Source organism: Salmo trutta, chromosome 4 (assembly GCF_901001165.1).
Source record: "Salmo trutta chromosome 4, fSalTru1.1, whole genome shotgun sequence".
Classification (NCBI taxonomy): Eukaryota; Metazoa; Chordata; class Actinopteri; order Salmoniformes; family Salmonidae; genus Salmo; species Salmo trutta.
Window position 1 is genome coordinate 55,301,432 of NC_042960.1, and position 72,089 is coordinate 55,373,520.

At 43.6% G+C, this 72,089-nt stretch overlaps 2 protein-coding genes across 2 annotated transcripts; one reads left to right on the plus strand and one right to left on the minus strand.

Annotated features, from left to right (window-relative positions):
* Nucleotides 1-24,283: 24,283 nt before the first annotated feature.
* Nucleotides 24,284-36,720, minus strand: LOC115192651 (overexpressed in colon carcinoma 1 protein homolog). The gene is made up of 6 exons (XM_029751405.1): nt 36,450-36,720; nt 31,246-31,270; nt 26,917-26,952; nt 25,710-25,789; nt 25,082-25,121; nt 24,284-24,915 (listed from the first exon to the last, which is right to left on the minus strand). The coding sequence occupies exons 1-5, from the start codon at nt 36,490-36,492 to the stop codon at nt 25,117-25,119; spliced, it is 189 nt and encodes a 62-aa protein (XP_029607265.1). The 5' UTR covers nt 36,493-36,720; the 3' UTR covers nt 24,284-24,915; nt 25,082-25,116.
* A 3,230-nt stretch (nt 36,721-39,950) lies between these two features.
* Nucleotides 39,951-54,636, plus strand: LOC115192650 (DCC-interacting protein 13-beta). The gene is made up of 20 exons (XM_029751404.1): nt 39,951-40,078; nt 44,454-44,552; nt 46,198-46,257; nt 46,654-46,725; nt 47,756-47,843; nt 47,970-48,011; nt 48,112-48,170; nt 48,549-48,695; nt 48,858-49,093; nt 49,992-50,180; nt 50,298-50,340; nt 50,536-50,592; nt 51,787-51,881; nt 52,033-52,188; nt 52,295-52,347; nt 52,452-52,626; nt 52,746-52,782; nt 53,087-53,242; nt 53,379-53,426; nt 53,511-54,636. Exons 1-20 carry the CDS (start codon nt 40,025-40,027, stop codon nt 53,637-53,639), a joined length of 1,995 nt encoding a protein of 664 aa, XP_029607264.1. The 5' UTR covers nt 39,951-40,024; the 3' UTR covers nt 53,640-54,636.
* Nucleotides 54,637-72,089: the final 17,453 nt, after the last annotated feature.

The window sequence follows — 72,089 nt, forward strand, 5'->3', positions numbered from 1 at the left end:
CTAGCCTAGCTGCTAAATACTGTAGCTATCAAGCTATCAAGTTTTCCTGAAGCTTGAACACAGTCCGCTACACGGTTAGCACTTATGGCTGGGACCGCAGCTTGTCCCTGGCTTGTGGCAGTCTAAATCCCTGCTGTTTGTTTCTGTTTCCATATGCCCTACAACCTGCCCTGTCTCGAACTGCGTGGAGTACCAGCATTAGCTTACGTTGCTGCCATGACATCCAAAACCAAAGCCGGTGGCTTGTTCTACAAGCAATTGATAAAACAAGATGAAAATAGCTTTAAGAGCTTTGTCCAAATACTGATGGACTCAGCTAACAAACTAATGGACAATCTGACCAGAGAGGCCCAGGGCCTTAAGAACAGTTTGCAGTTCTACCAAGGCGAGGTGGATTTCCTAAGAGACTTACAGCCGGTGCTTCCGTTTTGAACTGTTCTGTTCCGGAACCTATTTGGCTGGATCCGGTACCTCTCTTGGCATGAAAATTAATTGTCACTTTTTGCAGATAAAAGCAATCAAAGTTAATTCGAATTGCAACTGTTAATTCTCCTCTTCCTAGAATTACTGCTGTCTGTTCAGAAATAAGTGAAATAATTCACAATAGCCTACTACACCATGAGAAGGCCCATAATTCAGCAACAGAGGATCAATAGCTTATTTAAAAAATGTAGGCGCCTAGCTGTGGATTGTGTGTAGCCCAATAACAAGGCATAGCCTACAGTCGGGAACTCGCTGCAAATCTGTCAGTGAACAAACAGCATGCAGACAAAACAGGCCTTGTGCAATATTTCAAATAAAATCGCAGGAAAACAGGTTGAAAAGCAAATGTCACCTGCTGAAAAGAAAAAACTCTAATCTGTCTGCTGTAGGTTACCAGAAATACTTGAGCAACTTCCAAATATTGTTTTACAAACTAAAACAAGAGAGATAGGCTTTATTCATCTCAGATTCTCAGTTTGTCAGTGTCAAAGTAGACTGTCATTTTTTCATTTGTGCGGAATTAAAAAAGATTCTGGCAGCCAAGAACTTGAGAGGGACCAACAACTACCTAAGCGAAGACTACTCGGAAGCTGTGCGCCAGGGACGGAAATAATTTTTCCCAGCCAAGAAAGCTGCCAGAAAGCGTGGGGACATGACTTACGTCCGCTACAGCAGACACATTTTCCACCCCCCACCCCCCAAAAAAAAAAGACTGGGAGAAAGCTTCGGGGTCAGTAGTTTCAGCCCCACATCACACACACACACACATATACCAACGGACAATCACAAGTGCCTGATTGACTGACTCTATTAGCCGAACAATGTTCTTGTCATGCTATGTGTTTCTTTCTTCATATTATCTTTATCTCCGATAAGCTACCCAGGAAAGGGCAAGAAAACAGCCCATATTCAGATATGTAGCTTTAGAAATAAGGCTTATGAAATCATAACATTCATATATTGGCCATCTCTGAGACTCACTTAGATAATTCCTTTGATGACCCAGCAGGGATAATACATCTACAGAAGAGACAGGAATGCCTATGGTGGAGGTGTTGCTGTATACTGTATGTTCAGAGACATACAGTATACAGGATCTCATGTCTAATGTTGTTGAAGTGTTGTGGTTGCATGTTCACATGCCTCATCTAAAGCCTTGTCTTTTGGGGTGCTGCTATAGGCCACCAAGTGCTAACATTATCTGTATAATATGTATGCAATGCCTGATAATGTGTGTGATGTTAACAAATTAACAAATTAACAAAATAATTTCAGCATGCTTATAGAAAAGGGCACTCAACTTGTACTGTACTGACACAAATGTCTGATGATTGGTTGAAAGAAATCGATAATAATAAGATTGTGGGAGCTGTACTGCTAAATTTCAGTGCAGCCTTAAATATTATTGACCATAACCTGCTGTTGAAAAAACGTATGTGTCCTGGCTTTTCAACCTCTGCCATATAGTGGATTCAGAGCTATCTAATAGAACACAGGAGATTTTCTTCAATGGAAGCTTCTCTAATGTTAAATATGTAAAGAGTGGTATACCACAGGGCAGAACTCTTGGCCCTCTTCTCTTTTCGAAGAACATTGTATTTGGTACAAATAATTCCCTAAGTTCTAGACCTCAGCATTAGAACAGCCCTTAGCCATGGTATTTTGGTCATATACCACACCTCCTTGTGCCTTATTGTTTTAGTATATTATAGTATTTACCCTAGCATATACTAGTGTAAGTCGCTCTGGCTAAGAGCATCTGCTAAATGACTAAAATCTAAATGTAAATATTATAGTATTTATACCATAGTATACTATTTTACATTTACATTTACGTCATTTAGCAGACGCTCTTATCCAGAGCGACTTACAAATTGGTGCATTCACCTTATGATATCCAGTGGAACAACCACTTTACAATAGTACATCTATATCTTTTTTTGGGGGGGGGGGGGGTTAGAAGGATTACTTTATCCTATCCCAGATATTGCTTAAAGAGGTGGGGTTTCAGGTGTCTCCGGAAGGTGGTGATTGACTCCGCTGTCCTGGCATCGTGAGGGAGCTTGTTCCACCATTGGTGTGCCAGAGCAGCGAACAGTTTTGACTGGGCTGAGCGGGAACTGTGCTTCCTCAGAGGTAGGGAGGCGAGCAGGCCAGAGGTGGATGAACGCAGTGCCCTTCTTTGGGTGTAGGGACTGATCAGAGCCTGAAGGTACGGAGGTGCCGTTCCCCTCACAGCTCCGTAGGCAAGCACCATGGTCTTGTAGCAGATGCGAGCTTCAACTGGAAGCCAGTGGAGTGTGCGGAGGAGCGGAGTATTTATACCATAGTATACTATAGCATTTTTTCATGTGGCCCTAATGAGACAGTTCAACTCCTTTCATAATAATAGAGCATAGAGCTTTTGATGAAATAGTACTTTTAACAAATTGCCAGTTTAATTAACATAATTTTTTTTACATCAATCACATGATGTGTGAGTGGCTGAGCGCACTGCACACACATCTGAGAGCAAGCGCTGGAAGTATCATTGGATCTGTGAAAACAGAAACTTAGTCTCACAACCAATAAATATTATAACATTTAGCAGCCTAAATATGCCCTTATCCACTGGGTTCTGGACTTCTGGCACATATTGATTCAGTTTGACTTGTAAGAGATCAAAAGGCTGATCTGGATCAATCTGGTGGCGGAAGCACTGTATCAAAAACATGAAACTTTCCAAAAGTAGCCAACGATCAACAGATCTGCCCTGCATTAGTGGACCGTGGTGTAGAGTTACATGCAAAGAGTAAACATCACCAGTTCTCAAAGAATAATCAGTGAGGCGCTGATTGAAATTAAACAATTAAGTAAACATCAAAGTGATTAAGTGAAGTAACCATCCCAGTCTCAACAGGATGGGGAAGTGATAGCAGGGTTTAATCAACACATCAAGGCACCATCAGGAAATGGGAACTGAACATCTTGCACGTTTAATGGGCAAATTGATTAGGACATTATGGTCAATAGAATAATCATGCCATTTCTCAGTACATCAACACTCCATTTCCTTCAGAACACCCAGCGGAGTGAATAAACTAAGTAACCGACTGACTCTCAGCAGTACAGGAGCTTTGTCTCGATTAGCTGTCTTGATTTGTCTTGATTAACTGTAGTGGTGGTGGGGGCGGGTAGCAGCGGTACATCGGAAAAGGCACTCTATTCCCTATATACTGTAGTGCACTACTTTTGACCTAGGCCCTGGTCAAAAGGAGTGTACTATATAGGGAATAGGATGCCATTTGGAACACAGCTCTAGTCTATTGATGAAAGACAAGGAGATAAATGTATCACAACAGAGCATGAATTACTGCCCTGACAGTTTAAACAACACTACAGTACTGAAGCTGGGCCTTACCTTCGTTAACAGCGATTACTACTCTAATCCTAAACACTGCTCACTACACTTCTCTCATCTAAACCCGGAAAACCCACTCTCAAGGGGGCCCTATCCACCCATTCCCCCTTTACATAATCATAAGTTCTTAAACTTCAAACGCATGCGGGGTTACTGCATCTGTAACCCCAAGCTCTCCGACTTATCCCCTGTTTCATCGACGCCTATCCCGACCCATGTGACAATGCAGCTTCAGGCAGGACAGGGTAAGATAGGGTGATTTATTGCAGGGTTAATTGTTCACTGAATAGGAGCAGCAGAGCTCTGATTATGGTTTAGCTGCTATCAGATTCTAGGATACAGTTCATTAGCTCCATAATGGGGGTTTTCTCCCCCAGGACAGTGGAGGTGCAGGGGGGAACCAGGGGGGATCAGAGGAACTAGGGCATGATGAGAGGAGCACTGCCAAGCCACAGGTCTGATTAGGCCCCACTCAGGGGGGGTGGGAGGGACTTCCTGTGTGTGTCCATGGGCATTTGGCAACACAGGCCAGCTGCAGGGTGTCTCTCTCCGCTGGACTGTAAGAGAGTTGAGAGGCCAGGAGCTGGTTGTTCTATTGGTTGTCCCTTTGGGAACAGACCATGGTTGGGTGGTAAAGGACAGGAAGCCCTGGGCTGTAGAACAGCGGGGAGGGGGATGATCCAACAACTGGAATGATGTGTTGTGACATTATCATGAATCTAGTCCATTGCACATGGCTGTCATAGGCTTTACAGATCACTCAGAGAGGAAGAAAGAGAAGCAGAGAAAAACAGCAGAGAAAGAATTGAGGTAAGGGGAGGGAGGGAAGGAGAGATAAAGAGGGGAGGAGAGAGAGCGGGAGGGGGAGAGAGAAAGAGCGAGAGGACTGTATATGAGGGAGAGTCATAGAGACTTGGTATAATCAGTCCTGGGACATAATGGACTGTAATCTTCTGTTTCCTGATATTAACTACAATCAGCAATCAAAGTGCACTGCAATTCATGAGCTTGTTAAAACACATTTTGGGACAGTACATCTAATGCAGTTTCCATTTTCGGAGCTCTGCCCCTTTTAAAATGAAATGAAAAGGTCTAAAAAAAGACGCTTGTTTAGTGGAGCCAGTAAAAAAGCTTTTTTTAGGGGAAACTGGAACATTCCTCATGCTCATTAGCTTTAAACGCAAATGGACTCCAGAACAATTAATGTTAACTTTAATTTCTGGTTTTACATAAATATAAAAACCTGGATCAGTCCTTGGAATGTCGGGTGGGGGGGGGGGGTTGCACAAAGCCCACTGCAAAGGCCTTGTGAGACCCATGGAAACTAAGCCTTCACATTTTTAACAGGAGATTGGGTTGGTTTTGGCAGGGGTCTCCTAAAATGACTCTGGCCTACCTCCGTGTTTCTCTCTCTGCTGTGGAAGCATGGGGAAAAGGTTAGCCACTCCGACAGTGGTAACTACCAACACACACAAGCTCTCTCTCTCTAATGGAGAGTCCAGTTGACATGCTTCGGCTCTGTGTGTAATCAATGGGCGTTCAGTCCGTTCTTTCGGTTGCTAAAAATACAGCTTCTCTTTCATCCTGCTCTTTCATTCTGCATGTCAGAGCTTTACTGGGTGCTTGTGAGCGGGCCTGGCGGGGCGCAGGGGCTAGCTACTCCTATAAAGTAGCGGGGCGCAGAACATCTAGTGATTTAATGCCTCTGACCCACCCTATGCCTCCCCTCCTCCGCCTGTAAAGCCCAAATGAAAGTGAGATGTCCAACCCCCTCATGCTGCATTAACCTACATTCTTTCCAACAGGAGTTAGCTAGTCGAATATGTCCGAACTGCTTGAACTGACTACAACCACATGCAAACTCCTTCACCTTCTCCAAGTGTTCACGTGAAAAGCTGGAGACATGAGGGAGGGGTGTTATAGAGCTATGATAGAATCAGATCAAGACAGCTCTCGGCTCTCAGCTCTCTGCTCTCAACTCTCTGCTCTTTGCTCTCTGCTCTCATACCCCTCCATCCCTCCACCCCTTGGCAAAAATTAAATTAGATATTTCCTCCGATGTTTTTAGCAGGAACACCTGGGGACCTGGGAGACAGTGGGTCAGAGAGGGACTAGGCTGTGGAATCCCAGGCTTGAATTATAACCTAACAGAGGACTTCAGAGAGAGAGAGAGAGAGAGAGAGAGCAGGCAAAACAATAATAACCAAATTATACGGAGAGAGAGACAGGAAGAGAACAACAGAGATTACATGAGAGAGAGAGAGCAAGAGAGAGAGAGCAAGAGAGAGAGAGAGAGAAAGAGAGAGAGAGCAAGAAAGAGACAGAGAGAGTGCTATAAGGCCCCCTGTGGCGCTCCACTCTGAGAACCACGGTGGGCCCCTGTAAGAGAAGCCGGCCCGGCGGGGCCCTGGACCAACCCCTCCTCCGAGGATTAGCTTTGCTATGATTTAGCGCCGTTCTCACTGGCCTCCGGAATGCGACGGATGACGGATCTATTTTCCTACATTGTTTCACCTGCTCTAAATGGAACCACATGCTGCACACACAGGGCCGCCTCTCTTTTGTCTGTAATTGGAAGCACATTCAAAGCAGCGGCAAGGAGAAGAGAGGAGGGGGGAGGAGGGGAGGGGAGCAGAGTAGAGCTGGGCCCGACAGTGGCTCCTCTGGGGCTGGGGTGCGAAACCCTGGGTTGGGTCAAGTGGAGGGGGTAGGAAGTCGAGAGGGTGGCAGTAAGGAGGGAGGGAGAGAGTGGGAGAGAGGGATGGAGGAAGGGAAGGCCACAACAGGGGAGACTGATCTTCCATTAGGGCAGTGGTTGCAAAATTATTGGGCGCACCCTTCCTAACTGTGGGTCTTTTGTACACTATATATACAAAGGTTTGTGGACACCCCTTTAAAGTAGTGGATTTGGCTATTTCAGCCACACCCGTTGCTGACAGGTGTATAAAATCAAGTACAGCACCATGTAATCTCCATAGACAAACATTGGCAAAAGAATGGCCTTACTAAAGAGCTCAGTGACTTTCAAAGTGGCACCGATATAGGAAGGAACCGTTACAAGTCAGTTTGTCAAATTTCTGCCCTGCTAGAGCTGCCCCAGTCAACAGTAAGTGATGTTATTGTGAAGTGGAAACATCTAGGAGCAACAACGGCTCAGCCGTGAAGTGGTAGGCCACACAAGCTCAGAGAACGCGGCCACCGAGTGCTGAAGCGCGTAGCGTGTAAAAATCATCTGTCCTCAGTTGCAACACTCACTACCTAGTTCCAAACTGCCTCTGGAAGCAACGTCAGCACAAGAACTGTTCATCAGGAGCTTCATGATATGGGTTTCCATGGCCGAGCAGCCGCACACAAGCTAAAGATCACCATGAGCAATGCCAAGCGTCGGCTGGAGTGGTGTAAAGCTTGCCACCATTGGACTCTGGAGCAGTGGAATTGCATTCTCTGGAGTGAGGAACCACGCGTCACCATCTGGCAGTCCAACTGACAAATCTGGGTTTGGCAGATGCCAGGAGAACGCTACCTGGCCGAATGCATAGTGCCAACTGTAAAGTTTGCTGGAGGAGGAATAATGTCTGTTTTTCATGGTTTGGGCTAGACACCTTAGTTCTGGTGAAGGGAAATCTTAACGCTACAGCATACAATGACATTCTAGACAATTCTGTGCTTCCAACTTCGAAATCAGTGTGAAGAACTTCACTGGCCTGCACAGAGTCCTGACGTCAACCCCATCGAACACCTTTGGGATGAATTGGAACGCCGACTGCGAGCCAGGCCTAATCGCCCAACAGCAGTCCCCGCAGCAATGTTCCAACACCTAGTGGAAAGCCTTCCCAGAAGAGTGGAGACTGTTATAACAGCAAAGGGGGGACCGACTCCATGTTAATGCCCATGATTTTGGAATGACATGTTTGATGAGCAGGTGTCCACATACTGTTGGTCATGTAGTGTATGTAGAGTACTCAGACCCCTTCCCTTTTTCCACATTTTGTTACGTTACAGCTTTATTCTAAAATGGATTCAATTTTTAAAAATCCTGATGAATCTTCACACAATACCCCATAATGACGAAGTGAAAACAGGTTTTTAGATATCTTAGCCAATATATTTAAAATAGAAAACAGAAATACCTTATTTACATAACTATTCATACCCTTTGCGATGAGACTCGAAATTGCGCTCAGGTGCATCCTGTTTCCATTGATTGTCCTTGAGGTGTTTCTACAACTTGATTGGAGTCCACCTGTGGTAAATTAAATTGATTGGACATGATTTGGAAAGACACACGCCTGTCTTTATAAGGTCCCACAGTTGACAATGACCAAGAACCCAATTGTCGCTCTGAGAGAACTCCCGAGTTCCTCTGTGGAGAGGGGAGAACCTTCCAGAAGGACAACCATCTCTGCAGAACTCCACAAATCATGCCTTTATGGTAGAGTGTCCAGACGAAAGCCACTACTCAGTAAAAGGCACATGACAGCCCGCTTGGAGTTTGCCAAAATGCACCTAAAGTCTCTCAGACCATGAGAAACAAGATTCTCTGGTATAATGAAACCATCATTGAACTCTTTGGCCTGAATGCCAAGCGTCACGTCTGGAGGAAACCTGGCACCATCCCTACGGTGAAGCATGGTGGTGGCAGCATCATTCTGTGGGGATGTTTTTCAGCGACAAGGACTGGAAGATTAGTCAGGAATGATGGAAAGATGAACGGAACAAAGTACAGAGAGATTCTTATTTCAATTGACAGATTTCCTTATATGTACTGTAACTCAGTAAAATCTTTGAAATTGTTGTGTTTATATTTTTGTTCAGTATACATGAAATTAGGAGATCTGGGGAAATATGCAGTGTTATGTGTATCCAGTCAACGAAATCCATTGTCGGCTTGCAGACAGGTTTTTGGTTATGCTACATTGACACCTGTTGGTATGAAGCAGAATTGCAACTGATTATCTATTAGAAAGATCAACTATTTTCTTGTGTCTTTTTCTTTGACATTCTGTGTCTGGTTCCCTTTGAATTATTGAAAATGGTCAAATAATGAATGGGTAGAGAGTAATATTTGCTTAATTAGCTATTCAACTGTGAACTACAGGTTGGGAGCTAGTAACTCTCCTACTTTGAACCCTAGTGACAACACAGAGTAACACCTACTGTACTGCAGCCAGTCTGAGATATGATTAAATATACAACAGAGAACAGGGCAGAATCATTGCTATGCCACTGTTGATAGGAGGCAAAGCAGGTGTGATCCGGTCATGACCAGATGATGTGATTAGGGATGTGTGCTGCATCACGTAGCTCATACACAAACAAACACACTCTCGCTCTCCCACACACACACACACACACACACACACACACACACACTCACACACACACACACACACGCGCGCACACACAGATTCTTATCAACACTGCCACCCCAGTGGTGACTCACCACCCACTGGGCACAGACGTAATGTCACATCTGCTCCTGCAACGCCCTCTACTGCTCATCCTGTGTCTCCTTGACCTGTCGCCACTCCCCCAGTACTCTCTCCCTCTCCCTCTCTCTCTGTGTGTGTGATTGTGTGGGCAGAGACAGGTATGCTGGAGTCAGATCCCCACCAGCTGCAACCTCTTCCATAATCAAGACCTCTACAAATACTCAGCCCTGCCACTTCCACTCTGCCAGATCATAATCTCTGCTCAGTCAGTCTACGCTTCTAGCGTTGTTACTATTAGAGACTGTTATCCTGTTGCGCCTGTTTTCCTTGCCTGACACTGTTTTCCTCTCCCCACTGCAGTTCCGCCCGCTCTGACTCTGGTCCCTGTCTCCAGTTCCACGTCTCGTCATCCTGCTACTCTGTCCTGGATTCCCCACTCTACAACTCCCTTGGATTCCCCTCTGGACCTGCTTACCCTGTCTCAACCCCTCTCGCTCCAGCCTCAGCCTCCACACCTGGTTTCCTGCAACCCACCTGAGCTCCCCCTGGCCTGCACTCCATCTTCCCCCTGTGTTTCAATAAATACCTTGGTTACTTCATCCCAATCTCCTCGTCTGAGTCTGCTCGAGTTCCCCTGTTCCACTGCGCGTAACACGTCAGTTCAACATCTAGTTTTGATTTACATTTGGTTAAGGTTGTCAACGTGGAATCAACAAAAACATGTAATTGGATTTGGGTTAAAATACGAAATGCCCTTATGTTGGTTACCTTTTGCAAATCCAATCACTTTTCCACATTGATTCAATGTCATCACATATCTTTTTTTTATTACTTATAAACAACGTTGATTCAACCCCCAAAAAATCCCAGCTGGTAGTTACAATGAACTGAACAATGAACTGAATTAATAAATAAATGTCAAAACATGAGAATCAATGGTTAGAATGGCCCCTAGATAGTTTTGTTCAGACTCCTTTTTCTTTTGTCACACTGTGTGAATGTGATTTGAAATTTCTCACTTCATGAAAGCAAAATAGATTGCATAGGAAGTCTATGAGATCTAGTTTCAAGGTTTTGCCTGCAGGATGTGCTCGCTGGTCTGCCATTGATAATGCCTGTGTCCCAAATGGAACCCTATTGCCTATATAGCACACTTCTTTTGGCAAAAGGGGTGCACTACAGCCTATAGGGAATATGGTGCTACTTAGGATGCTGCCAAACACTGTTAATGGGAAGGGTATAGTCTACTATCTGGTGCTGCTGAAGATAAAACTGAAATGGCAGGTCACATGATATTCATGATGAAGCAGGCAGCAACTGAACTAACTGGGGTTGAGATTTATGCCAGCAGGCCTACATTTAATGAAACAGTTTCACTGCACCTTCTTTAAATAGACAGTCAAGGCAGTATTAGTCTCATTCCCAACTAGAAGCCTGGCTAATGGGCTATTGGGCACCACTGTAATCTTGATCTTTCTATCCATCTTTTTGTATATATAAGTACGTGTGCATGTGCATGCTTGTGAGAGTGTGTGTATGCATGCACATCTTCTGGCAGCAAACTGCAGGTCAATAATCTTGCTCTCTGTCACACAATTTTCTCATTAATGAAGGTGGCAACACAATATTGATTTTATTCTAACAGAAGCTTTTGTGGTTCTCAAATAATAATGTGACTTGAGTTTGAAAAACATACCTCACTGGAGGGCAACTCCAGGAAGCGTAGAAAGAGAAATGCAGAAACCCTCAAGGAAATAAACTCCATCTCTCTCTCCCTCCACCTCCTCCATCTACTCCCTATACAGTAAATTACCGAGCTGGAAGAATGATTGATCATTTTACAACCGCTTGAGGGACCCCGTTCAATAATGACAAACGTTCCTCACAGCAATGATTCATTTTGTTTCGCAGTCTGTAATGCCACTAAGGATGGGTGTAGCTCTATGAAGCCAGGTCCTATTGATTGAGAAACCCAGATCCCTTTCACAAAAAAACACAATCAATAACCACAGCTGTGCACAGACAATATAAAATACTTTAATCATAAATAGTTCTGTGATATGACAGAGGACAAGTAATACATACACTATGTCGGGTTATTACCATGAATTACTGTATGCATGTGTCTTACTGTGTGTTTGAGTGTGTACTGTGTGTACACAAAGTGATCCAAAACAAGTTGGGAGCATCAATGATTAAGAACAGTATCTCATACAGTAGTAAATAGCATAAAAAGTCATCATGGATTATCAAACTCATACGGTACTTTCCTTATGTGTTTCCTCTCTTCCCAGATGTGTTTTTATGGACATTCATCTGTATACAAGGAGATAGACACAGAGTAAGAAGCCCCAAGCACAGCTGCTTTAGACTCAAATGACTCCAAAGTAATCAATTCCCATGTCCTGTGCATAATCATGTGCAGCACCATGAACAGTAGACCACTAAGAATTCTATGAGATACAGTAAGGTTGACAAGGGACCAGAATACACTATATGCCAGGCCTCCATGGAAGCTGCTTTGTTAACGCATTTTCTCCAAGAGCTACATTCATACTGTACACTGATAGCTACACTTGGTTATCAACTCCTGTGTTGATATTCTGTAGCAATGTTTCCTTTCCCAGTGTGGCTATTTCATATCCTTTTTTCCATCCACTTCCCCCCCAGTCTTCCTAATTGAATAAAGCAGGATTAACTCAGTGACATTCACCCTTGTGTTACAGTACAGCTGTCTGTAAAGGGCAGAGCAGTTGGCCAGAGCAGAGAAAACGAGGAAGATGCAGAGTGTTGCACTGTGAAAGCCAAAGTCCAGGGGACTCTGACGCAGTGAAACTGGAGGAGCCTCAACAGAAAGGAAATGTAGACATCAACGAAAAGTAGCAGAACAGAAACTGTGGGGTACTCTTCAATCGGTAACCATCACATTCATAAGCCTCACCTGCAGCCTGACACATCATAAAGTCATTCATAATGAGTAATACAGAGTCAAATAAAATGTGTTTACAGTAGGCAACCCTTTGCATAGCAATGTAGTTCAGATGTTAGTTTTTGAATGATCATTTTCAGTATCTGTACATATAAATCAGGACATCTTTCCAATCAACTGTCCTGATGCGCAAGGGTTCTACATTTAAAACAATATTCCTGTTAGAAACAGAAAAGACAACATTTTACAAATTGCAGATGGAGAGTTTAACGCACTGTAAAAATGACATTTCTTTGTAGAAACAAATTCTGGATGGTGACGCAGCTGCTAAAATGGCCGATAAGAGGGTCATTCCACAAAAACAGTGCCTTTTGCATCCCTTTGATATTTGAAGTAGATATTGTGCACCAATATTGAATTTTAAAAGCCTGTTATATGAAATGAAATGCCTTTAATATAGACCACATGGATAATTCAATAAACCCTATTTTTAATATGAATATTTAATATTGCTAAAGTGCCAAAATTCTGAGTTTTTACATCTCCCTCCTTCAACCCTATGTCATTTCTAGGAAGATTTCAACCCACTAAATCCAAAAATGTCTCCAAGTTTCACCATCATTTGTAAAGCTCTAGTTATTTTCTTGCTTTGACAGTCATTTCTGAAGATTACTATTTATTTAACGTGATTAGTGATTCATTTATTTCTGTGCCAACCCTGTCACGTGAACTGAACTCTCGTTTTAATATGGCGAAAGAATTCATTTTAAAATACTTTAAAAAAAAACATTAAACATCTAATAGTCAAATCATAGTGTAAAAGAAGGTGAGTTGGTTCTACTCTTTTTGGCCATTTCTAGTGTTTTGTGGTGGAAAACCAAGCAGGTTAAGGATAACATGTCAACCCTGTTACCCATAAATAGACAGTAGAAATGGTTTAGCAATTTGTTTGTAGGTTTGTGAAGCTTGCATTCTATTACCTCTCCCTGTTGCACACAACAAGCTTCCATTCCCCCTGGCACGAGGGGATTAACGGCTGATTTAAGATGAAATCGTCAACTCTGTTAAGGTCAACCCTGTTAATTTATTTGGCACTTAATTTGTCCTCATTTTAGATTTGGTTACAGTTTTTTTACAATCGCTTACACACTAAACGTGGTACTTGAGGCACACTCAGTGAAACCATTAACTCATGTACCTAATCTTCAGACCAAATCTGCAAAACTGCAAGCACATTATCTGCTTTACATTCAGTTTCTAATTGTAAAACACTTTTTGCAAAACACTAAACACAGTTCTCTACATTAGACACATCATTCAAAACGAACAGGTCTCGTGTTTCATTTGGAAAACACTGCCATTCAAAATGACACTCATTTATCGATTACCTACAGCCAGTGCTCACATCTGAAAACACTTATAGCTAATTTCTTCACTTAGAAATCAGAGCTTGAGCGCTATAAATAGGCTTCAGGTTGGCTTTCTTGGTTTGGACAACAATTGAGACCAATTTGGAGAGAGAGTTAGAGGATGAGGAGTGAGAATAAGAGAGGGACGAGGAAGAGAAAAACGATGAGGACGAGGAGGATGAGGACGAGGTGGATGAGGATGAGGACAAGGAAGAGGAGGAAGGAGAACCATCACAGATGAGATCCGGGTCACTTTGGTTGACCATGTGGTCAACCATGGTTTGAGTTTTAGGGAGGCTGGGCAGAGGGTCCAGCCTAACTTGAGCCACTACACTGCAGCAAGTGTAATCTGGACATTTCGAAATGAGAACAGGTAAGTAAACCTACCCTCTATACCATGCTACTGTACTTACAGCACTGCAGCACTTACAGCACTTCAGTAACATTTCATACTGAAAGAAATCTTGCACCCTAATCATTCACATCATGTTTTGGCAGAATTGCTAGACAACCCTTCAATGGAGGAAGAAACCGGCTGTTCACAGCAGAGCAAGAACACATAGTGAATATGGTCATTTCAAACAACAGCATACGTTTACGACTACTGCATCACCACATCATCACTGACAACACAACATTCAGTAACATAATTGGGGTGAGTTTAACCGCACTTGACCGTCTCCTGAAACGCCATCAGATTCCTATGAAGCAGCTCGTATGAAACAACTGCGCTATGAATACGCACAAGTAAGCTATATTATCCTGTCATTGGTACTGTATTCCAGTGTATTGTGCTACATATTGACTGCTCTGTCTATTCATACAATAATGTTTTGTATTGTCTGTTTCAGAGAGTTATGGAACTAGATGCTGCTGCAGAGCATCGTGATTTTGTCTACGTTGACGAGGTCGGCTTTAACCTAGCCAAAACAAGACGCAGGGGAAGAAACCTCATAGGACACCACGTCAATGTCCCTGGACAGCGTGGTGGCAACATCACAATGTGTGCAGCCATTAGTCAGAACGGTGTCCATCATCATGCCACTCTTGGTCCTTACAATACTGCCCACATTATCGCCTTCCTTGACACCCTGCATAATATCCTCATTCCCAATGACCAGAGGAATGTGCCAGAGCAGTCCAGGTTTGTTGTCATCTGGGACAACGTAAGTTTCCACCGGGCTGCTCTGGTCCGCAGTGGGTTCATTGACCATCAAGTTGATGCTCAACCTGCCACCATATTTCAATTTCTAAACCCAATAGAAGTTTTCGGCGTGACGTTGGAAGGTATACGATTGCCAACCCCACCAACGCATACCCCTTCTCCAGGCGATGGAGGAGGCCTGTGGTGACATAGACGAGGGGGCATGCCAGGGCTGGATACGCCACTTCAGACACTACTTCCCCCACTGTTTAGCCAGAGAGAACATCAACCTGTGATGTTGATTCGGTGCTTTGGCCAGATCCAAATAGGAGACTGAATGCACCATAATTGTTTTTTTATAGTAACAAGCCTATTTGTTTATCTTCTACTGTTTTTGTTTTGTCTGTTATTGTTCATCCTGAAATCTGGATAAAAATACAATGTTTTGAGAAAATACAATGTTCCCCCCTTGCATTTCTGTTTAGTGTAAATATATACTGAATATGCATACATACTGTATATATTTGTGCACATACAAGTAAACTCAGCAAAAAAAAGAAACGTCCCTTTTTCAGGACCCTGTCTTTCAAAGATAATTCATAAAAATCCAAATAACTTCACAGATCTTCATTGTAAAGGGTTTAAACACTGTTTCCCATGCTTATTCAATGAACCATAAACAATTAATGAACATGCACCTGTGGAACGGTCGTTAATAAGACACAAACAGCTTACAGACGGTAGGCAATTAAGGTCACAGTTATGAAAACTTAGGACACTAAATAGGCCTTTCTACTGACTCTGAAGAACACCAAAAGAAAGATGTCCAGGGTCCCAGCTCATCTGCGTGAACGTGCCTTAGGCATGCTGCAAGGCATGCTGCAAGGAGGCATGAGGACTGCAGACGTGGCCAGGGCAATAAATTGCAATGTCCGTACTGTGAGATGCCTAAGACAGCGCTACAGGGAGACAGGAAGGACAGCTGATCGTCCTTGCAGTGGCAGACCACGTGTAACAACAGCTGCACAGGATCGGTACATCCGAACAGCACACCTGCGGGACAAGTACAGGATGGCAACAACTGCTCGAGTTACACCAGGAACGCACAATCCCATCATCAGTGCTCAGACTGTCCACAATAGGCTGAGAGAGGCTGGACTGAGGGCTTGTAGGCCTGTTGTAAGGCAGGTCCTCACCAGACATCACCGGCAACAACGTCGCCTATGGGCACAAACCCACTGTCGCTGGAACAGACAGGACTGGCAAACAGTGCTCTTCACTGACGAGTCACGGTTTTGTCTCACCAGGGGTGATGGTCGTCTTCACGTTTATCGTCGAAGGAATGAGCGTTACACCGAGGCCTGTACTCTGGAGCAGGATCGATTTGGAGGTGGAGGGTCTGTCATGGTCTGGGGCGGTGTGTCACAGCATCATCGGACTGAGCTTGTTGTCATTGCAGGCAATCTCAACACTGTGCGTTATAGGGAAGACATCCTCCTCTCTCATGTGGTATCCTTCCTGCAGGCTCATTCTGACATGACCCTTCAGCATGACAATACCACCAGCCATACTGGAGATGCAGTACTTAATGCAGCTGGTGGCCACACCAGATACTGACTGTTACTTTTGTTCAGGGACACATTATTCCATTTATGTTAGTCACATGTCTGTGGAACTTGTTCAGTTTGTCTCAGTTGTTGAATCTTGTTATGTTCATACAAATATTTACACATGTTAAGTTTGCTGAAAGTAAACGCAGTTGACAGTGAGAGGACGTTTCTTTTTTTGCTGAGTTTACATGTGAGTGCTATGACAAACTGCAATGGACTCCACTGCACACAGAACATGCAAAAGACACAAGATAGTAGTGTTTTACATTTGTCACATCTGTGTGTAGTTGGCGTGTATAAGAGATAGTCATTTGATTGTTTGTGTGTTGAGTTTTGATGCAAAATCACAATTTTGAGAAGTGTTAAAATAGTTTTGAATGAAGTGTTTGGTTTTGCAAGAGATGTGTTACATTCTGCATGTTATGTGTGTGTTTTGGGGTTTTGTGTGTAGTCTAGAGAAAAGGAGCCAAAGTTTCAGAAATCATGTGTAAGCAATTGTCAAACTGTAATATAAAAATGCTATCGACCATGACTGAATTCAAACGAGAGTTAGTTTTGGGGTGTGGTTTGATGTTGGTGTCTTGTGTGTGTTCGCAGGTGGGAAGAGTTAGGCAAATCATTTTGCCAATTAGCTCCAGCTGGCTGGTGTGCAACCCTGGCAAAGTCTGTTTGACTTTGGATAGGGTATCTCCGGGGCTAGTAAGGGTCCGTCAATAAATTATACAATGTAAATGGGACAATATTTTCATGTTGCACATCTTAGTTTTTTCATGAAATGCATTCCAATATTTGTCTATGAATTTCTACAATTTATAGTTGGTTTGAGGTTTCTAAGTCATAGATATTTGGAGCTATTGACCTTTTAAAATAGTGTCCCATGTACATTGTGTAATTTAATGACAGTCCCTGACTAGCCCCATAGGGATATCGAATGTCAAACCAAATTGATCATGGGCAAATCTCAGTTTTGGACAAGACTAACTTTAAGACCAAATTTGTCCTAGTTACACATTATAGTCAATTTTGACACTAGAACACATTTCTGACTCGTATTGATCAGCGTGGAGGTAAGTGTGAGAAAAGGTGTCACGTCCTGACCAGCAGGTGGAGTAGGTGTATAAGTTTTGGTCAGGGCGTGGCAGAAGGAGTTGTGTTTTGTATGTTCTGTCTAGGTTGGGTTGTTCTATGTATAGTTAATTGGGGTGGACTTCCAATTGAAGGCAGGTGTGTGGTGTTGCCTTTGATTGGGAGTCCTATATTAGTTGGGTGTGTTTGTCTGTGGGGAATTGTTTGTGTGCACTGCGTTTGTTTTAGCCTGCCACACTGTCTAGTCATGAGTACTGTTTATTGTTTTGTTTTTCCTGTGGATGCTTTTCATTTTCCATTAAAAGAATGAGTATCCACATTCCCGCTGCATGTTGGTCCTCCCTTCAACACCACGACGAATCTCGTGACAAAAGGGGTGGGAGGGCGGGGTGCCTTGTAAGAATTTGCCGATGTGTAGATAAACCACCTCTACCATCTGTGTTATTGGCCAACGTGCAATCATTGGAAAACAAACTGGACGACCTATGACTAAGACTATCCTACCAATGGAACATCAAAAACTGTTTTATGTTTCACCGAGACATGGCTGAACGACGCCACGGATAATATAGAGCTGCCTGGCTTCACCGTGCATCGTCAGGACAGAGCAGCTACGTCTGGTAAGACGAGGGGTGGGGGTGTGTATCTATTTGTAAATAATTGCTTGTGCACAATGTCTAATATTAAAGAAGTCTCGAGGTATTGCTTGCCTGAGGTAGAATACCTCATGATAAGCTGTAGACCACATTATCTACCAAGAGAGTTCTCATCTATATTATTTGTATCCGTCTATTTACCACCATTTACCCATGCTGGCACTAAGACTGCACTCAACGAGCTGTATAAGGCCATAAGCAAACAAGAAAATGCTCAATCAGAAATGGTGGTCCTAGAGGCTGGGGACTTTAATGCAGGCAAACTTAAATTATTTTTACTTCATTTCGACCAGCATGTCACATGTGCAACCAGAGGGGAAAAAAACTCTAGACCACCTTTACTCCACACACAGAGACGCATACAAAGTTCTCCCTCACCCTCCATTTGGCAAATCTGACCATTATTCTATCCTCCTGTACCAGAGTCTCGCTCAATACAGAAGTGGTCAGATGACGCGGATGCTACGCTACAGAACTGTTTTGATAATACAGACTGGAATATGTTCCGGGATTCATCCAATGGCATTGAGGAGTATACCACCTCAGTCAACGGCTTCATCAATAAGTTCATTGATGACGTCGTCCCCACAGTGACCGTACGTACATTTCCCAACCAGAAGCCATGGATTACAGGCAACATCCGCATCGACCTAAAGGCTAGAGCTGCCACTTTCAAGGAGCGGGACACTAATTATAAGACATCCCACTATGCCCTCAGACGAACCATCAAACAGGCAAAAGCTTCAATACAGGAATAAGATTGAATCCTACTACTCCAGCTTTGACGATCGTTGGATGTGGCAGGGCTTGAAAACTATTACAGACTAATTCAGCCGCGAGCTGCCCATTGACGCGAGCCTACCAGACGAGCTAAAAGCCTTTTATGCTCGCTTTGAGTCAAAAAACACTGAAGCATACATGAGAGCCCCATCTGTTCCGGATGACTGTGTGATCATGCACTCTGTAACCGATGTGAGCAAGACCTTTAAACAGGTCAACATTCACAAGGCTGTGGGACCAGATGGATTAACAGGACGTGTACTCAAAGCATGCGCTGACCAACTGGCAAGTGTTCTTATTGACATTTTCAACCTCTCTCTGACCGAGTGTGTAATACCTACATGTTTCAAACAGACCACCATAGTCCCTGTGCCCAAGAAAGCAAAGGTAACCGGCATAAATGATTACTGCCACGTAGCACTCACGTCAGAACTCATGAAGTGCTTTGAAAGGCTGGTCATAGCTCACATCAACACCATCATGCAGGAAACCCAAGACCCACTCCAATTCGTATACCGACGCTGGCCCAATTGTGTGCCACCCTATGGGACTCCCAATCACGACCAGATGTGATACAGCCTGGATTCAAACCAGGGATTGTAGTGATGCCTCTTGCACTGAGATGCAGTGCCTTAGACCGCTGCACTACTCAGGAGTCCTGTATATAGCCTCGTTATTGTTATGTAATTTTCATGTGTTACTTTTTGGTTTGATTTAATTTTTTTACATTACTTTATTTAGTAAATATTTTCTTAACCAACAGTGCAGTTCAAGAAATGGAGTTAAGGGCTTGTAAGTAAGCATTTCACGGTACGGTGTTATATTCAGCGCATTGATTTGAGTACCAGCCAAAGGTTTGGACACACCTACTCATTCCAAGGTTTTTCTTTTATTTTTTACTATTTTTGTGGAATAATAGTGATGACATCAAAACTATGAAATAAGTCACAAGGAATCATGTAGTAACCAAAAAAGTGTTCAACAAATCAAAATATATTTCAGATTCTTCAAAATAGCCACCCTTTGCCTTGATGTTCTCTCAACCAGCTTCATGAGGTAGTCACCTTGAATGCATTTCACATAACAGGCGTGCCTTGTTAATGCTTCTTGATGCTTTAAGCCAATCAAACTGTCTCTCATGAGGACCCCCACAGGAAAGGAAGACCCAGAGTTACCTCTGCTGCAGAGGATAAGTTCATTAGAGTTAACTGCACCTCAGATTGCAGCCCAAATAAATGCAGAGTTCAAGTAACAGACACATCTCAACATCAACTGTTCCGAGGAGACTGCGTGAATAAGCCCTTCATGGTCGAATTGCTGCAAAGGAACCACTACTAAAGGACACCAATAATAAGAAGAGACTTGCTTAGGCCAAGAAACACGAGCAATGGACATTAGACTGGTGGAAATCTGTCCTTTAGTCTGAGTCCAAATTTGAGATTTTTGGTTTCAACCGCCGTGTCCTTATGAAACTCAGAGTAGGTGAACGGATGATCTCCACATGTGTGGTTTCCACCGTGAAGCATGGAGGAGGTGTGATGGTCTGGGGGTGCTTTTCTGGTGACACTGTCTGTGATTTATTTAGAATTCAAGGGATGGTTTGGGATGAGTTGGACCGCAGAATGAAGGAAAAGCAGCCAACAAGTGCTCAGCATATGTGGGAACTCCTTCAAAACTGTTGGAAAAGCATTCCAGGTGAAGCTGGTTGAGAGAATACTGAGTGTTCAAAACTGTTGTCAAGGCAAAGGGTGCTACTTTGAAGAATAAAATATATTTGTTTGACACTTTTTTGCTTACTACATGATTCCATATGTGTTATTTCATAGTTTTGATGTCTTCACTATTATTCTACAATGTAGAAAATAGTAAAAATTAAGAAAAACCCTCAAATGAGTAGGTGTGTCCAAACATTGACTGGTACTAATATATAAATGTATATAAAGAAAGAAAAAGGTGACATGGCCGATGGCCCATCGGCCTATTAAGATATTCTTTCAAAATGTTTGCCCAATTTCTCTCTTATACTAATCTACAATGAGCCATTGGCTGATCGACCGAGTTGAGATCAAACTCAGTAACTCACATTGACCAGAAAAGAGACCTGCCCCGACTCTGAAATCAGTTAGGCAGACAAGATCATGGATCGTAAAAAGGGAAAGGGTGCCTATAAACGTAGAAGGAGCACATTCTACATTGTCACCTCACTCAAAATGTCCTAATTTTGGGGGCGGTTAAAACCATGATTTGGTCAAACATTAAAATGCATTATCCTCATGATTCCTGTAATGAAAGTGTGCCCTGCACCTGCCCCTGTCTCTCTGTCTCAAAATGTGATCTGATTGTATAACATAAAAACATTGCAATTGCGAGAAACACAGCTTTGGAAGCTTTGCCCCCTTGTCCCTGTTGAGGAAAGGAGGGTCTCAGCTTCCTGTAGGCATCTTTTATATTTCTCAACTTTCAATATTCAGCTCATTAGCAACTATTTTACAACCAAGATATTGGATATGGCTTTGAGCTATGGGGCTCTATTTCAGGCAGCACTGATAGGGATATTTAAGACCAATCAAAAGCTGGTTTTAGTGGTAACGCAGTTGGTTATGGCATGCATTATGACAGTAGAAACGCAGCCTATCCAGCCGTGATGCACATTGCCCATGGAACAACAGTAGACTAATGTGCTTTTAATGTTTAGAAACATTTTAAAAATGGTTCGCTTTCCCCATTTTGTTTTATTTTATTAAAAACCAAGCATAGCCTCCCTTCCTCTTTAGTCTGCCCAATGCAATTGCGAAGTAGTCAAGACTGTTGATAAAGGGTTTGGCTCCTGAGACCGCTTGGATAAAAATCTTAATCACCAAAGCTTTATTAAACTATCAAGTTTGAGAGGAGTAAAACAGTGAGCTGACATTCCCTTTTTATCTATGCATTGTAGGCAGGCCCACATTATTTTAGCCATGCAGGTCCTGTTTTGGATGTGTGTAAAACCCTCCACAGTCTGTGTTGTTTTAATATTATATGCCCACAGGGAGAAATGATGGTGTCTTTAAATGTGACATAGCCTATTTAAAACAAGTTGTTGTTTTGTTTAGAATTTGATTATAATTATTTGTTCTCTTTTTAGGCCTTATCAATAATGAATTGAATCTTGCTTATTGACAATGTTTGGCATGTCCATGCTCAGCAATAATGCAATTTACAGTAGGCCTGGCCCCTATATCTGTGTGAATGCCATGCAATTACTTAGAACAATGTTGACCGCAAATGGGTTCAAGTTAGCCTATTTAGCAAAGATGGGATAGTTCTACATTTTGTTATTTTGTTTCTGTTAGCCAATGAACAAACTATACCTGACTAACATTGGAATTGAAGTTGATTCCAAGGCAATACCTAAAAGTTTGAAAATACACAACCTGAAGCAACCACATATTTCACCATAGAGAACGTTCTGATTGGCCAGTGAGGGGCCAAGCCTCGACACGCCCACAACTTGTTTGTTCATCAAAACCCAGCCCTTTTGCACCAACACCAGCAAGTGTGCCAATAATTGTGATGGTGAAAATAGTATAAATATGTTTGATACACCCCTGAACCTATAGCGCTACTGCATGCACTTAGATTCACCATTGTGTTAGGTTTGTTAAAATAGAGCCCATGGAGCGGCACGTGCCCGAAATGCGCACTGGCCATTGCAAGGTCTCATGGCTAGTAGCCTACAACTGTAAAGTTCTTTTGGGACATTACATTTACTGTTGGATCAATACATGGCTACTACCAGAGTGTATTATATTTAGTGTTAGCAATCTAGTTAAAACCTCTCAAGGATCGGACCCTTTTTTTCAATTTTCGCCTAAAATGACATACATTTGGGTATCTGTCTGTAGTTCAGGACCTGAAGCAGGGATATGCATATTCTTGATACCATTTGAAAGAAAACACTTTGACGTTTGAGGAAATGTGAAATGACTGTAGGAGAATATAACACATTAGATCTGGTAAAAGATAATACAAACCAAAAAAACATGCATTTTCTTTTTTTTCATCATCTTTGAAATGCAAGAAAAAGGCCATAATATTGCAGTTAAGGCGCAATTTAGATGTTGGCCACTAGATGCAGCGTGTGTGCAAAGTTCAGATTGAGCCAATGAAGCACTGCAATACTGCACAGTATTTTGAATCAAGTCTGCCCAAATGTGCCGAATTGGTCAGTTGATACATTTTCAACTACCATAAATATAGAGAACATACATTTTGTATTACCATATCATTTTTGTAAGTTTACATACCCAGGAATGTCATACATGATGGATCATTTAGCTTATACACTAACTTTCACACATCTAGATGGCCGGGCAGGGTGGGTGTAGAGCCAGAGACAGCAGGGGTTCAAACTACAGAACCCACTTCCTACATTTGAATATAAAAATGGATTTTATCAAACAAAACTATGCTACATTTTTTTTCTCTGGGACCCTCAGGATGACAAATTAGAGCAAGTAGAATGTAAGTACATTATTTACCTTCAGAGGTGAATGTATCAAACCAGTTGCTGTGATAAAAGTTTTTTGTTGTTGTGCACTCTCCTCAAACAATAGCATGGTATTTTTTCACTGTAATAGCTACTGTAAATTGGACAGTGCAGTTAGATTAACAAGAATTTAAGCTGTCTGCCCATATAAGACGTCTATGTCCTGGAAAGTTTGCTGTTACTTACATCATTCTAGTCACATTAGCGCATGTTAGCCTCAACTGTCCCACTATAGGGACACCGATCCCATAGAGGTTGTGTTTTAAGTTTCCACTTCCTCAGGTGTTGAACCCCAAATTAATTAGCCTATGTTTGTAGTTAGTTCACATAAAGATGTATGTAATTCATCTCTATTGAAAAAGTTCTATATATTTTATTTTTTACCCCAAATCGGGAATTAGTTTTGTCTCATTGCTGCAACTGCTATATGGACTCCGGAGCGGTGAAGGTTGAAAGCCATGCATCAAAACACAACCCTGCCAAGCCGCACTGCCGGAGGAAACACCGTACAACTGGTGACTGAAGTCAGCGTGCATGTGCCCGGCCTCTCATAAGGAGTCGCTAGAGTGCAATGGGACAAGGACATCCCAGCCGGCTTAACCCTCCCCTACCCAGACAACACTGGGTCAATTGTGTGCCACCTCGTCAGTCTCCCGGTCTCGGCTGGCTGTGACACAGCCTGGGATCAAACCTTGGTCTGTAGTGACCCCTTTAGCACTGTGATGCAGTGCCTTAGACTGCTGCGCCACTCGGGAGGCACTGGAGTTCTATTTTGACAGTGGAGTCTAGCAACTATAGTCTAACAAAATTCATGACAATCACTGGATTATGTTGCACAAAATATCTTGAGTCATGCATTCCTGCTTGGATGCGTTAGATGAAACAACTTATTACACTTCTTAATAAACCACTATGAATGACTTTTTGAGATGATTACTCATGATCTAGGTCCTACCAAATCATGGGCTGGTGCCACCAACTGTAACTGGGGGTGAGTTGGCAGTGCTTGCAGTGATGTGGGCTGGTGTGGATAAAATACTAGGGTTGAATTCTTGTCCCTGTCCGCCACTGGCAGAGCCCGTCGAGGAGGAGTCTCAGAGTGGCTGTGTTTCTCACGTCTCTTCCTGAGCCCAAGAAGCTGCTCCAGAACATTGACCTATAGTCCAGGATGTTTGTCCAAATGCTTACGTTCTCCCCTCGGCCACCGACTGCTCTGGTTCTGCTGTCCAGATCTATGTGAGTGTCAAGAAGGGCAAAGAATCCTCAGAAAAAGGTGTCCATTGAGCCTCTACTCGGTGCCACTCTGACACAGTTTCCTCAGGACCCAAGTAGGCTGACGTCATATCTGCCTGATGGTCCGGGCTATATTGTGATGGGGAGTCAGTAATCCGAGCACACTCCTCCTCTCAACATGTGAATTGAATGTCCCTGTATGTTTTGAATAATGTATCTACAGTCCTGGAAAGAAGAATAACACAGACAGTCAGACAGAGGTCATAGCCAGCCACCACGTTATGTAAGATGTTATTGTGTTTGAGTACAACATTTATAATCAGTGCAGGCTGTCATTAATTGTGTTTTATTATCATGTCAAGAGGATGAAGGGAGGAAAATTTTTGTGTACCTGTGTTGTATGTCAATGATTCCCTTCTATATATTTTAGTCTACGGGGAGGGACAGACAGACATAATTATGAACATTTTCAACATTATGAACATTATGAAATTAGTCTTTTGAGTCAAAGTCCCTTGTGTTGCACACAAACGCACATTTACGCACCAACGCAGGCACGCAAGCACATACACACACACACACACACACACACACACACTCCCAGACACACTCCCACCCTCCAATAAGGATACAGATGTCACACTACTGGCATCTAATGTCTCCCCACTGGACACAGATGACAATTCAATGTCTATTCCACATTGGTTCAACACTGTTTCCACTGCATTTCAATAAAACTATGTTGATTCAACCAGTGTGTGCCCAGGGGTTCACTACTCCTAAACCATTGACAGCCATATGTTCCGGATACTTCCCACGAAGGAGGAACCAATCAATCTATTCTGGGCATCAACTACCAGCTAAAGAGGAGTGGTGTGTCCATGTCCATGAGTGGTAGATCATCTGATATTCCCTGTACAGTCAAAATTAGTGGAAATTATGTAACAACCAATCGTATTGCAATGCATAATTTAAACCTTATAACACTACACAGATATCTTGGACCTGTCATGTTGTACCTTTGCCTGTGGACTTGGACTGGCTGGCTGCCACAGTGGTCATGTCAGATGGCAGACCTACGTACACCCCGCCATAGTTCCTGAGAGAGGTAGTATGAAAAAAGATCCAAGGTCACATGACATCCAGACACTATACTGTGGCAGACTCTCACCAACAACAGGGTGTTAGCACTGCAGTGTGTGTACAGTATGTAACCAAAACACATTTAAGGAAGCAGCAGTGCCAGAGATGAAAAGACGTCTTTCCGGACTCAAAAATACTAATATTTTGGAAGTTGAAAACACATATTTTCCAGACTTTGAAATCAGGTGCATTTTAGGTGCTGAATGAAAGGTGAAGACATCTTTTACGGATGTAAAAAATAAACACACATATTCCAGACATTGAAAATAAGTAATTTACTTATGTTAAAAACATATTTTCTGTCATTGATTCTACAGCAAAATTTCAACTGCTACCTTAGTTGAATGCACTGACTGTAAGTCACTCTGGATAAGAGCGTCTGCTGAATGACCAAAATGTAAATGTAAAAACAAACACTTGCAAAGCATTCTGGGTATTATTCCAAACAAGTACAAATTTGATCGATGCAGACCAGATCCAAATCTGAACAAATCATAGACGTCTAGGCTGTGTTTCACAAGTTTGAACAACACAGTACTGTATGGCACAGTAGAGCACAGTACAGCAGAGTTTAATTCAGTAGAGTACAGCACAGAAGAGCACAGTACAATAGAGTAGAGTATAGTTTAATTCAGTAGATTAGAGTACAGTAGTGTACAGCACAGTATAGTTTAACTCAGTAGAGTACAGCACAGTTTAGTTCAATAGAGTACAATATAGTACACTATACTTTACTGTACTCTACTGTATTGTACTGTATGCTTCTGTACTATACTGTACTTTTCTTTACTGTGTACTGTAATGTACTCTGCCTTGCTCTACTGTACTGTACTGTGTTGTCCAAACATATACGTCTATAATTGGTTCAGATTTGGTGCAGTCTGGACCAAATCTGAACCAATTATTGACGTATATGTTTAGGCCAAATACAGGCCCGTCCGGACCAGACAACTGTGGACGTTGAAATCAAGGCCGGACGGTATATGCTTAGTGAGATCTAATGACTGTAAGAACACACATGGTTTGGATTGTGTTTGGGCTAAACCTTTTGCAGAGGAGTAGGACGATAGGACAATCACTTACCTTCTTTTCTCATCGTCTGGTGAGGGTTCTTCTGTCCTAATTAAGACAATAATCACAGATCAGCTCACATGACCGGATAGATAGAATGCTCAAAGCACAAACATATTGTACATAACAGCCAACACGACACAGAGAAATTATTAATATAGTTGACCTGGATAGCGAATGTGACTTGATTATGAGATGGGCAAGACTTGGGGTGGCAGGTAGCCTAGTGGTTAGAGTGTTGGACTAGTAACTGAACGGTGGCAAGATCAAATCCCTGAGCTGACAAGGTAAAAATCTGTCGTTCTGCCCCTGAACAAGGCAGTTAACCCACTGTTCCCCGGTAGGCCGTCATTGAAAATAAGAATTTCTTCTTAACTGACTTGCCAAGTTAAATAAAGGAAAAATAAATAAAAACTTGATATAGGCGTTCTGTGAGGCCAATGATCATAGGGAATCAACAATGTGGATGATGGTTTTCTACCTACAATGAATGGAGGTGAAATGGTTACTGGACTATGCCATGGACATTGTCATGTTTCTTCTCTGTCCACAAAAGAGGCATGAAAAAATAAGTGTCAACTGCCAGTCAAACCGCGTGTGTGTGTGTGACAACAGGGCATAGCAGGCCTGGAGTTGTGTGACTGACTGGCTGTGGTTGGCAGTGTGCTGCTGTCAGTCCCCATGGGTTCTGGAGTTGTGTGACTGACTGGCTGTGGTTGGCAGTGTGCTGCTGTCAGTCCCCATGGGTTCTGGAGTTGTGTGACTGACTGGCTGTGGTTGGCAGTGTGCTGCTGTCAGTCCCCATGGGTTCTGGAGTTGTGTGACTGACTGGCTGTGGTTGGCAGTGTGCTGCTGTCAGTCCCCATGGGTTCTGGAGTTGTGTGACTGACTGGCTGTGGTTGGCAGTGTGCTGCTGTCAGTCCCCATGGGTTCTGGAGTTGTGTGACTGACTGGCTGTGGTTGGCAGTGTGCTGCTGTCAGTCCCCATGGGTTCTGGAGTTGTGTGACTGACTGGCTGTGGTTGGCAGTGTGCTGCTGTCAGTCCCCATGGGTTCTGGAGTTGTGTGACTGACTGGCTGTGGTTGGCAGTGTGCTGCTGTCAGTCCCCATGGGTTCTGGAGTTGTGTGACTGACTGGCTGTGGTTGGCAGTGTGCTGCTGTCAGTCCCCATGGGTTCTGGAGTTGTGTGACTGACTGGCTGTGGTTGGCAGTGTGCTGCTGTCAGTCCCCATGGGTTCTGGAGTTGTGTGACTGACTGGCTGTGGTTGGCAGTGTGCTGCTGTCAGTCCCCATGGGTTCTGGAGTTGTGTGACTGACTGGCTGTGGTTGGCAGTGTGCTGCTGTCAGTCCCCATGGGTTCTGGAGTTGTGTGACTGACTGGCTGTGGTTGGCAGTGTGCTGCTGTCAGTCCCCATGGGTTCTGGAGTTGTGTGACTGACTGGCTGTGGTTGGCAGTGTGCTGCTGTCAGTCCCCATGGGTTCTGGAGTTGTGTGACTGACTGGCTGTGGTTGGCAGTGTGCTGCTGTCAGTCCCCATGGGTTCTGGAGTTGTGTGACTGACTGGCTGTGGTTGGCAGTGTGCTGCTGTCAGTCCCCATGGGTTCTGGAGTTGTGTGACTGACTGGCTGTGGTTGGCAGTGTGCTGCTGTCAGTCCCCATGGGTTCTGGAGTTGTGTGACTGACTGGCTGTGGTTGGCAGTGTGCTGCTGTCAGTCCCCATGGGTTCTGGAGTTGTGTGACTGACTGGCTGTGGTTGGCAGTGTGCTGCTGTCAGTCCCCATGGGTTCTGGAGTTGTGTGACTGACTGGCTGTGGTTGGCAGTGTGCTGCTGTCAGTCCCCATGGGTTCTGGAGTTGTGTGACTGACTGGCTGTGGTTGGCAGTGTGCTGCTGTCAGTCCCCATGGGTTCTGGAGTTGTGTGACTGACTGGCTGTGGTTGGCAGTGTGCTGCTGTCAGTCCCCATGGGTTCTGGAGTTGTGTGACTGACTGGCTGTGGTTGGCAGTGTGCTGCTGTCAGTCCCCATGGGTTCTGGACTGAGCACTTTAACTGCTCAGATGTTTATCATAAAGCACACACACTGATTGATTTTTAAAAAATTGGGGAAATGGCTGCCCCCTCCCTCTGCCCACGTTGTGATGCTGATAGTGGCACACTGCGTCTGGTGGAGGACAGGGCAGCAGGACGTGTTGCACATATTGTTGATGTACAGTCAGGCAGTTCTTTACTGAACAAGGCTGATTCATTGTAAAACCAGTACTGGAACGTATTTTCATTTCTCTACACACTAATATTCTATATGTAAAATATTTGAAGGCCTTGATATGAAAGACTGAACAATTTACCAGAGGATTCACATTAAATGTTTGCATCGTACATATACCATATTTGAAAGTAGGCATTTTGAGGTATTGCAAGGGAATATCAGTATAAGATACATGTATGTATACATTTGATTTCAGACAGATTCTCTCTCTCTCTCTCTCTCTCGCACTATGAAGTAGAGGTCGACCGATTATGATTTTTTTTTTTCAACGCCAATACCGATTATTGGAGGACCAAAACAAGCCGATACCAATTAATGAGCCGATTTAATTAATTTGTAATAATGACAATTACAACAATACTGAATGAACACTTATTTTAACTTAATATAATACATCAATAAAATCAATTTAGCCGCAAATAAATAATGAAACATGTTCAATTTGGTTTAAATAATGCAAAAACAAAGTGTTGGAAGAAGAAAGTAAAAGTGCAATATGTGCCATGTAAGAAAGCTAACGTTTCAGTGCCTTCCTCAGAACATGGGAACATATGAAAGCTGGTGGTTCCTTTTAACATGAGTCTTCAATATTCCCAGGTAAGAAGTTTTAGGTTGTAGTTATTATAGGAATTATAGGACTATTTCTCTCTATACGATTTGTATTTCATATACCTTTGACTATTGGATGTTCTTATAGGCACTTTAGTATTGCCAGTGTAACAGTATAGCTTCCGTCCCTCTCCTCGCTCCTACCTGGGCTCGAACCAAGAACACATCGACAACAGCCATCCTCGAAGCAGCGTTACCCATGTAGAGCAAGGGGAACAACTACTCCAAGACTCAGAGCGAGTGACGTTTGAAACGCTATTAGCGCGCACCCGCTAACTAGCTAGCCATTTCACATCGGTTACACCAGCCTAATCTTGGGAGTTGACAGGCTTGAAGTCATAAACAGCGCCATGCATTGCGAAGAGCTGCTGGCAAAATGCACGAAAGTGCTGTTTGAATGAATGCTTACGAGCTTGCTGGTGATTACCACCGCTCAGTCAGACTGCTCTATCAAATCATAGACTTAATTATATTATAATAAACAAACAGAAATACGAGCCTTAGGTCATTAATATGGTCGAATCCGGAAACTATCATCTCGAAAACAAAACATTTTTTTCTTTCAGTGAAATACGGAACCGGTTCGTATTTTATCTAACGGGTGGCATCCCTAAGTCTAAATATTCCTGTTACATTGCACAACCTTCAATGGTATGTCATAATTACGTACAATTCTGGCAAATTAGTTCGCAACGAGCCAGGCAATGAACGCAAGAGCAGTGACACAATTTCATGTTAGCAGGCAATATTAACTAAATATGCAGGTTTAAAAATATATACTTGTGTATTGATTTTAAAGAAAGGCATTGATGTTTATGGTTAGGTACATTGGTGCAACGACAGTGCTTTTTTTGCAAATGCGCTTGTTAAATCATCACCCGTTTGTCGAAGTAGGCTGTGATTCGATGAGAAATTAACAGGCACCGCATCGATTATATGCAATGCAGGACACGTTAGATAAACTAGTAATATCATCAACCATGTGTAGTTAACTAGTGATTATGTTAAGATTGATAGTTTTTTATAAGATAAGTTTAATGCTAGCTAGCAACTTACCTTGGCTTCTTGCTGCCCTCGCGTAACAGGTAGTCAGCCTGCCATGCAGGCTCCTCGTGGAGTGCAATGTAAGGCAGGTGGTTAGAGCATTGGACTAGTAACCAGAAGGTTGCAAAAACGAATCCCTGAATCCCCCTGAACAAGGCAGTTAACCCCCGTTCCTAGGCCGTCATTGAAAATAAGAATGTATTCTTAATCTGACTTGCCTAGTTAAATAAAGGTGTAAAAAAAAAATATATATATATATAAAAAAATCGGCGGCCAAAAATACCGATTGCCGATTGTTATGAAAACTTGAAATCGGCCCTAATTAATCGGCCAGTTCCGATTAATCGGTCAACCTCTACTATGAAGGCAACACCTTCTTGAGTCTATGAAGGAGTAATCGGATGAGACAGTTGCTGTACTTACAAATCTTTGGAAGTTTCTGCAGGTCCTGTGAACTCAAGAAAAATAATATAAATACTCAACTATCATTATTTTGTTCTGGATGCTACATGACGTGTGGAATAAAATAGAAAAGTACATTTTATTTAGTAGCCTAAGTGAGGGTGCTGATTTGAGGTGATCTTGTCTCACATCAAGCCCACATTTACCAATTCATTTGCACTGTCGATCTCTCCTCTTTGTACTGTGTGCCTGCTTTATCTATAGCAGGGCTGTTCAACGTCGGTCCTGGAGAGCCAAAATACTTCTGGTTTTCATCCTCTTCTTCTAATAAGGGACTGATTCAGACCTGGGACACCAGGTGAGTGCAATTAACCACCAGGTAGAAACAAAAAACAGAAGTGTTTCGGCCCTCCTTACCATCCACAATATCAGTAATCACAGAGCAGACAGAATCATTGACAGCTAATCACTGTACCTATCTCTACAGTACCTTTCTGATGCTATCGGAAATGCCATAGGCTCCATACATCACTATTAACACAACTACCTGCCTTAACAGCTCCCTTCCCACTCTTAGAAGATATTACAGAAATCAATGCGCCACAGCTTAATGACCGCCACTTAAGGCCCACTTTAAGGGAGTGAAAGAGCACTGTGGGTGATGTTGGCTGGCTGGGCTCGTAGGGCTGTCTGTGATTTGACAGTTGTTGGTGGCTTTCGAGTGGAGTTGTTGGCGGCTTTCGAGTGGCACCCCAGAGCTCTCTTAAGGGGACTGTATGTACCAACTCCACGCCACACAGAGAGGGACCTTGATATGGATGTGTAGGACATGTAGGGCCAGAGTGAGAGACAGGTAGAGGCCACAGCGCAGATAGGACTTGCTCTGGGAGAGAGGAGGGAGAAGGTTGGAGTGGCTCTGATAGAGAGGAGGGATAGAGAGGGTTGGACTGGTTCTGAGAGAGGAGGGAGAGAGAGGGTTGGACTGGTTCTGAGAGAGGAGTGATAGGGAGGGTTGGACTGACTCTGAAAGAGAGGAGAGGTACGGAGGGTTGGACAGGTTCTGAGGGAGAGAGAGAGAGGGTTGGACAGGCTCAGAGAGGGGTAGGGTTGGACGGGCTCAGAGAGGGGTAGGGTTGGACTTGCTCTGACAGAGAGGAGGGGTATGGAGGGTTGGACTGGTTCAGAGGAAGAGAAGGGATAGAGTGGGTTGGACAGGCTCTGAGAGAGAGGACAGGCTCTGACAGAGGAGGGATAGGAACGGTTGGACTGGCTCTGAGAGAGCGGACAGGCTCTGACAGAGGAGGGATAGGAACGGTTGGACTGGCTCTGAGAGAGCGGACAGGCTCTGACAGAGGAGGGATAGGAACGGTTGGACTGGCTCTGAGAGAGCGGACAGGCTCTGACAGAGGAGGGATAGGAACGGTTGGACTGGCTCTGAGAGAGCGGACAGGCTCTGACAGAGGAGGGATAGGAACGGTTGGACTGGCTCTGAGAGAGCGGACAGGCTCTGACAGAGGAGGGATAGGAACGGTTGGACTGGCTCTGAGAGAGAGGACAGGCTCTGACAGAGGAGGGATAGGAACGGTTGGACTGGCTCTGAGAGAGCGGACAGGCTCTGACAGAGGAGAGATAGGAACGGTTGGACTGGCTCTGAGAGAGCGGACAGGCTCTGACAGAGGAGGGATAGGAACGGTTGGACTGGCTCTGAGAGAGCGGACAGGCTCTGACAGAGGAGGGATAGGAACGGTTGGACTGGCTCTGAGAGAGCGGACAGGCTCTGACAGAGGAGGGATAGGAACGGTTGGACTGGCTCTGAGAGAGCGGACAGGCTCTGACAGAGGAGGGATAGGAACGGTTGGACTGGCTCTGAGAGAGCGGACAGGCTCTGACAGAGGAGGGATAGGAACGGTTGGACTGGCTCTGAGAGAGCGGACAGGCTCTGACAGAGGAGGGATAGGAACGGTTGGACTGGCTCTGAGAGCGGACAGGCTCTGACAGAGGAGAGATAGGAAGGGTTTGACAGGCTCTGACAGAGGAGAGATAGGAACGGTTGGACTGGCTCTGAGAGAGCGGACAGGCTCTGACAGAGGAGGGATAGGAACGGTTGGACTGGCTCTGAGAGAGCGGACAGGCTCTGACAGAGGAGGGATAGGAACGGTTGGACTGGCTCTGAGAGAGCGGACAGGCTCTGACAGAGGAGGGATAGGAACGGTTGGACTGGCTCTGAGAGAGTGGACAGGCTCTGACAGAGGAGGGATAGGAACGGTTGGACTGGCTCTGAGAGAGCGGACAGGCTCTGACAGAGGAGAGATAGGAAGGGTTTGACAGGCTTTGACAGAGGGATAGGGAGGATTGGACTGGCTCTGAGAGAGGGATAGGGATGGTTGGACTGTCTCTGACAGAAAGGAGGGAGGGTTGGACTGTGACAGAAACGAGGGATAGGGAGGGTTAGACTGGCCCTGACAGGGATAGGGAGGGTTGGACTTGTTCTGACGGAGAGAGAGGAGGGATAGGAACGGTTGGACTGGCTCTGAGAGAGCGGACAGGCTCTGACAGAGGAGGGATAGGAACGGTTGGACTGGCTCTGAGAGAGTGGACAGGCTCTGACAGAGGAGGGATAGGAACGGTTGGACTGGCTCTGAGAGAGCGGACAGGCTCTGACAGAGGAGAGATAGGAAGGGTTTGACAGGCTCTGAGAGAGGGATAGGGAGGATTGGACTGGCTCTGAGAGAGGGATAGGGATGGTTGGACTGTCTCTGACAGAAAGGAGGGAGGGTTGGACTGTGACAGAAACGAGGGATAGGGAGGGTTAGACTGGCCCTGACAGGGATAGGGAGGGTTGGACTTGTTCTGACGGAGAGAGAGGAGGGATAGGGAGGGTTGGACTGGCTCTGATAGAGGAGGGATAGGGAAGGTTGGATCTGTATTATGGAGGTTGTCAGAGAAATGTAGAGGTCATAACAACCTGCACTGGCTCTGGGAGACAGGAGGGATAGAAAGGGTTGGACCTTAGAAAGGGTTGGACCTGGGAGAGGGTTGGACCTTGATGGATATCAGGTATACTCTGTATCAAAGGCAGCTAACTTTGAGAAACAAGGGTCAAATAGACCAACAGCTTGCAGTGGATGTAACTGGAAAAAGTTTACAGTGGACGTAGTTTACAGTGGACGTAGTTTACAGTGGATGGAGATGACATAGTTTACAGTGGACGGAGATTACAGTGGACGGAGATTACAGTGGACGGAGTTTACAGTGGACGGAGTTTACAGTGGACGGAGATTACAGTGGACGTAGTTTACAGCGGACATAGCTTATGTCAGGTGGTTTGCATCATGTAGCTATGATCATACATCATCTAGCATACTGTATGCTACACTGTATGAATTTATATTACATCACAAACTGAGTTCCAGTCCATTCAAATTGTCTTCATTCACCTTCTTCATCTGCTACTAAATTCCTAGAAATTATCCACTTAAATTGTCTTCATTCACCTTCCTCATCTGCATCTAAATTCTTAGAAACACAATGGTTTCTACTTTATTATGCAAGTAATTGAATGTTCTGTATTCACTGCTGTGTCAAAAGAATCTGTCCTTGTATCAAATGGAACATTATTTAACTTTTAATGGTAATGAAACCACCTCCCCCGTCCTCCATCTCCTCTGTTACCACACAACATGACATTGACAGAGTGTACACCTACGGAGGCCATACTTGTTAACTTTACAAAAAAGTTGAAATTTTAGTTAACGTTTAAGCGTCAGCCAATTAAAATTGTCCATGTAGTTGCTTGTGATCAAAGGCTACATGTTAACTGTTCGGGATTTGAACCATATATAATCATGGCCACCTGGTGAGGTTAGCATAGGGCAAAATGTGCCATGTTATCTAATAGGAACAGCTCAAATGTAGCCTCAACTACATCAACAATTTTAATTGGCTGATGCTTAAACTTTTTCTCATGTTTACAAGTATGGCCCCATCGTGTCCCAATGCTATTCTAAAATGTTGACATCTACTAACACTTATGTTATTTGTATTTAAATATGAAATGTGCATCTTCCAATTCACAACAAACCACCATTTTATCCTCATCTATAGAAGAGGAGACCAAAGCCTTTATACAGTAACAATGCAAGTGGAGAAGACAGTGGCCATTTCACAAGCCTTAGGAAATGGTATTCATTATTAAGGGGACTCAGATCTGGTTTCACAAGAGGTGGGATGAGAAGCACCATATCCAGTACATTTAGGAGGTCACTGTCCTATTTAGCTGGACAAACACATGGGTGTGGAATAAAAACGGAGTGGGAATCGAAACTTCCCTTACCTGATCATTATAAAGATAAACCATTAGACAACAGGTTAACCAGACTCACATATAGAGTACAACTGGTAATTTGACCTCACAGCTGTGTTGTGCAACACTGCTGATATGATCACATTTAGTCTACAGTACTAACGATTCCGATACTGTTATGGATGGGTGTAGGGTCATTTTAGCATTGGCCAATAGACTATGGAAAATCCCCTAGACCTTTGTAATGAATAATGACAGACATCTGTGACAAAAAAAGGCAGCCTCTACCACACACTCATCATAATGACATTGTCACGTCTTCACATCCTTGTCCCTGAGCTGGAGATTGACCTCTAACTGTGGGCTTAAAGATCCTTCACAGAGAATCTCACAAATGTCTCCATTGTATAACATACATAATCATAATTCTCACGTCAAGTTCACATTATTTTCCTCTGGGGACTCCTTACCATGAACTAGGGTAGATTCAGAGAAGAGAAAACATGAAGCTGTTTGTCCCATTAGCTTCCTGGGGTTCTGTTAGACAAGGAGCCTGTCTGGTCTTTGCTGATTAGCTATATATATATATATATATATATATATGCACACACACATCTTTAAAGCCTTTCAGCTTTAAATTCCTAAAGACACTTTGCTGTCTCCTGGCCACCAGGGGTCAAAGTCTGAGCTAAAGACTGCTGTTAACCCTTGAGACCACCATACAAAATTCAGCAAACAACTGTATAAGCATACACACACACACACACACACACAGGCACACACAGGCACAGGCACACATATGCAGAAAGAGCAAGAATGACCCTAACACACGATCCACACAACATCACCTCCCTTGGGCATGAACCCCCCCCGTCACACACACACAAACACACACTGTATGTTATGGAACAAGAACACTCACCCCCTCCTGACGTGCTGGCGGCTGAGGAATTGCCACAACCCATTCTGCATGGATGCAGCTATCGTCCAAGGAAACGAGAGGAGCTCAAAGAGGAGGGAAAGGAGAAAAGAGCAACAGCCATGTGGAGATGGAAACAGATGAAAGAGGGATGAAAGAAGGAGTTGTTTTATGTCTCTGTCACACTGATTTCCTATTTGGTGGTAGGCTCCTGCGCTCTGTGTCCATCCCCTCTGCAGAACTGAACTGAGTGGTGTGTGAAAGCATGGAGATGCTGTTTTATACACAGAGGGAGGGAGAGAGAGAGAAAAACAGAGAGAGAAAAACAGAGAGAGAGACAGAGAGAGAGACAGAGAGAGAGACAGAGAGAGAGAGACAGAGAGAGAGACAGAGAGATGCTCTGCCCTCATATGATTTTCTCTTTTTCTCCAACCTGACAGGGTTGCCCAGGAAACGGGGGAATGGGGAGGAGGGTGTAGAGCAAGCAGGCCAATGGAGCTCCCAGTTTGGTAAGGAACACATTATGTATTAAAAAGGGGACATTATAAATGTTCCAGCTTGTATGTGTGACTTTCCAAATCCTGATGTGGTAACATGCATGTTAAAATACACAGCTGAAAAGCATACTCCATTGACACTCAAAGCCCGAAAGCCTTTGAGAAGCCTGACATATCTCACAAATAATATTTTCTTCAAAACCTTCAACTAGGGTCAAACTAAGTTCAGCGTTGTGTGATCCTCTTATAAAGCACAACAGCTCCACTAGCCTTTCCTTCTCTGAATGTTTTATTATGTTTCACAAGCCATTTTGGTAACAAGACCTGAGTTTGGAATGCTTGCTGTGTACTACTAGCCTACTAGACTTACTCTCAGGGCTCAAATTCCATGGAACCCGCATTGTAGTATTTACGTAATAGCTCCTTCCCCTATGGTCAAATAAACACTATACAAAAAACTAGCTACCACTATCAGATAGACTTTCCTCACAGGTAAATGCATCTAGTTTTCACAATAACAAGTGTGTGCATTGGCAGTAGTTTGTAGGCATAGTAAACCAAAAGAACCTGTGTAAGCTACTCATCCCCCTTAAGATAATGGTTCTTATGGTTTCCCGTAGCAACAATGTTCTATGGTCACATGATGTTTCAGGTGTTGATGATAGTGTTTTGTAATGTCTGGAGTCCATGCTTAAAATGAGCTGGAGCTATGTAGTCCAATTCCTTAATAAATACAGATGTCCTCTGTCCTCTCCAAACCCTGAGGGTAGAACTTTCATTAACTCTGGGTACACACACACACACACACACACAGGAGCTGCAGTCATGAGATCATGAGAATTAAGCTGAATATGCATTGACTGTGAGTGAAGATAAACCCATTATGTCCACATCACCAATGAACGAACTATCATGGTTCAAACACACCAAGCCAGTCGTGAAGAGGGCACGACAGCGCCTATTCCCCCTCAGGAGACTGAAAAGATTTGGCATGGGCCCTCATCCTCAAAAGGTTCTACAGCTGAACCATCAAGAGCATCCTGACTGGTTGCATCACCTCCTGGTATGGCAACTGCTCGGCCTCCGACCGCAAGGCGCTACAGAGGATAGTGCATACGGCCCAGTACATCACTGGGGCCAAGCTTCCTGCCATCCAGGACCTCTATACCAGTTGGTGTCAGAGGATGGTCCTAAAATGACCAAAAACTCCAGCCACCCTAGTCATAGACTGTTCTCCGGCAAGCGGTACTGGAGCGCCAAGTCTAGGTCCAAAAGCCTTCTTAACAGCTTCTACTCCAAGCCACAAGACTCCTGAACAGCTAATCAAATGGCTACCCGGACTATTTGCATTGACCCCCCCCACCCCCATTTTTACGTTGCTGCTCCTCTCTGTTTATTATCTATGCATAGTTACTTTGCCTTTACCTACATGTACATATTACCTGTGCCCCCGCACATTGACTCTGTAGCCTTGCTACTGTTTTTTATTGTTGCTCTTTAATTATTTGTTATTTTTCCAATTTTTTATTTTTTATTTACATTTTTTATTTATTCATTTTTTGCTTCAGTTTATTTTAGTAAATACTTTCTTAACACTTTGTTTTTCTTAAAAACTGCATTGTTGGTTAAGGGCTTGTAGGTAAGCATTTCACTGTTGTATTCGGCAAATGTCACAAATACAATTTGATTTGACTTGATTTGAACAGCTCGTCTCAATCCTCACCTTTGTGAAATATTATAAATAGACTGCAAGGATGATTACAGAGCTAGATTACTTTACAGGTTTGCAATTTCAGGAGCCATGACCTTTTTTTTTATCTTAATGTGTTTTCGAATGACTCATCGCTCAATGTTCTTTTTTGTCTTTTTTGGTGTTCATTTCATAAGCCACTGAACAGAGTTCAACGGAAGTGTTGGGATATAATTGCTACAACTGAATCAAATCAAAGTGTATTTGTCACATGCACCGAATACAACAAGTGTTGACCTTACAGTGAAATGCTTACTTACAGGCTCTAACCAATAGTGCAAAAAAAATAGGTGTATATATATATAGGTGTATATGTGTGTGTGTGTGTGTGTGTGTAGGTAAGTAAAGAAATAAAACAACAGTAAAAAGACATTTGAAAATAACAGTAGCGAGGCTACATACAGACACCAGTTAGTCAGACTGATTGAGGTAGTATGTACATGTAGATATGGTTAAAGTGACTATGCATATATGTTGACCAGAGAGTATCAGTAGCGTAAAAGAGGGGTTGGTGGGTGGTGGGACACAATGCAGATAGCCCGGTTAGCCAATGTGCGGGAGCACTGGTTGGTCGGGCCAATTGAGGTAGTATGTACATGAATGTATAGTTAAAGTGACTATGCATATAAGATAAATAGAGAGTAGCAGGCGGGGGGGGGGGGGGGGCACACAATGCTAATAGTCCGGGTAACCATTTGGTTACCTGTTCAGGAGTCTTATGGCTTGGGGGGTAAAAACTGTTGAAGCCTTTTTGTCCTAGACTTGGCACTCCGGTACCGCTTGCCATGCGGTAGTAGAGAGAACAGTCTATGACTGGGGTGGCTGGGGTCTTTGACAATTTTCAGGGCCTTCCTCTGACACCACCTGGTGTAGAGGTCCCTTCAAACTGAATAGTCCCTCAAAATGAGGTCATATTCAGGCACTTTTTATGATTTGATTGGCACTAATTGATTACAGTAAATGTAATTACCCATGCATCCAGGGGGGGACACTGTTGTCTTGTTTCTCATCCCATTGACAGTGAGCCTACAGGCTACAGAGAAAGCCTAGAACAGCTAACAGGAGTTCAACATTCAAAGACAGCTCGTTTTAAGGACAAGAATATTCTTGTAACTTGGATTGCGGGTGGCCTTGAGTACCGTGTCTGATTCTGAATTGTGTCAGTGGTCAGAGCAGAATGCTTTCACGACTGCTCACTGGTTGCTCTAAGACTGGCTGGCCAAGGACCGCCTGCAAATGACACGTGTCACCCACATCCGCAGACAAAGCTCTCTGGGAAAGAGAGTCCACGCACTAAATAATTTAAGTCCGTTCTCTTCGCTGTGAACAAGATGCCAGCCGTCCATACGTTGCTTTTAGAAGAGGCTTTGCAGGACAGTCCTCAGGTGGGTCGATACTATGTTTATGTTATATGCCGTTATTGAGAGGAAAGGTCTTGTAGGAGATGTGAAATTGGCTAAAACAGATCCACTGTTGTAGGCTATTTACTCAACTCGAAGATGACAGCTTTGAATTGGCTCATTGTTTTGGAAATGTACACTATTCCGCAGTTGCACGCTAGCGCATTGGCTATGTATCCGATACAAAGTTGATACAATGTGTCACAAGTCGTACCTAATTCCTATCAGAAACAAATGTGGCCTATAATTTGCATATTGCTCGAGATTCGAGAATGCCTTACCGTTTCTAGTGTGAGTAGTGACGTGAGTTGCGCATCGCCCGGCCTGCAGTTGGCTGTTGATAAAACAGTGTGCATCAGAACGACTGGTTGTTTATTGTGACAGTCACAGTCTTCTGTAGTGTAGACCATTATGTTTTGCGAATTACATGGATGATTTGTTTGACGGAAGTGTTCATGCATGGTGTTTTTTAAAAGCCCCCGAGTTGGGGCCTCGGCCTATTTTACGGGCTGTTGTAGGGGTTTCTCAGTATGGGAATCCATTGGAATTGGTCAATAGCCTAAACTTCCCAGCTATGGGTCTGCAATATGAAATATCTTTCAGTCAGGATTTGAGGCACTGACTAAACCTAATTGTCCCCAATAGCTTTGGTGGTGCGGGAATGTAATTCAGCTAATATTTGTAGCTGACTGTTAATCAAACTCGTAATCAAACTTTATAACACTGTCTTAATTACACATATTCTAATACTACTTAATAACAGTTAGGCAAAGAGTCTTGATATTTTCCACTTGCATATACAACCAAATTTAGGCTACATTTCTTTAGGCTAGGCTTCACTGGCATTTATGCTATAATAGGCTGTGTCCGAAAAATCAAGCATATTACATGCACTTAAATTATGTTGTCTTCTTAAATATGTATGTTGCTTTCGACTGGGTCCTTTGAGTTTAAGTTCAACATACAGTACCAGTCAAAAGTTTGGACACGCCTACTCATTCAAAGGTTTTTCTTTATTTGTACTATTTTCTACATTGTAGAATAATCGTGAAGACATCGGAAACTATGACATAACACATGGAATCATGTAGTAACCCAAAAATAGTAAAACAAGTCAAAATATTTTATATTTGAGATTCTTCAAAGTAGCCACTTTTTGCTTTGATGACACTCTTGGCATTCTGTCAACCATCTTCACCTGGAATGTTTTTCCAACAGTCTTGAAGGAGTTCCCACATATGTTTAACAATTGTTGGCTGCTTTTCCTTCACTCTGCGGTACAACGCATCAAAAAATACCTCATCCCAAACAATTGGGTTGAGGTCGGGTGATTGTGGAGGCCAAGTCATCTGATGCAGCATTTCATCACTCTCCTTCTTGGTGGAGGTGTGTTGGGTCATTGTCCTGTTGAAAAACAAATGATACTCCCACTAAGTGCAAACCAGATGGGATGGTGTATCGCTGTGGAAGCCATGCTGGTTAAGCGTGCCTTGAATTGTCCATTGCAATGTCCATTGCTTGTGTTTCTTGGCCCAAGCAAGTCTCTTCTTATTATTGGTGTCCTTTAGTAGTGGTTTCTTTGCAGAAATGTGACTTTGAAGGCCTGATTCACGCAACCTCCTCTGAACAGTTGATGTTGCGATGGGTCTGTTACTTGAACTGAAGTATTTATTTGGGCTGCAATCTGAGGTGCAGTTAACGCTAATGAACTTATCCTCTGCAGCAGAGGTAACTCTGGGTCTTCCATTCCTGTGGCGGTCCTCATGGGAGACAGTTTCATCTTAGTGCTTGACGGTTTTTAAGGCTACACTTGAAGAAACATTCAATGTTCTTGACATTTTCCGGATTGACTGACCTTCATGTCTTAAAGTAATGATGGACTGTTGTTTGTCTTTGCTTATTTTAGCTGTTCTTGCCATAATATGGACTTGGTATTTTACCAAATAGGGCTATATTCTACCTTAAATAAAGGTTAAATAAAAACCTTGTCACAACACAACTGATTGGCTCAAACACATTAAGAAGGAAAGAAATTTCACAAATTAACGTTTTAACAAGGCACACCTGTTAATTGAAATGCATTCCAGGTGATTACCTCATAAAGCTGGTTGAGAGAATGCCAAGAGAGTGCAAAGCTGTCATCAAGGCAAAGGGTGGCTACTTTGAAGAATCTGAAATATAAAATATATTTAGATTTGTTTAACACTTTTTTTTTTTGGTTCCTAAATTATTCCATGTGTGTTATTTCATAGTTTTGTTGTCTTCACTATTATTCTACAACGTAGAAAATAATACAAATATAGAAAAAGTAGGTATCCAAACTTTTGACTGGTACTGTATGCCTGCGGCTTGCTCTGCATATTTCAGACTAGTTCTTCCTATTCAAATCATGGAATCAATTTGAGTGAGTTAGGGACTAGAAAGTCACATTTCAAATCAGCATATTTACGAATAAAGGGGATAGGCCTACAAATGGTGTGTAAATACAGTTGAAGTCGGAAGTTTACAAACACCTTGGCCAAATACATTTAAACTCCGTTTTTCACAATTCCTGACATTTAATCCTAGTAAAAAATTCCCTGTCTTTGGTCAGTTAGGATCACCACTTTATTTTAAGAATGTGAAATGTCAGAATAATATTAGAGAATGATTTATTTCAGATTTGATTTCATCATATTCCCAGTGGGTCAGAAGTTTACATACACTCAATTAGTATTTGGTAGCATTGCCTTTAAATTGTTTAACTTGGGTCAAAAGTTTCAGGTAGCATTCCACAAGCTTCCCACAATAAGTTGGGTGAATTTTGGCCCATTCCTCCTGACAGAGCTGGTGTAACTGAGTCAGGTTTGTAGGCCTCCTTGCTCGCACACGCCTTTTCAGTTCTGCCCACAAATTGTCTGTACGGTTGAGGTCAGGGCTTTGTGATGGCCACTCCAATACCTTGACTTTGTTGTCCTTAAGCCATTTTTCCAGATCTTTGGAAGTATGCTTGGGGTCATTGTCCATTTGGAAGACCCATTTGTGACCAAGCTTCAACTTCCTGACTGATGTCTTTAGATGTTGCTTCAATATATCCACATAATTTTCCTGCCTCATGATGCCATCTATTTTCTGAAGTGCACCAGTCCCACCTGCAGCAAAGCACCCCCACAACATGATGCTGCCACCCCTGTGCTTCACAATTGGGATGGTGTTCTTCAGCTTGCAAGCCTCCCCCTTTTTCCTCCAAACATAACGATGGTCATTATGGCCAAACAGTTCTATTTTTGTTTCATCAGACCAGAGGACATTTCTCCAAAAATTACGATCTTTGTCCCCATGTACAGTTGCAAACCTTAGTCTGGCTTTTTAATGGCGGATTTGGAGCAGTGGCTTCTTCCTTGCTGAGTGGCCTTTCAGGTTATGTCGATATAGGACTCGTTTTACTGTGGATATAGATACTTTTGTACCTGTTTCCTACAGCATCTTCACAAGGTCCTTTGCTGTTGTTCTGGGATTGATTTGCACTTTTCGCACCAAAGTACGTTCATCTCTAGGAGACAGAACACGTCTCCTTCCTGAGCAGTATGACGGCTGCGTGGTCCCATGGTGTTTATACTTGCGTACTATTGTTTGTACAGATGAACGTGGTACCTTCAGGCGTTTGGAAATTGCTCCCATGGATGAATCAGACGTGTGGAGGTTTCCAATTTTTTTCTGAGGTCTTGGCTGATTTCTTTTGATTTTCCCATGATGTCAAGTAAGGGACACGGAGTTTGAAGGTAGGCCTTGAAATACAGGTACACCTCCAATTGACTCAAATTATGTCAATTAGCCTATCAGAAGCTTCTAAAGCCATGACATCATTTTCTGGAATTTTCCAAGCTGTTTTAAAGGCACAGTCAACTTAGTGTATGTAAACTTCTGACCCACTGGAATTGTGATACAGTGAATTATAAGTGAAATAATCTGTCTGTAAGCAATTGTTGGAAAAATGACTTCACAAAGTAGATGTCCTTACCGACTTGCCAAAACTATAGTTTGTTAGCAAGAAATTTGTGGAGAGGTTGAAAAACAAGTTTTATTGACTCCCACCTCAGTGTATGTAAACTTCCGACTTCAACAGTATAAATCATTAAATAAAGGTGTGACTCTTTGCCGCACCCATACCAGCTTACCACACTGCGCCGGTCTCCAGACAATTACAGGCTGAAGGTCTTAAAAGCTTATCCCTCATTTGGTCTATGTCAGCATTTTTCAATCTGTCTGGCTGTCTGTCTGGCTGCCTCCCTTCTGCCTGCCTGTCTGTTTATTCCATTGCCACATTGCCTGCCTGTCTGTCTGCCACTTGTCATAGGTTTCTGTGTGTCCTCTTCTACAGACTCGCTCCTTGCTCAGTGTGTTTGAGGAAGATGCAGGGACGCTCACAGACTACACCAACCAGCTGCTTCAGTCCATGCAGAGGGTGTATGGAGCCCAGGTAACACGCACGCATGCACACACATGCAATCTAGGGTTGGGCGGTATCCAGATTTTCATATTGTCATACCATCCTTCTCTCACCCTGGGATTTACGGTATTACAGGCTTAGTACACAAGGGGGAGCCAAAATAGTGCGTTGGGTGTCTATTACCAGAACGATAACAAAATTAGTAATAGATCATTTCCATGGAGGCTGCTCACTAATATATGCTAACAATCCCAAACGAAATTAACAAATTGCAAAGATGGGCAATCCAGCTCTTAAATTATACATATATTGGTAGGAGCTACCGAATGTCATTTTTGGTGAGTTTGTACATTTTCAAGCGAATGTGAACGAGAGACATTGTGCAAATGAACAAAGTTTTGACTCATTCAGTACTAGCTCTGGAGCAGCGTGTGTTCACTCTGTGTGGAGTCTGGAGTCGCTAGGGCAACGGGCCTGCCTGCTCTGCTCAGAGAAGATGGGGGAGGAGAAGACAGTTGAGAACAGAGAGCAGAAAAAACAAGGAATTCAAGATAGCAGTGGCAGCTGTACAGAACTCATCCAAAGGGCTTTGACATGTCAAACACGGCAGAAAGCTAACACGACATGATGCCCGTCACCTTATTATTTCAGCCACTTACTTAGATGGCAAGTTAAAGTAGGGGTCATGTTAACGCATAATTCTGAGTTTCACGCAGAAAAAATAATACAACGCATAAGAAATATCTTCTTGCATTTTGTAAACTCATATGTAAAATGCTTCTTATTGTAATTTCTGCTTGGCATCAGACAAACGGGCATTGTATCAACAGACAGCGCTCTAGCTGATGTGTAGCTTCTTTTCTCCACTACTTTTCTTGGTATAGCCAGCCTATATTTCTCAGTTAAAATGCAAGGTTAACTTTAGGCAAAACATTAGGAAATGTAGCTGACTACATAATTTCTATGATGGGCCTAAACATTAGAAATATGATGGCCATGCATCGTTTTTGCCAAAAATACCTTGCTTTTTCATTGGAAGCGCATTTACTTGTGTGGCTGCCAGCCAAATAGCGTTGTCATCTGATGAAAAATATTTTTCCGTCGAATGTGTTGCACTAATGTATTTTCTTTGAAGGAAAACTATATTTGCACATCCCTGATCACTCTTGAAGCAAAAAAACACTGACTTCCAATAAAACGCGACCCCTGTCAATACACAGCTGAACTCACCCGCTCCCACTTTCTCCTGTTGTGCTATTTACAAACAAAGGTGTGACTGGCTCAACTGTGCTGAGGAAAAAAGTAAGCTTCATATTGTGACCGGTGAAATAAGAATGTGATCTGCTTTATCTCCTAACACATTACACAAGTTGACTGCAGGTATTTACTTAAAAAATACCTACAAATATGACAATTTATTGAAAAACTTCAAATAAATGGTTTCTAGGGTATTGACAGTATTGGAAAAACCATCCCATGGCTATTTCCAAGTACCCCGGTATACGGTTTATATGGTATACCGCCTAGTCCAATCCAATTTTAAGTCATTGATTCTTTATGTGAGGATACAATAGCTTAGTTTGCATGATGTGTGCAGTTTCTGAGAGTTTGTTTCCTGTAAGACGGGTCATCCAGAGGATAAATTGCTAATGACATCACTTCCTGTGTTCTTCAGAGTGAGATGGGATTGGCTACAGAACAGCTCTCCAGACAGCTACTGGAGTATGAGAAGCAAGTATGTCTCATTGAGAATATTGGACAATGCTCATGTACTTAACTGCAGTGTATTGCGATGTACCTGTTACCTAGCATTATTTCAGAAAGCATAAGACTTTAAATGTATCTAGTGCTGTCCTTGTCTATTAATGTTCTGTATTATGTCATTTTTTACGTTTTGTGTGGACTCCAGGTAGAGTAGCTGCTGCAATAGCAACAGCTAATGGGGATCTAATAACTAAATAAGACTTCTACCATTGGATTTGTTAGCATATTGTCCCTTTACAGGAGAGAGCAGCATGCCAGCAATTTGATGGGAATTTAGAATTTCTAACATCATAGCCTCAATGTTTATTTGGAATGTGATAAATTCAGTGTTTTATGACATTTTTAAGTCCCGTATTGTTTTCTTCAGAATTTTGCCCTTGGTAAAGGTGACGAGGAGGTGATCAACACACTACAGAAATTTGCAGAAACTGTGGGGGAGGTGAGGCTAGTGCATCTGTGTGTTTGTGTTACTGGGTTTGTGAGCATGCTGTTTACACAGGGAGTGTTTGTGTGCATATAGGAGTTTCTGGTCTGAGAAGAGTGAGTGTCAACGACAGTGTATGGATGTGTGCAACAGTCATGAATATATGGAGGTGGTAAAAATATTCCCCAAATACCCTGTCACAATTGTATGCATTGGAAGTTGAATTATAGGCTTTCCCTTGCCATTACAACTGACAACATTAGAGCATCCACCAGCTCTCTGTAGAGGCTATGGCCTCCAGGATGAGGTAGAGAGCCCAGTAGCGGTACAGCCAGGTAGAGAATCACTCTGGCTTTCCTGGAGGTGGAGGGGTAGTCTAGTGGTTAAGAGCATTGGGCCAGTAACTGAAAGGTCGAATCCCCTAGCCGACTATGTGAAAAAACTGTCAATGTGCCCTTGCGCAAGGCACTTAACCCTAATTGCTCCTGTAAATCGCTCTGGAGAAGAGTGTCTGCTGAAATGTCAAAAACTGTTACTTTAGACAGATGGATTGAGCCATAGGGGGTCTGTGGGCCTGGCTGGCTGGCTAGCCTGTGCTGGAGAGGCATTAGAGCAGTCATTGTTTGCCCTTCTGGCCTAACTACACAGGCCTAAAGAATGCATCCATCTTCCTGCAGATTACACCTAATCCTGCTCTGACCTTAAATTCACACTACTGCAGGTGTTGTACACCACTGTGTGTTTACTTGGTAGATGGTTTAGCACTTATCTGAATTTGGCTTCTTTGAATATGACTTGATAGTGAAATGAACCAGTCCAAGTTGAGGATAGCTGCATAGAGTATATTCTTTATATTGGTAAGAAATTACAGGATGAAATTCATCTTCAGACCAAGAAAATGTGTTTTGACTGGTTGTCAATTACACAATAGGGATTTGGCTGTGTGATGATCAGTAATTTGAATTAACTGCTTTTCAACCACAATCAATCAACCCCTGCTGTTTTCAGGGTGCCTCTGGGTAATTTAGTTCTCTCTCCTCCCCAGCTGAATACACTACACTCAGAGCTGGCCACTCAGATGGCTGACAGGATGATCTTTCCCATGATCCAGTTCAGAGAGAAGGACCTTACAGGTAGACACAAACACTTCCTCATCAGCCTGTTGCTTTCATTCATTTAGAATATAATCTGTATGTGATTGATTCTGGTTTTGCGATTTGTCATGGTTTTTGACACTGAATTTGTATTTGACTTCTCAGAGATAAGCACATTGAGAGAAATATTTGGCATCGCCTCTGATGGTATGTATGGGTTTCTCAAATTTGATATAATTTTGTTTTGGAGTTGGTATAACACAGTAGCTGATCGTCTCAGCTCATGTCCACTCCTTCCCCCTCACAGAGCATGAGGCTGCCATGGTCAAGTACAGCAGACTGCCCAAGAAGAAGGAGAATGAGAAGGTAGTGATGGGGACTGTATGAGAAGTGTACTAGCCAAACCTCTAACAGTACAACAACGCACTGGTAGTACCTGTTAAACTGGTCCAATAGATAACATTGCCTCAATAGTTGAGAGGTCATGACATACGTTAGTTTAGAGATCGTGTTGCTCTACTTAGCTCTCCCTCTAATTAGCTGGGTATATGTGGGCGGACAGGTAGCATAGAGGTTGAGAGTGTTGGGCCATTAACCAAAAGGTCACAATCTCTCTGTGCCCTTGAGCAAGGCACTTAACCCTAATCGCTCCTGTAAGTCGCACCGGATAAGAGCGTCTGCTAAATGACTAGTGTGTGTGTGTGTGTGTGTGTGTGTGATTTTAACTACTGTGTTATGGTGCAGGTGAAAGCCGAATTGGTGGGGGAGGTGGCCTACTCCAGGAGGAAGCAGCACCAGGCCTCCATGCAGTATTATTGTGCCCTCAACGCCCTGCAGTACCGCAAGAGAGTGGCCATGCTGGAGCCCATGCTTGGTTACACACAGGCCCAGGTACCAACACACACCCAAATCCACATTGCAAGTCGTTAACCCAATATCAACACACTCTTTACTCCTACCGCAATAAACCAGGACACCACACACGGCTGTGGTCCTACAGCAAGTCAGAACTGGAGAAGCAATGAATGTCTTCTCTCTTTGTGTCCCTCTCAGATCAACTTCTATAAGAAAGGCATAGATCTAGTTTCAAAGAAAATGGACAGCTTCCTGGGGTCAGTGTCCAGCATGACACAAAATATCCAGGCTCAGTTGGACTCAGAGGCTGAGGCCATGCGTATGACCCAGAGAGAGCTGCTCTCCATGGAGGACACGGTCTACATGCCTGACCGTGACCCCGCCCCTGTCAACCGCACTCTCATACAGAAGGCAGGCTACCTCAACATCAGGAAGTAAGGCTCTGTTTGATTAAGTTCAATTCAGTCTTCCAATATCTTGCATTCAAGGGTGATTTTGATTTCACTCAGTCCTTTATTCAATGCTCTTTTTTTTCAATTTGGTGTGTCAGTGTTCAATGTCTTCTCCTTGTTTGATGTTTTCAGGCTATAGCTGGATGTGTTAAATTGTGAACGATTGTGACACTATTGTCTGCAGGCCTTGTTTTTATTCCGTATCAAAGGAAACATTAATGAATGTGTCAAACTACAATTACAAGTTGTCTCAAAGTTACACTCTTTGTACTTCAGTGAATACAATTTGTCAGCTCTGGCAAGGTGGCCCGTCATCTACAATTATAGCTAAATATAAGAAGAAAAACTTGGCTTGAGGTAGAATTGCAGAACTAATGTTGTGATTTAGTAAAGTGCCAGAGCTGTCAAATAGTATTTTTCTCATAGACCATCTCCAGTCTTTGACAAATGTCTGCAGCACAAAATAAAAGGTTCTGCAGAATGCCATTTTATTTAATGACACATCTGTCTCAAATGCTTGTCAAGCGCAGCTATGCCAAAACATAATTAGTTCTCCGGGAATTTTTTTTATGGACAGATCTGAGTCATACAAAAAGTTTTGCGATTTGAGCTGTCAGCACTTTCTGATTGCTTTTAGATTTCCGATTGAGATGTTTAGATCTAATAGCTGAGTCATAGAGACGGCAACTGTTCCAACACTGTGAACTGGGTGGTGTTCACTAGGAACAAAATGGAAGCAAATGGGGAAAGGACTACCTGAATGATTGTTTTCGTTTTACGTTGCAGACGTTTTACCTATTTAAAAAAAAAAAAAATATATAATATATATTCATTCTATGGTCTGCAGTAATGAATACAACCCTTTTCTGCTCCCCCACAGTAAGACGGGCCTAGTCACCACAGCCTGGGACCGGCTTTACTTCTTCACCCAGGGAGGGAACCTCATGTGCCAGCCGCGAGGGGCAGTGGCAGGGGGCATGGTGCTAGACCTGGATAACAGCTCTGTCATGGCCGTAGAGTGCGAGGACAGACGCTACTGTTTTCAGATCACCTCCCCCAATGGTAAAACGTATGTACGCTAAGTATTCACACTTCCTCCTCACCAAGACGCACAGATTTGTGAGGAAGACTTCTTATGAGCCTACAAACAGTGTTGTGTTTTAATTTTGTTATTGGGATTTTGCAGGTCAATGATTTTACAAGCAGAGAGCAAAAGGGAATATGAGGAAGTATGTATCATACCAGTCAAATCTTTTGTACCTGTTTCTTTCATCCATGTGTTAAAAGCCATTTTTACGTTTTCATTCATGAAAGTTCTTCTTGCCTGCCTGTCACAAGCTGCATTAGAGGAGCTATTTGAAGTCTCGGATGTTTGTTGAGCAATGGCTGTGAGTCTAATACTTTCCTCCGTTTCTCATCTCCAGTGGATTTGCACTTTGAACAATATCTCCCGACAGATCTACCTGACTGACAACCCTGAGGTACAGTATATATACTCTCTCTAATCAATACAGTGCGATAAGTAGTATTTCATAGCACTTGAAAGAAGTCACAATGAATAAATCAATATTTTGTTGTGATAAGGCGAAGACAGACATGTTTAAAAAAAAACATTTTTACACCAAGCCCATTCTATATGAGTAGCAGCAGGGCACTGTGATTGACTGATACAGGACAGGAGGTTTCTAGAGGCCAGTATAGCCCTAGAGACTTTGCAGGGGGCTGATTATGCTCTGGTCTAGTTTTAAGCAGATTTCCTGATTGTTTTAGAGATGATTGTGCTCCCATGGGAAATCTCTAAACTGGGATATGGTGTTTTACAGATGAAATATCTTAATTTGATCACGCTTTTGTTACTTTGTATTTTACTGCATAGCAGGACATGACAACTTGTGATGTATTTCAGTTTTTAAAAGGTTTGCAATTTTCACTTAGAAATTTCAGACTTTATTTGCCCTAAAGAAAAATGTATCAACCACTACAAAAATGTACATGAATTATAATCCACATAATAATTCACATTTCCTGTTGCGTCAGGATTATTTTCCTGTTGTAGCAAACTGGGCCAAATTAAGATCCTACATCTGGATCGCACCATTATCAGAGGCTGCTGATTCCACCCAGTTGAACTTAAACCCATTCTCTATGCACATAACAAGACAGACTAAGAGGCTCTTTCTATACTGTGTGTGCATGCTTGTGCGTGCACCAGCGGGTTCTGCATGTTCAGAAGTATGCTTTGCCTTCATTTGTACACATAAACAAATGCATCGTATGTTCTGTTACTTCGTCTCTGACCTCATGGCTCCCTAGTGCCCGTGGGTAATTTGTTTATTCCAAACAAACCAGGAAGCAACTCTGGCAAGATACAAACAACTGATGGGTTAGTGTAAGGTCAAGTACTGCTTCCAATTGATACTTTTCATAGGCCTATATGGTGTACATAGCCTGTTATGTATTATGTAAGTCTTATAATACTCTATTGATGACAGTGAAGAAGGTTGGTTTGATGCCAGACTATTTCTATACCTGCCTCAAACTAAATAATGTTCCCAGTATAATTAACCAAACTATGCCCTCTTGTGGCACCATGTGTTAGTCACAGAGCATAATGTTAGGACTTGTATCATTATTACAGTGTAATGACAGAAGCTCCACCCTGTTCCCCTCTGTAGGCAGTGGCCATCAGACTGAACCAGACAGCCATTCAGGCGGTCACTCCCATCACCAGCTTTGAGAAGAGAGGAGAGGGCTCGCCCAACCCAGACAGGTTAGCCTCAATCATGCCGAGGAAACACCTTGCTTTTCCTGGATTTCCCCAAGAGGAAAATAAAGAATATATGCATGTGTTATTTCAGGAATTATGATAGTTGACGTATTTTTCTCTTCCCCTCTCTTCATTTCCCTCCCTCTCTCTGCAGGGCTAAGCCAGGTGGGATGCAGTCCTCTAGCGGTGCGTCCCAGAAGACCTCCAGTGCTGCTGAGCCAGAGGACCTGATAGTTCCCGGGACACCCATCCAGTTTGACATCATGTTGCCTGCCTCGGAGTTCCAGGACCAGAACAGGGCCGGAGGGAGGTAAAATCCTCACCACAGGGCTGGCGTGTCAGAACCAGTTCTTGTACGCTGGTTTGTACAATAATAGCTCAACTGGGTTTAATTGTGTGTGTTTCTTCGCTGACAGGCGTACAAACCCTTTCGGAGAAACAGACGATGACTGCTCCCCTGAAAGCGACGGTAGGAGTGTCTCCATTCCAGTTTTCATTGGTACTGTGCTCTTTATGGACTACATATCCCCTGATCCTCTCTGTCTCCTGATGTGTGTGTGTGTGTGTGTGTAGACTCCCTGCTGCAGCAGGTGTTTGCGGTGCGGTTCCTGGGCTCCATGGCGGTGCGTTCGGGACAATCCCAGGAGGTGATCTATGAGGCCATGAGACAGGTGCTGGCAGCTCGAGCCATCCACAACATCTTCAGAACCACAGAGTCCCATCTCATGGTCACAAGCAGCTGTCTCAGGTACAGTAACCGGTCAAACGGCAGACCCATGAAAATGCTTACAGAGTTTAACCTTGCCACTGTGCTTCTGCCAGCTATGTTGATTCATTGTGTTCTCTTTTTTGTTATCTTTACCACAGGTTGATTGACCCCCAGACACAAGTCACAAGAATCGGTGTAAGGGCCTGAGAAATTTAACCTTAGTAGGCTGTGTTTACACATGCAGCCCAATTCTGATATTTTTTCCACTAACTGGTCTTTTGACCAATCAGATCAGCTCTGAAAAAGATCTGATGTGAATAGTCAAAAGAACAATTAGTGGAAAAAATATCAGAATTGGTCTGCCTGTGTAAACGCAGCAGTATACTGTATACTGTAGTTATCAGTGTAATGTTGTCTGTTCACTAGTGCTTCACTCCTGGTGATAGCACTGTTTCAGTATGAATGAATCACTATTGGTCCTGCTCTTTCTCCCTCACAGTTCCAGCTACAGGAGGTGACCCAGTTTGTGGCCCACCAGGAGAACGGCAGGCTGATGGGCTTTGTGGTGGAGGGGCGAGACTGGAGCAAGGAGGGCGAGGAGGGAGAGCCCTCCTTTAGTGCGTTTGTCTTTGAGAGCAACACAGAGGGGGAGAAGGTAAGGCATCTTAACACACATTCATGTGCTGGGCTCACTATGGCACAGATCCTTCAGTCAGTGAATTTACTTGTCTATTACTTGTCATGGGTTCATCTGTTTCACAATGTAATTTGTGTCGTATCTTCATTCACAGATATGTTACACGATAAGCTTGGGGAAGGATATTATGGAGGCAAAGAAGGTATGTTTTTAAATCAATCTCAATTTATTCATTCTCAATCTAACCCACTAATGTGTGTGTATGTGTGTGTGTGTGTGTGTAAAGGACCCAGAGGCTCTAGTCCAGCTGTTGAAGAACATGCCTCTGACCAACGAGGGCAAGTTCCTCCTGCTGGACAGCGAGACAGGCAGCACGGCTAATGGAGGAGCGCCGGATGAGGAGTCTGAGGCCTAGCCAGGCCCAGGGGAGGGTCTGAGGTTCCCCCAACAAACACCTCCTCACATGGGGTTTCGGTGTTCTCATGAGCGCTACCCCTGGCTCTAATCTGGTACTACCTGTTGACCACTTGACCAGGAAAAGCCCCTGGGTCTATATGGTGTATCCATTATGACCACATAAGTGACGTACAGGTACTTCTACAAAGGGACAATGTGTAGGTTTACTATTTACGTTATTTCACTCCTTTTCACTGGTGGAATGAATATCCTCAGCCACCCTGTCAGTTTAAACTGGGACCTCCAACACTAATACACTTACATTGGTACCATTGTGTCTGTGCTGCAGTAGAAGTATTGTGTAGAGATGGATGGCCATGACATCTTACTCTTCAGCAGCACTTAATATGCATCTATCATTCCTATAGGACAATATTGCACTTCCAAGGTTTCTATTTAATCAAAGGCTTGATGTCTGTAGTAGAATGCACTAACTTCAGATGTTGTCTGGCAGCATTCTAAAGTAAGGAAAAGGAAAGGGTTTTAGGCCAATCGAATTGAGTGTTAACCCACGATGGCCGACATCCACATAGCATGTTAGATAACTTGTAACGCGGCTGCATGGGATTTGTCAGATATAAAGTTGGGTGTGACTTCGTTGCATTCCATGGCAGTGTCTGCGATAAGGTAATGCAAGGAGCCGCTTGTGGATTTGAGAGCTGCAACGCAGTTCCACCTCCGACACTTTCAAAACAACTGCTATTCGGATGTCGGCTAGCGCAGATCTGATAGAATCTAGCCCTTAATTCTATCGGCTTCATAGAATCTGAAAATCGAAACAAAACATTAATGGCAAAGGAGAAATCACTGATGCATTGCATTTTCTTTCGATCGGGAATTGCATTCCTGCGTGTATATTCTCTTAGCCCTGATTTAACCTGCAATACCAAACGTCATGTATGTTTCTGAATGTAAGATGTTTTTGTAGTGTGGAATAATAATGACAATGGGTCAAAGCTCGACTTTGCGTGGACCGCGAGGTCATTCAGTGTTGACCAAGGTGTTTGCTTGCATGCTGAGATGATTGGCAACTTTAAAACAGCGTTTTGTCTGAGTGTAGGTGTTTTTCTTAGTCGGTCATATTGTAAGGCCCAACATGCTGGTTGAAATATCAAAACAAACTCTGAACCGACTATATTAACTTGGACAGGTTGAAAAGCATTAAACATTTATGGCAATTTAGCTAGATAGCATGTTGTTGCTAGCTAATTTGTCTGGGGATATAAACATTGTTGTTATTTTACCTGAAATGCACAAGGTCCTCTACTCCAACAATTAATCCATAGATAAAAGGGTAAACTGAGTTTGTTTCTAGTATTCTCTCCTCCTTCAGGCTTCTTCTTCTTCTTTGGACTTTATATGGCGGTGGGCAACCAACTTTAAGGTGCGACATGAGCAGTGTGGTCAGAATGTAACTCAGTTCACTCCTTTTCCCTCAAGGGCTTTTATGACATTCTGTTTAAATGGCTGTCTATAGATAGTGGGTTTTGCATTCCTGCATTGTTTACTCATTAAACCACGAAGGAGTCATTGTAGGGTCAAATCCTAAATTGTATGTAAATCAAATTTTTACTTTGTCATGCATTGATGTCGATGGGAGACTAAGTGAAAATTTGACTTAAACGGACATTAGGATTCTCCCCCTAGAGAGGATCCATCTTCTGTAATCCTCCTTAGTGTCTGCCCTTCGTGTTGCTGCAACTCCCTTGTGTTCCCTCTGCTTTCTAAGTAAAATGTACTGTCAGGGAAAATATATACAAGCCATCTGGAAAATGTACTAAAAGTGGCAAGTGCATTGTTCTCCTTTGCTGGAATTTCTCTTTTGTAAATGACCTTTGGTTGTATATGACAGTGTGTTCACTTCCCATAAGGCTTTACACTTTAGGAAACGTTAACATTCAATCTTTAATAAAAATATAAGTGACATTTTCTTACTCCCTTAAGTATTTTTTTATTATTTATACACAGGGTTTGAGAAATGGGGTGGAAAGTAGGGGAGGGGCACTGGAGCTTTGGGTAGTGTCGTTACATTTGGCGTCAGCGTGTAGGGGGGTTGTAAGGTTGTAATCATTACCTTTTGATAGTGTACAGCATTGTGGACAGGGAACATCATACTGCCCGATGAGGCACATTAAAGCTGTCGAACAGGTTGAGTTACATTGTACATACATTTTAAATGTGAATAGACTCATGTCAATCCTTAAGAGGGGATATTTCCTGTCATGTTTCAAGCCACAAACATACATTAATACCACATATTGCAATGGGTGTTGGGATAGAGATTTGTATTCAAGGTATCATTAGTTTCTAAACACATGCATTACCAATCAAAAGTTTGGACACACCTACTCATTGCAGGGTTTTTCTTTATTTTCACAAAATGTTTTACATTGTAGAATAATAGTTATAACATCAACTATGAAATAACACATGGAATCATGTAGAAACAAATATTGTTAAACAAAATATATTTGAGATTCTTCAAAGTAGCCACCCTTTGCCTTGATGACAGCAATCTACTGCACACACACACACACAAACACACACATTGGCTCCCTCATACACTCCGGTCTCTGACCTTTGTAGCGTAGCTCCAGGCAGTTGAGTGTCGGGGGTGTGAGGGTGGAAGGTCTCAGGGAGGAAGCACAGGGCAAAGGTGAAGTTAGGAGCCATGGAGACTGTCTCCATGGAGACTACTGGAGAGCCTTACTCAGGACCAGAAGTCTGATGACTGCCCATCTGACAAGAGGAGAACACACACGGGTTAGATATGAAAACACCACTTAAAAAACACAGACACACACAAAACGGGCTGACAGAAAAAGCACAGCAAATACACACCCAGGCAAAACGCACACCGGTACATAATATAAACACACCAATGTATGACAGCTGCATTTTTTTTTTATCCTCAAAGATCAGGTTGCTGAGAGACTGGGCAAACTATCCATCAGCAGGAAGTGCCTGAGGGCCTTAAAGTGCCTCTCCATCCCCAGCTCTACAAGGAAGCAGTACACCACCACCTTGTTGCCCAAGGATACACTGAGGGAGAGAGGAGGGGGGGTTAACAGGAGTGAAATAGTCAGTGCTAAGCACACAAATAGAGATGTTGTAGAGGAAACGGCTCACAAAAACAGACATGGTGAGATTCTACTTCAAAATATGTGTAAAATACATTTCTGGTTACTTCAATAAAATAGCTTAAAAACAAATAGATGACCACTGTTTATTTCCTGGCCAACTTTAGACTGGAGTAGTCCGTTCCTGATACCGTATGATGCAATGGCCTTTTATCAATTCGATCTTGCTCACCTCCTGCATACTCTCTCCTCTGTCATCTCTCACCTCCTTTTGGAAAAGGTCAAAGTTAATCGAGGAGAGTCGGCGAGGAGCGTGAACGTGGATGAAATGAGATTGCTCAAAATGAGTCTCCTCCACTCACACGTCATTAGGCTAATTACATTTCCAGGGCTGGATCCCAAAATAAATGTGTAAAGTGCTCAAAACAAATGAAGTCAGTTGTGCTGAAAGTTGTATAGATAAAACAATAAGTAGCATATTGTTTTTAAACTGTGCATGTTTTTCTCTGACAAAACAGAAGCTGATTCAAAGGGGGTGTGGCAGATTTCAAAACTCTTCTGCAGTAGGATACATATGAGGATCCTTGATGAAAGGTGGCTATCGAGGAGGGGAGGGAACTTTCATTTGCCTATTAACGAATTGACACACTTCTCGACCACTTATTGGTTTCCAGGTCACAGAGGACGGAGGACTGTCTTTTGCCCAAACGAGAATCTCCCAGTGACTTGGGACTGTCATGAATGTGTGCACTATACCAGCCTTTCTTAAATCTCTCCCCAGGAAACTTCATCCATTCCACGTGTTTGATCTATTCCAGAGATGGCACACCTGATTCAACTTGTCAGCTAAGCATCATGCCCTTATGTAGTGAATCAGTGGAACTAGTTCAGAGCTACAAGAAAATTGTGAAACACCTGGGAGTCCCGGAGGAGAGGTTTGAGAAGCACTGCAGTGTACTAAAACAGTGTGTGTGAAGTGCACTAATCAGGAGTTGACTGCATAACCTATACATTATTTGTACATGTAGGCATATGTGGATTTCACAGGTGGCTGGTGCCTCCTTAATTGGGGAGGGCGGTAATGTCTGGAACGGAATAGATGGAGTGGTATCAAACATATGGTTTCACTGTGTTTGATACCATTCCATTGACTCCATTCCAAACATTATTGTGAGACGTCCTCCCCTCAGCAGCCTCTAGTGGTTTATTTGACTTACTCATGAGACTATAGCAGTCTTCATAGTGCTCCACCGGGTACTGAGCAGCCAGGGAGTGGAGGTACTCCCTCTCTGAACTCTCTCCAGGGGACAGAGCCAAGCCCGCTGCCCAGGACAAGATGCCCTCAGCCAGCTGCTGCTGCTCCAGGGTCCTGCGGTCGTATTCATTACCAGTCTCCATCACCACACAGCCCACTCTCAAGGCAGAGTCTGAGCTGGGTCCGTAGGTACTGCCAGGGATGGGGGAGGGTAGAGGATTTACACATGACACCACACAGCCCATGCCCAGGGTGGAGTCAGAGGATTGTCCGAAGTTGCTGCCAGGAAGAGGAGCTCGAAGGGGTTCAATCCCGGATAGCATGCACCCTCTGCCCATGGCTGAATCTGAAGAGTGTCCATAGTCACATCCTGGTATCGGAGAGGGAAGGTTTACCATTCCTGACACCACACACCTGACTCCTCTACTTGGAAGCGACTTTGGACACTCCTCAGATTCAACCCTGGGTGGAGGAGCATGAAGGGGTTCAGCTCCAGAGACTACACACCCTCCTCCCAAGGTGGAGTCTGAAGAATGATTGTAAGTACTTCCCTCCCTGACACAACACATCCTAGAGTAGACTCAGGGGATATAGGGGTGGAGGTGGAGGGGAGGGGAGCCACATCAGGCTGTACTTCAGGTCCCCAGCGAGGTCTAGCCAGGTCCAGGACTGGTGTCGTCACTTCCTCAAAGAGACTGTAAGGGGGCCATAGCCTATAGGTTTGAGAGGAGCGGGAGCTTCAGGGAGGTAGGACCCAATCTCCTGCAGGGTTGGTCCACCTGCTGGCTTTTGGGCGGCTTGGGCAGGAAGTCATTGAAGTCGATATCCTCTGAGATGAGGGGGGGGGGGGGTCGAGGGTCGTAGAGGGGGAGTTTAGGGGAGAGGATTGGTGGAGAGGGGCCTGGGTTGGTTCCACTGACTGATGCTCACAGGGCTATGTCCAAGACAGTGATGCTAACAGTGAGGTAAGGGCAGAGAGCAGAGATCACACCCACTCAGAGAAGCTTACACTTCTATGAGTTTTAAGCAGTCTGCATATGGGTTAACTTCTATGTGATGCCATTCTACACACATACCTGTGCTGATGATTGAGTGGTCTGAGCTGGTGTTGGCTGTATTATTTCCATAGGGGGTCTCTGCCCTCCTAGAGGATACTTCTCAAGAATAGCCTGGGGGTTTAGATAAGCACTGTATCTAATAGTAATGTATCCTCATCATCAGCCACCACCATCATCATCACCATCTTTAACAGGATTCTTATAGCCCCTTTCCCCAGCGTGTATGAGAGAGAGTACATACCTTAGTCAGCTGCTGGTCTTGCTGTAGTAACTGTGCCTGGGAACAATCCAGTCTCATTCACTGAACCCTCCACCTCCTTTGATAGGTGGCTGTACTGGGCAATCAGCTCCTTCCTGAGGACCAGGATGCATTGTTTCTCAGGTTATTTATATGTTCACCCTAATCAGGCTTGTCTTAAAGATCAAGATATGAGATGATTTGATTATGAGATTAGTGCAACTCTGACCTTTATCAGAATAACCTATAACCATTATTCATGCTTTATTATCTTTGGACACTTTGTAAATAAATATAGCTCCAATTAATGCTTTTAAAAAGTATTTGCTCTAAAGGAATGAGTGTGAGTGGCTGTGTAATATGTGTGTGTATGTGTGTGTATGGTGGCGCCCCCTAGTAGCCAGACCTGGCTCTGTGTGTGTAACGTGCATGGTGTGGTGGTGGGCAGATCAGCTGTTTGTTCACCCACAGCCGCCAGCAATTGCTATATCACTATATGTGGTAAAGTGAAAATTTGAAGTCCCCACCCTACCCCAAAGTGCTAATATAGAAAATGCGCTGTAGGCTACAGTCAGAGGCTGCGGAACAATTTTTTTGACAGGGGATGCAGGATTTTTTTTGCCTGATTTAGGTAGGTTTCTACTTATAATTTCAGACATTTTGGTAGACTATTTGTTAGTCAACTTGTCTATAATTAGATACATGCAGCGTCTCTTCTGTCATTATATGTTGCACATAAAGACTAAATAAACTCTTGCTCAACAGAATAATGTCATGCATCTCTGCTTCTATGACTGATCAAAGACGTTTAGGGACCGGGGAGAAAATGCAATAACAAAAAAAAATGGAAATATTTTCTGTGCAACATTTCCAAATGGCATCAGTTTGATCAGTTGAAAGCAAATAGAAAGCTGTGAAAACGACCCAACACGATGATAAAGATAGCATGTCTACAGAAGGTATCCTACTGCCATTCGCATTCTCTCAAGATGCTGAAATAAATAAATCACATTTCTCCACTCCTGTTCCCAAGTATAAAATGTTGCCTACATATGGTGTATCATTTTACTGCAAGAAATGCTTAATTCTGAAGGAGTTGTGAGAGGTTATAGACCTACAGTCAGTGTCCAGATTTCAGTTTCCATGTAACCCATCTGAACAGGCTACAGTTCCCTTGATGTGCCATAGGCCTATTTGAGGTCCCAGTCTCGTGACTGTCAAATTTGTATAGTGCCTCACAATCACCACACATAACACTGCTATCGTCCTCTTTTTCCACTTAACCAAATCTTTCCCAAACATTACTTTTCTGACCCTCCCTTCTCCTTTCGCAGCTTTTCTCTTATTGAATTAAACTTCCATATTGTCCTTTTTGCTTCCATGGATTGACGTTAACTTTTTCTGCTCCTTCCCAAAAGCATTTGGCAATTGGTGTGTTGGCTTTTTGGCGTGAGTACAGTTAGGACATAAAGCTTAGGCTTACACAGTAATGACAGATAGCCTAAAATAATATAAGAAAAACCTCAAAGATATAAATTGCATAGAAATTCAACATGCCCACCCGTCACCCGCCCTTCATCCACACAATATTAAATGACCCTAAACCCGCCCGCCCTGCGGATATAACTGCGGGTTAGGAGACAAACCCATGCATCACTAGTGTGGTGGCACCCCTAGTGGCCAGGGCTGGCTCTGTGTGTACAACACCTGTGTAGGGTGTGGTGGTGCCCCTTAGTGGCCAGGCCTGGCTCTGTGTGTACAACACGTGTGTAGGGTGTGGTGGCACCCCCTAGTGGCCAGGCCTGGCTCTGTGTGTACAACACGTGTGTAGGGTGTGGTGGCGCCCCCTAGTGGCCAGGCCTGGCTCTGTGTGTACAACACGTGTGTAGGGTGTGGTGGTGCCCCCTAGTGGCCAGGCCTGGCTCTGTGTGTACAACACGTGTGTAGGGTGTGGTGGTGCCCCCTAGTGGCCAGGCCTGGCTCTGTGTGTACAACACGTGTGTAGGGTGTGGTGGTGCCCCCTAGTGACCAGGCATGGCTCTGTGTGTCACATGTGTATGGTGTGGTTGCTCCCCCTAGTGGCCAGGCATGGCTCTGTGTGTACAATGTGTGTTGGGTGTGGTGGCGCCCCCTTGGTGGCCAGGCATGGCTTTGTGTGTACAACGTGTGTTTGGTGTGGTGGCGCACCCCTAGTGGCCAGGCATGGCTTCGTGTGTACAATGTGAGTTTGGTGTGGTGGCGCCCCCTAGTGGCAAGGCATGGCTCTATGTGTCACGTGTGTTTGGTGGCGCCCCCTAGTGGCCAGGCATGGCTACATGTGTACAACGTGAGTTTGGTGTGGTGGTGCCCCCTAGTGGCCAGGCATGGCTCTGTGTGTCACGTGTGTAGGGTGTGGTGGCGCCCCCTAGTGGCCAGGCCTGGCTCTGTGTGTACAACACGTGTGTATGGTGTGGTGGTGCCCCCTAGTGGCCAGGCATGGCTCTGTGTGTCACATGTGTATGGTGTGGTTGCTCCCCCTAGTGGCCAGGCATGGCTTTGTGTGTACAACGTGTGTTTGGTGTGGTGGCGCACCCCTAGTGGCCAGGCATGGCTTTGTGTGTACAACGTGTGTTTGGTGTGGTGGCGCCCCCTAGTGGCCAGGCATGGCTTCGTGTGTACAACGTGTGTTTGGTGTGGTGGTGCCCCCTTGGTGGCCAGGCATGGCTTTGTGTGTACAACGTGTGTTTGGTGTGGTGGCGCACCCCTAGTGGCCAGGCATGGCTCACGTGTGTTTGGTGTGGTGGCGCCCCCTGGTGGCCAGGCATGGCTACATGTGTACAACGTGAGTTTGGTGTGGTGGCGCCCCCTAGTAGCAAGGCATGGCTCTATGTGTCACGTGTGTTTGGTGTGGTGGCGCCCCCTAGTGGCCAGGCATGGCTACATGTGTACAACGTGAGTTTGGTGTGGTGGCACCCCCTAGTGGCAAGGCATGGCTCTATGTGTCACGTGTGTTTGGTGACGCCCCCTAGTGAACAGACCTGGCTCTGATCTCTAGCTGCTGCTCCCGGTCCTGTAGTTTCTTCTTTCTGCCAAAGCTGTAGTCATCCTCCTCCTGCTCATTTCTCCTGGCTGCACTGTGCAACAACACATACACACACACACACACACACACACACACACACACACACACACACACAAACACAAACACAGGTTACACCCACACTACAGCTGAGGCAAGACAACAGTAACACTGAAGATTTAAGAACAGTGTTTTGTTCCTAGCAGGTGTTTATATGATTCAAGATCAAAAAGGAGTTAAAGAGTAAGTGTGTTTGTGTGTGTCTCTCTCTCTCTCTCTCTCGCTCTCTCTCTAAGATATGAATGCCAAAAAGGTTGTCATTCTTTCTCTGTCGATGTCACATTCTCTCAAGCTAGTTAAAATATAAAGAGTTCAAAGGGAAAGTTGAAAGTAAAGTGCAACGCTCTCTCTCTGGCTTCCCTTCTCTGTGTCTGTCCCACCTCTTGTTCCTGCTCCAGGTGCAGTCTCAGGTCCTCGTAGCGCTCCCTCTTCAGCCAGACGCTGTGACACCTGGCCCCCTGCAGGGGGCAAGAGAGAGCAGCAGGTCGGTTACCCCCTTACACACACACACACACACACACACACACACACACACACACACACACACACACACACACACACACACACACACACACACAGCAGTACTTGGCCCTAGCTTCATTCACTTCTCACTGCACATCTTTGAAGTAATAAATTATATGAGCAGTTTCCTAAACTATGTGAGCGATGATTAGATTTTCCACCCTGCAGTGCTGGAAGCTGTTCAAAGCCTTTTCTCATTCATATCAGCCCGCCTTCTCTCTTTCGTCTCTGTGAGGAATCCTTAGGGTTATAGAGAGCTCTTAGAGGGATGTGCCAATAACTCTTTTGGGGTGTAATCAGTTTTGTGAGCAATGTTGTAAAGGTATAATCAGTGTTGTAGCAAGGTGCGCGTGTGCATGTGTCTAAGTGTGTGTGTACCGGTGTGTACGATACTGTGTGTATGGTCCCTCTCACCAGAGATGCTTTCCAGGGTCTTGGCGGGCGAACTCTGACCTGATTGATCAGTTCCTGGCGTGCCTGCTCTCTGTACAGTTCCTAGCAACAAAGACAGAGAACAGAGACAGACCATCATTAGCAGAGATCTATCTGCTGCCCTCTGGCTTTTCTCTCCCCTGTTCTGTTCTCCTCTGCCCTCTGGCTTATCTCTCCCCTGTTCTGTTCTCCCCTACCCTCTGGCTTACCTCTCCCCTGTTCTGTTCTCCCCTACCCTCTGGCTTATCTCTCCCCTGTTCTGTTCTCCCCTACCCTCTGGCTTATCTCTCCCCTGTTCTGTTCTCCCCTACCCTCTGGCTTATCTCTCCCCTGTTCTGTTCTCCCCTACCCTCTGGCTTATCTCTCCCCTGTTCTGTTCTCCCCTACACTCTGGCTTACCTCTCCCCTGTTCTGTTCTCCCCTACCCTCTGGCTTATCTCTCCCCTGCCCTCTGGCTTATCTCTCCCCTGTTCTGTTCTCCCCTACCCTCTGGCTTACCTCTCCCCTGTTCTGTTCTCCCCTACCCTCTGGCTTATCTCTCCCCTGTTCTGTTCTCCTCTGCCCTCTGGCTTATCTCTCCCCTGTTCTGTTCTCCCCTACCCTCTGGCTTATCTCTCCCCTGTTCTGTTCTCCCCTACCCTCTGGCTTATCTCTCCCCTGTTCTGTTCTCCCCTACCCTCTGGCTTATCTCTCCCCTGTTCTGTTCTCCTCTGCCCTCTGGCTTATCTCTCCCCTGTTCTGTTCTCCCCTGCCCTCTGGCTTATCTCTCCCCTGTTCTGTTCTCCCGTACCCTCTGGCTTACCTCTCCTCTCCCCTGTTCTGTTCTCCCCTGCCCTCTGGCTTATCTCTCCCTTGTTCTGTTCTCCCCTGCCCTCTGTTCTAGCTGAAAGATAGGCCATGGATTTGTACTGTAGATCATGCAGGGTTTCAAGTTGCATATCTGTACATCAGTTTAATGGGCCATTACTGTTGCTTTCCCTCTCTTGCTCTCTCTTCTCCTTACATCTTTCTAATTAACATTACTGCACAACACTTTAAAGCATCTTTGGCTTTAGAAAAGTGCTATAAAATCCTATGTATTATTTATTAATGCCTGGTTTTCATGGCAGTTTTGAGTTTCATGCATTTCTAAGGATGCATCTTCAGTACACGGCACATCTCTGCCTGCAGGGAGAAGGTGACAGCGATGCGAGGGAAGCTCCGACTCCGAGCTCCAACATAGAACTGCTGAGCTGATCTGGTAGAAGATACTTAGGTACAGATCTAGGATCAACTTAGCACTCTCACAGTCTAACCTTAACCATGGGTCAGTATCTTTATTATTTATTTATTTGATTTAACTAGGCAAGCCAGATAAAACAAATTCTTATTTACAATGACAGCCTATCCCGGCCAAACCCTAACCGAGATGACACTTGGTCAATTGTGCCCCGCCCTATGGGACTCCCAATCACGGCTGGTAGTGATACAGCCTGGAATCGAACCAGGGTTTGTAGTGACGCCTCTAGCCCTGAGATGCAGTGCCTTAGACCGCTGTACCACTCTGTAATTTCTTCCTAGTAATCACTGACCCTAGGACATAATATGAGACTGTATGGCTGTGAAAATGAATTATTACTACTGACCTGGGGACAGTAGATCTTGATGGTTAATGGTCTTCCCATAGACGTCATTGACAATGTGTCAGAGAAGACAGGCACGCAGTCCTCAAAGTCAGGGGAGATCAGGGTGTAGCCCTGAACCCAGAAGTGCTTGTCTAGGGGGAGAGAGGAGATGGGAGAGAGGAGACGGGAGACGATGAGGCACAGAAATAATGACTACGCAATGAGTTTTTCCTGACCCTACTACAGTGGGGCCAGGACTTTTTCCAACTGGGTTTTTCCTGGCTCTACTATAGAAATAAAAACTGGTGTACCCTACTACAGGCACTGGGGGGATCCTAAACCTTCCAGAGTTTTTCCAAGCAAGTTTCACTGACTGCTTCGCTAACTGACTCACTTGGAGTAAAGCAAATAGTATCCATTATATTGACAAGATAGTCAAGTGACCGCTCCAACAATGGAAATACATGTACTCAAAGATGGCAGCAAGAAGGCGAGATCAGGTGGGATCATTCTAGCCAATTAGAGGGCAGATACGCGTGTGAACAACAGACCCAACCAAGTTGTTTTCTCAAAGTTGCCGGAGTGCCACGTGCATCCACTTATAGCAGTACATTTGTAGCAGTCTAAACATTATGAAACTTTTTTTCGATCAAATAAGCCTCACTAATTCGACACTCTCTCATAGACCTCCATACAAATAATCCCCACTTGGTCTGCTTATCTCATGCGGACAGATTTTGAGCGGAGTAAATTCTCTAGCTTCGCCTCTTTCTCTCTGAGTAAAGTCATTGACATGAGTGTGTCCTCTAAAACAGGAGTGAGGAACCCCAGGTTGGTCCCTGCAGGAGTTGAGGAGTAGCAGATCAGCTAATGATCCTCTAAACAACAAACAAATCTAAAGGTGATACTGTCCTTGAATGTGGTAACGAAATCCATATTTGTTAACAGGCTGCATCAATAGCTCTCGTTACTACAAGAGGCTTAAACTGCTTGATGCAGGTCGCTGGGTGCTGTACCAAGGCCACTGCAGTCACTAGTGTACCAGCAGGTTACTCTTACTGGCAGTGAATTGTATGTTCTGACCTCTGAAGCTGAGGTAGTCCTCGTTGACCTCGATCATGAACTCTCTGTTCACGTCCCGGACCACTTTGCTGTACACCCAGTCTGACACAAATCTACAGACAGCACAAACACAGGGAACAGGATCGATCAGACACATAGCCATGCTTACACAGGTTGTTTACAAGCATCTTTAAAGCATTTTGATGATGCAGTCATGCAGGTTAGCATGAATTCCATGTGGGATGTGTGGGACAGATCAGTACATGTTGTGTGTGTGTCAGACTGGGGTGACTGACCATGTGTAGGGCTCACAGCTGCTCTTGAGCAGGGACAGCAGCACGGTGTAGTTTGCATTGCTGCAGTTGCTCTGTGCCTCGTTGTACAGGTAGGAGAGCAGCTTCACACCCTGAAGAACAGAAGATATTGGCTGTGTTAAGCTATTGAGTTAATTCACTCCTAATGTCTGAGAGACAGACATAGATAGACAGACAGAGTGAGAGAAAGAAGGGTGGTGAATAGGAGGGGTGTAATGTAACTTACCACAGGGAAGGTAGCCTGGCCCACACCAAAAGCCTCATCCACACAGCACAGCTCTGACAGATACCTACAACACAGAAAAAACAGTAGCCTGACTGCCTGTGGGACACTACACAGCGTAACACTGCATCAATTCTAATAGGTATGAAATATCGTTATTTGTTGAAAAAGATTAACTATCCTAAGCAATGCACAGGCAATTGGTTGGAATCACATTTAGTGACTACATACAGACTTGTAGGAATTCAGTGATAGTTAGAGCATCAAGTTTAGGGAAGTTTCTCTCTCTCTCCACTAAAATCTTATTTCTCTCAAATTTCATGCACAAATTTGTTTACTCAATTGCACCTTGTGCTGGGAATAATAAAAGGCCACTCCAAAATGTGCAGTTTTGTCACACAACACAGTGCCACAGATGTCTCAAGTTTTGAGGGAGTGTGCAATTGGCATGCTGACTGCAGGAATGCCCACCAGAACAGTTGCCATTTAATGTTCATTTCTCTACCATAAGCCGCCAATGTCATTTTACAGCTTTTGGCAGTATGTCCAACTGGCCTCACAACCGCAGACCACGTGATCTCCACATCCGGCTCAGAACCTCCACATCAGGCTTCTTCACCTGCGAGATCGTTCTGAGGAGTATTTAAACATTTTTAAATCTGATTGGCTGGGCCTGGCTCCGAGAACTTCCGAAATGTCCGGTGTGTGAGAGGCAGGTTGAGTTTTTCAGGGTTACAGTAGTGCAGAAGTTGTTGTATGCTGTAACACCATTGTAAATACAACCCATATTTGCATTTATTTATTTTCCCTTTTGTACAACACTGTATATAGCCATAATATGACATTTGAAATGTCTCTATTCCTTTGGAACTTTTGTGAGAGTAATGTTTACTGTTCATTTCGTTTATTTCAATTTCACTTGCTTTAGCAATGTAAACAGATGTTTCCCATGCCAATAAAGCCGTTTTGAATTGCTGGGGCAGTGAAGAAAGTAGAGGAAGATGGGTAAGCCTCCGAAGTGGTCTAAGACACTGCATCACAGTGCTAGCATCACAGTGCTAGCTGTGGACCTAGAGATGTTGAGTTTGAGTTCAGGCTCTGTCGCAGCTGGCCGTGACCGGGAGACTCATGGTGCGGCGCACAATTGGCCCAGGGGAGGTTTTGGCCGGCAGGGATGTCCTTGTCCCATCACGCACTAGCGACTCCTGTGGTGGGCCGGGTGCAGTGCATGCTGACACTGTCGCCAGGTGTACTGTGTTTCCTCTGACACATTGGTGCGGCTGGCTTCCGGGTTAAGTGGGCATTGTGTCGGAGGATGCACGCCTCTCGACATTCGCCTCTCCCGATTCCGGACGGGAGTTGCAGCGATGAGACAAGACTGTAACTACCAAATTAGAGAGAAATTAGAGAGAAAATCTGTACCAGTACAGAGGGATAGGCCAACAAGTTATATATGCTTCATTAAGAACAGATTTATAGCAATGGTTGTCAACCGTACTGCAGGATGCAACGTAAGTTGTAGAAAATTGAAGTTGTGGTGGCAGCTGCAGAGAGGTATTTGGGTGTGCGAGACTTAACGTCAGAAGAGTTACAAGGTGTGTTGAGTGGTGGTGTTGGCCTGAGGTAGGACTAGATATATTTAAATAGGGTGGTGGGTTTTTAGTGAAGGTAGGGTTAGATAGTAGGGTGTTGGTTGATTTATTTGTATTTAGCAAAGTATAAGCAAGGTATACTCCATTCTAGTATGTGGCAGTAATGCAACATTTATTGGATGCCACCGCTGTTAAACCTCATCGAAGAAGAACACTGCGTCCATACATTTCTGCAGCCAGTAAAGACTGGTGGTTGAGCTGTGTAGAAAGAGAGAGCTGAAGGTTTTCCGCCGCGACAGGAGTAAAACAGAGTTGAGTTTGGGGGTCATTTTTCAGTGTGTGGCCACTGCTCATGCTCTCAAAGTGTTGGCGTCCGGAGAAGACATGTTTCCAAGGTGAGCAGGACAATTATGAGATGGAGTTACGTTGTGATGCCACCGAGCCGCAAGCAAAGTCAGGAGACGAGGTTTGGGGTAGCCAAGATGGCGTCGCTGTGAGAGAGAGTGTTTTCACACTTGTCCAAGCAAGATTTTGTTCAGGAAACATATTAGTATGATAGTGACTTGAAGTCACAATGCGGAGACATGGCCCATCTCAGTCATGGATCAAACCATTCTGTTGGTGTTTTGACGCTTATTCACAAGTTTAAAGGAGATTTTTCATAGTAACTGTTAAACTTGACAATGCTATTTTCATCATTTGTAATGTGTATAGACATAACTCACATGCTCCAAATAAGACCCCTTTTGCCCAACTTACCAGAAAATCAGGGGCGGAAATCCCGGGGGGGACGGGGGGGACACGACCCCCCCATCTTGGGAAAAATATGATATGTTCCCCCCCAATATATCACTGAAACATAACTATATAATTTCAATAATATTAATAATACGCAATGAAAGCAATTGTGCTGATTATAGACACTTAATAGCGCGTTTTTAAGTTTCAAAAGATTGCAACCCCCCCACCCTTTGCCTCACAATGGTTTGATCCACTGCCAGTTCCTTAGCTTGCTACGTAACTGACGTGAGGTTAATCCAGTCAATCGCGCACACACACTAGCTGAATATGCAGAGCTAGCGCGCAAATATTAACTATTAAGCTAGCTAGTACCTATTCCATTTATGTGGCGTCGTCAAAGATGGAATCAGCATGCAGATGATGTAAGTTAGTGCTTCAAAGTCCCTGTGATAAGGTTAGCAATAAACTGAAATCCAAACTGAACAGAACTACACTCTCTTCTACCATTTTCTTAAATATATTTAATGGTCTCGTTGCAAAAGCTAAATTGTCGCAAGTGAACTTTTATTTATTTATTTTATTTCACCTTTATTTAACCCGGGTAGCAAATATTATAGCAAACACCACTGAAACTGAATTGGTACTCGCTAGCTTTGCAAATTCAGCTATTGTTGGAAGCCAGCCAATATGAAACAAACTATTAAAATTACAAAAGGTTGCAGCATATGTTGTGTAAATGGTGAACTCATACAGCTGTCAACTCTAGTCATTTTAATCCGTTTCACATTTGCTAGCTACCTTTTAGATCGAAGCCCAAATAGAATGATTGAAGATGATAGAAGCCCATCTCCTACTGTAAATAACCTACACACTGTGTGTGTAGCCAGCCAGCCAGCCAGGTAGAAAAATGGCAGAAAAATAAAAGACGGACATCAGAGTATTTTTCAATACACCAAAACGCATAGTAAGAACCCTAGTAGCCTAATATCTCAAAGACTAGTTGATAAAATGTTCATAAGAAAGAAATGAAATTCTAATGGAAATGCTTCACAATGATGTCATTAGGCAGAGCAGGCAACAGATGGCACACAGACAGCAGAGTTGGGGACAGACATGCAGGGACAGACTGGCAGAGACAGGGAGTCTCAGGTAAGTTTGTTGAGTCTTTGTTTGGCAACATTATGAAAGGTTCTCAATTTTTTGACTTGTAAAATAGGAACATAATTGGAAAATGCCATGGATACCCCCACTCTCAACTTAAACTGGTGACTGAACTAAGATTTGTTAAAGGCAATGGTATTGCTGTTATGATTAGTTGTGTAGTTTTGGGTACCGGTAGATAGGAGTACGGCAAACACCTTATTTCTTTGGTTCCTCAATATACATTTACCATATTACAATGTAGGCTATGTGTTACAGCACTACTTTTGGTGTCCCCCTCAGGAATTGCTCTTGAGAAAATTTCATGTAATTTTCCCCTCCAAAGTTGATATCAGATTTTCGCCAATGCAGAAAATTACAGTATTTATGCCACAAATACTCAGAGGCTCTTCTAATTCTTTCAGGGGGTTTTAAAGAAGCACCTAATGACTGCTGGTCATTTTTCCTCATAGAATGCGTCAAATCTCTCAAAATAGCAATATCATCACAACATTATGCAAGGATCCCTCTGTTGATTTTGCCTGCCGTTATTTGTATGTAAAGGGGTATACATGGACCAACAAAACTATGTAATGAAAATATAGAATAGATTTATTCCTAATTTCCCCTTTGTTACAATTTGTTATATATGTAATCATCAATTGGCTTCCTTTTCTGAGCGTCATTTGATTTCCCTGAATCTACAAGCTGCTAAAAAATTTAAGGGTATTCAAGGCTATTGGAAATTAAATACACTTCTTAAAGATGCTATTGTCATTGTAAACAAAAATATTTTTTGTTTACAATGCTATTGTCATTGTAAAAAAAAATATTTTTTTGCAAGAAAAGACTTCGGTCATGGAGGTTGATGAGAATTATTCAAATATAAAGTCAAGAGTTGTAGCTATTAAACGTGCCAAAGAGCTGAAGCACCTTAGCGAGAGAAAAAAATTATGAGCAATCTTGACCGTTTTCTAAAGAATTATAATACAGGGTGCCTTTGTCAGATAAAGAGTGAAATGGATTGAAGAGGGGGAAAGAAACACCAGTTATTTTTTTGCACTTGGAAAGATATCTACAAAAGAAAATCTACAATGGCAAAATGAAAATGAATGGTTTATTGTGCAAAGATCCCATTACAATATCAACATTTGTCAATTCCTTTTATTAAAATCACAATTTTAGCTACATTTGCCACATTCAGAATTATGTCACTGTGATTGAGGATGATTTCCAGTCAGTTTGCGAATCACCTGTGTCAATCGAGGAAATTAGAGAGGCTTTGAATTCAATGAAAAGGGAAATCACCTGCCCTGATCGTCTCAGTTGAACTCTATAGGCAGTTTTGGGAGTTATAGAAGACCCTATTTTTTAAAAATGTGTTTCAAGATTGCATTGAAATGGTGAAATAGTTTCCACTATGAATCAGGGCCTTATTTCACTGATTCTGAAGCCTGATAAAGACCCTTCTCTCATTGACAATTGGAGACCAATCACTTTATTAAATATTTATTTCAAATTGATTGCTCTGGTTTATGCCAAAATATTAAAGAAAGGAATAGATTACAATATAAATGAGACTCAAACAGGCTTTATGAAGGGCCGTCACAAGTTCCAACATTTGTTTAGTCTTTGACCTTATGGATCATTCAGATGCAATTGACTCAGATGCTGTTATTTTATTTTTTGAATTTTGGAAAGCCTTTGACACAATTGAACATGAATATCTCTTTCGGTGAACATTTGATCAAAGGAATTTGCATGTTTTACAAAGATATAAATAGTTCTGTGATACTAAACCTTTAACGATTCCATATCATCAGAAGTGTACAACAGGGATGCCCAATTTCGCATTTTTTTTTTCATTTTGGTAGTTGAAATTCTATCTCTAGATTTTCTGAATATTGCAAATTGGCTTGGCTTATCCATTTTTGCATCTGGATTAAAACCTAGTGTTTCTAAATGTGAAATCTTATGTTAATATGACTGATGATAAAGAAATGGAAAATATTCCTATAAAGGACTGTGTT

Excerpts from the sequence above, each read along its gene's own strand:
- LOC115192650 (XM_029751404.1), top strand. The coding sequence starts at position 40,025 with ATGCCAGCCGTCCATACGTTGCTTTTAGAAGAGGCTTTGCAGGACAGT. Across the intron at positions 52,627-52,745 it reads GTCACAAGCAGCTGTCTCAG|GTTGATTGACCCCCAGACAC; the intron begins GTACAGTAACCG and ends TCTTTACCACAG. Across the intron at positions 52,783-53,086 it reads CACAAGTCACAAGAATCGGT|TTCCAGCTACAGGAGGTGAC; the intron begins GTAAGGGCCTGA and ends TCTCCCTCACAG.
- LOC115192651 (XM_029751405.1), bottom strand. The coding sequence starts at position 36,492 with ATGGGTTGTGGCAATTCCTCAGCCGCCAGCACGTCAGGAGGGG. Across the intron at positions 31,271-36,449 it reads CGCCAGCACGTCAGGAGGGG|GACCTGCAGAAACTTCCAAA; the intron begins GTGAGTGTTCTT and ends TTGAGTTCACAG. Across the intron at positions 25,790-26,916 it reads CCAGACGATGAGAAAAGAAG|GAACTATGGCGGGGTGTACG; the intron begins GTAAGTGATTGT and ends TACCTCTCTCAG.